We start from the raw sequence: 72,089 nt of genomic DNA, 5'->3' as shown, positions 1-72,089 counted from the left end.
TCTGCACTAACCCACATTCGTCTGACAACACGTTCACTCACTGCTCCGTCTCCCAAAGAGTCTGTGTCTCAACCAATAGCACGGTCCCAGCGCCTGCTCCCAGGCTATGATTGGCTGTTGCTAATATACAGAAAGTGTGAACGGCATAGATACAGGGAACAGATGAGAGAGTCTGTGTGTAGTGTTAGGAGCAGTCTGTCTGGGAACGAGAGAGGGAGTAGGCAGACAGGGTCTTAGAGTCCATCTTATTAGAATGATTAGCATGGGCACTGTACATGTCCTTTTTATTACTTAGTTTGCTTCTTAATTTTTGGGACCTGCTTCCTTCCAATAATCTCACAATCTATTGCATTCCTTGATATCTTCCATTGCAAAGCCTTCAGGTGCCCTCAGAAAGAAACCACGCCTTGCTGGTGGTTGAGTTTGTTTTCATTCCCCAACTGTAAAAGCTGCTTTCTTGCCTGTGTTGTTCTGCAGTGTGTAGGAGGGTAGTGTTGCCGTCATGGCTGACATGCAGTAGGAATAGTGAATACAGAGCTGGAAGACTGCAGATCAGCGCTTTCACGCATTGTTATTAAACACAAACAAAGATTTAAACAAACAAACAAGTCAAACCGCACCCAAGCAGCGCTATCATGGAGCAGAGACAGAGAGCACAACCTGCTGCTCCCAGTCCTTTCACTAAACTAACCCCCAACACAACCTGCTGCTCCCAGTCCTCACTAAACTAACCCCCAACACAACCTGCTGCTCCCAGTCCTTTCATTAAACTAACCCCCAACACAACCTGCTGCTCCCAGTCCTTTCATTAAACTAACCCCCAACACAACCTGCTGCTCCCAGTCCTTTCACTAAACTAACCAACCCCCCCCAACACAACCTGCTGCACCCAGTCCTTTCACTAAACTAACCCCCAACACAACCTGCTGCTCCCAGTCCTTTCATTAAACTAACCAACCCCCAACACAACCTGCTGCTCCCAGTCCTTTCACTAAACTAACCCCCAACACAACCTGCTGCTCCCAGTCCTTTCACTAAACTAACCAACCCCCAACACAACCTGCTGCTCCCAGTCCTTTCACTAAACTAACCAACCCCCAACACAACCTGCTGCTCCCAGTCCTTTCACTAAACTAACCCCCAACACAACCTGCTGCTCCCAGTCCTTTCATTAAACTAACCCCCAACACAACCTGCTGCTCCCAGTCCTTTCATTAAACTAACCCCCAACACAACCTGCTGCTCCCAGTCCTTTCACTAAACTAACCAACCCCCCCCAACACAACCTGCTGCACCCAGTCCTTTCACTAAACTAACCCCCAACACAACCTGCTGCTCCCAGTCCTTTCATTAAACTAACCAACCCCCAACACAACCTGCTGCTCCCAGTCCTTTCACTAAACTAACCCCCAACACAACCTGCTGCTCCCAGTCCTTTCACTAAACTAACCCCCAACACAACCTGCTGCTCCCAGTCCTTTCACTAAACTAACCAACCCCCAACACAACCTGCTGCTCCCAATCCTTTCACTAAACTAACCCCCAACACAACCTGCTGCTCCCAATCCTTTCACTAAACTAACCCCCAACACAACCTGCTGCACCCAGTCCTTTCACTAAACTAACCAACCCCCAACACTACCTGCTGCTCCCAGTCCTTTCACTAAACTAACCAACCCCCAACACTACCTGCTGCTCCCAGTCCTTTCATTAAACTAACCCCCAACACAACCTGCTGCTCCCAGTCCTTTCACTAAACTAACCCCCAACACAACCTGCTGCTCCCAGTCCTTTCACTAAACTAACCCCCAACACAACCTGCTGCTCCCAGTCCTTTCACTAAACTAACCAACCCCCAACACAACCTGCTGCACCCAATCCTTTCATTAAACTAACCAACCCCCAACACAACCTGCTGCTCCCAGTCCTTTCACTAAACTAATCCCCCAACACAACCTGCTGCTCCCAGTCCTTTCACTAAACTAACCCCCCCAACACAACCTGCTGCTCCCAATCCTTTCATTAAACTAACCAACCCCCAACACAACCTGCTGCTCCCAGTCCTTTCACTAAACTAATCCCCCAACACAACCTGCTGCTCCCAGTCCTTTCACTAAACTAACCCCCCCAACACAACCTGCTGCTCCCAATCCTTTCATTAAACTAACCAACCCCCAACACAACCTGCTGCTCCCAGTCCTTTCACTAAACTAACCCCCAACACAACCTGCTGCTCCCAATCCTTTCACTAAACTAACCAACCCCCAACACAACCTGCTGCACCCAGTCCTTTCACTAAACTAACCAACCCCCAACACTACCTGCTGCTCCCAATCCTTTCATTAAACTAACCCCCAACACAACCTGCTGCTCCCAATCCTTTCACTAAACTAACCCCCCCCCCCCCCCCCCCCCAACACAACCTGCTGCTCCCAGTCCTTTCACTAAACTCACCAACCCAGGCTGATGTGTTTCTACCATACCTAACTTAGTACAATGACACTTGATGTGACTAAAGGGACTGTGCAAATCTGGACTAAGAACTACTGAACAGTCAGCTTTCCTATTTGCAACCAATCACAGAGAATTGTGGGTGGGTTTATCCAGGTTGCAAAAACAAACTGGCGACTATCCTCATCTGAATCATCACTCTAGCTGCCTGAAGAGCTTAGACTAGGGTAGTCTAACAGTAACGTCTCATACAGGTACCATTGTTCTTTTTTTAAAGTAAAACATTCCACTCTGAATATCACCATGAGTCTCTGCATTCACTTTCAATATGATATTAGATCAAACATGGCCAAAGTGAAAGTAAAAACCCTAGAGCTTCCCCTTGGCTTGGACGTAGGAAGTTTTTCACACTGTTTCCATACTGTCCCCGTTTAGGACTTAAAAATCTGGACACCTTACATAATCTGCTTGCCAGGAAGCAGCTGAAACCTCACTTCGCTTGTATTTCAAATATCTGCAATTAAAGAGGAACGACAAGCACAGTACAACCCCTTAAACAGAAATGATACTCACTCAGTAAACGCACTGCCATGGCTGGTAACCACGCTGGGAAATATTCCCCTGTGGCAGAAGAAAAGCCCTGCACACACTGAGAGGGGGCAGGGCAAAGCCTGCATGTAAAAACATGTGTTGTGTTTGTTTAGCACGAATGTATTACTAGGATTTCAAATGTATTGTGGTGTACTGTATTATTATTTACAAGATATGCATGGTTTATTTATTTAAACGGGTGATATTAGAGTGTTCTGATTTAAATGTATTTTGTGTTTTGTTTGTTATTATTTGGCAGCATGGATGGGGTTAAAGACCCATCCCTCTAAACCCGCGCAGAACGTGGCCGTCTCCGAATTGATTAATTGGGTGTTAGTTTGGAGACGGCCACATATATATAAGCATGCCTGTTTGTGTGTTTGGGGTGCAAAAGCAAGCAATTGCTACTCGTGCTGGACAGACCAGCGCGGTATTTGTTTGCGTGTCAGTTTTCGTGACCTGTTTTTGTTTAAACTTTTATTTTGGCTCTGTGAGCAGTGTATTTGTTTAATATTTATTTTGTTTCAATATAAACGGCGCACCAGAGCGCTCGTAGTACCTGCCTGTTTGTCTCTCTGTCAGCTGTCTGGTCTGGGAACGTCATCACTCTGCCTTCCTGTCACAGTGCCATATTTAATTCCACTTGCAAATGTTGTAATAAGAAATATGCATTCAGAGTACTCAAAACTTGTATGCCAGGTAAATGTAGCCTTAGATCCCACTGCAGACACTGACTGATGTGCAGCATCTCTGGAAAAGCCCCGCTTGATAAGACACTGAGGATTACTCTCAATTAAGATCCAGATAAGTGTGGGATGTCACATAAAACCAGGGAGCAGGTGGGGATTATTCCCTTGTAAAAAAAAATACAGGAGCAGGACAACAGGCAAATAATATTGATGGAACTTGCAAGGGCTGCCTGTGTGTCAGTACTGTATATCCTGCAGGGCTGCCTGTGTGTCAGTACTGTATATCCTTCAGGGCTGCCTGTGTGTCAGTACTGTATATCCTTCAAGGCTGCCTGTGTGTCAGTACTGTATATCATGCATTTGAGGCATTAATAGGATAGCTAGATAGATGTATATGTTTGTATTAGCCTTTCAACAGAAATGTGAAGGCAGAACAGATCTGTCCAGATGAATGAATTGATCAGAACGTCTGCTATTCCATCTCATTTACATGCTGCTTCACTGTATTGATCTGTAGTGTCGTTAACATCAACATCATCAGATGCTACATTCTGGCGCTCCATCACCTTCCATCAAACATGCATTGCATAGAACACAGCAGGCTACAATACCTTTTGCCATCAAGTCAGTTCTGTACATCTCTACATATTTCAGTCTTACTAAAGCACACTTTAAGAATCCCATTTGCTTGCTCGATTACTGCTGTGGAACTCCAGCGCTGGCTGAATTGTTTCTGTGCTGAGATGACCATTATCTCTGTCAGAGGTCAGTAAAACGTTGTTAAAGGGAAGCTGAATTATCAAGACTGTGGGTATTTGGCCTCTACGTTGGGTGGGTTTCATTATGTAATTTGGTGATAGCGGGTTTCTTTCCCACATTCTGGCATCATTGGATCATCCTGGCCAACCAGCAAACACATCAGTAAACATCATGTTAGCATCACAAACACCTTGCAAACAAAACTGAATGGAAGCCCTTGTAATAGCTAGCACTGTCTGTTACTGGCTCTCTCATTGGAATATGGGTCCCATCAATGCAGCCAACTATATTAGGATAACTGCTAGCTCCACGAAGTTCCTAAAACTCTGTATTATTTCCACTGGTGAAAACAATATATTCTTTACTTAAAGCACTTACCTTTTTACAGAAATGAATACATGCTTGTGACAGAGATCGAATGATTCTTGGTGTTAGATCTCCCTCTCGACCTGTGAGGGCACGGTGCAAGAGGAACAGAGTACCCTTAATTAAATGGCACGACAATTTATTCCGTAGGGTAGGTGGAAGTCGGTCATTTAGGAAGGGGGCGAAGCTACGGCACCCAAGCTCATTGACCCGGACGGTAAACGGCGTGGCATCCGAGGACTGGAGGAGCAGATGCGCTCGTTAACCTCGGGGTCATGAGCGAGGGTATAAATAGGGGGCATGGCTTGAGTGATCTGTTCCTTTGTAGATGGTTAAGCAAATAAACCTAGAAGGAGCCCGTGAACTTGAAACTAAGAAACCGTGAGTGTTCGCTGTATTCGTCTGTCCTGTAACACTGTCTGTTTTGTGTTGTTTGTCGTTTAAGAGTACTAGCACAATCCGGAGCTGTAGCCGTCGGCCAGCATTAACCCGGACTTCAGCACTCGCTTCTTTCACTTCAGGACTGTCTTTTCACCATGAGCACCTAATTCACGCACTGTAGAAACTGTGTCTGTGTTTGTGTTTTGTGTGGGTGAGGAAAAACTGGACTTTTTGGTTGCGGGTCAAACCCGTAGGATCTGTATAAACGGAGTGATACACGCCGCTGTACCACTTCCAACAGTATTATTATTTACAGGTTGTTGCCATAAGGCTCTGGACATTATAAACAATAATAAACACCCTTGCACCTGTACCATACGTTTCTGTGTGATTATTCCGCTCTGCACTGCACTCACCTGCACGTAGTTACCACTTTGCCACAATGCTGTATGTGCACGTTCCCTACCCCACACCTATCAGCAACACCCCGGAATGATTCTTGGTTAGCTACTGTCACTATCGGGAATAAAATCAGTTCTTCCCTGCTTCTCTGCTGGCCTTCCTCCTGTTCCTATCGACACAGCATTTATCTCATCATCTTTGACAGTGAAAAAAGAACACAATTTAAAGAACAGAATTCATTTCTTATCTCTATACCATTTCTACCTACACTTTTAAACAATATTGGTCATATTTGTTTTCGTCGTGCTTAGATGCATTAAGTGCACATGGCATTATTGTAAAACGGTTTTATCGTATAATTGAATTTATTGAATTACGTTTTTAAGTATAGGCTACATAGATTAACTACGTCTGGGACATAGTTACGCACTTTTGCATGTGTCTCTGACTAACTAGCACCTCACACCTCCGCAAGGTTAATGTCTCATTAGTTGCTCATCAGCACACACCCATTCCTCCTAATGTCCCATTCGTTGCTCATCAGCACACACCCATTCCTCTTAATGGGACTTAATGGGGGTGTAATTAGTGTGTGTTTGTTTCCTGTGTGAATAAAGAATGCTTTATTTTAATTGTAAGTTTGGCAGGAATAGGGTTAAAACCATCCTTGCCAACAATCACATGTATAAATGTGTGACCATTCCCTAATTAAGTAATTGAGTGCTAATTGGGGAATGGCCACATATATATATATATAAGGGAAGTGAAATCCGTTGTTTGATGAAGGAGTTTGGAAGGTGTGGAATGTCAAAGTCCAGTGAAGGCAAGGCTCGGCCTGGACAAGCTAAAGTATTCATTGTAAGTGTCTGTATTGTTTTGTTGAAACCTTTATTTTGGCACTCCTGCCCTCTTTGTTTGATTATTGTTCTTTTGATCCTGTGCAGGATTAATAAATGCACATATTAGCACTTCACTGCTGCTTCCCGGTCTGTCTCTCATTTTTGACACTATCCTGCTACATTTGGTGTGAGGGTGGGATAGCGTGCCCTGGAGACACAGAGCAGAACTGCAGGTGAAAAGAAATATATAGAAATATGTACAAATTACCAGAGAAGTGAGAGCAGAGGCGGCGGGAAGCTGAAGGGGCTTTGCTTTGAGGGGCTTGCTTGGAGGTTGGGCACCAGAGGAGTGGAGGTGGATCCCTGGATGAGCGGTTCCTTCTTAAAGCCCAAGAACAGCTGCCTGCCGGAAAGCCAGAGACAGGGCCCTCTGCCTCCCAAGCCATCTGGGACAGCGATTTAGGCCTAGAAGACCAAGGTTGGTGCCCATCTCTGGAGAGTTGTGGCATCCGACAGTGTGGTGCCCCCTTCAGGGTGAAGAGAAGTTGCGACCTGCCCGAAAAAGGATGAGGAGGAGGGATGGCTGTTCCTGGAGGCGAGCAGAGGGAGAAGCCTTGTTGTCCACGGCCAGAGGGAGAAGCCCAGCTGTCTCCAGTGCCGGAGGGAGAAGCCTCGCTGTCCACGGCCAGAGGGAGAAGCCTCGCTGTTCACGGCCAGAGGGAGAAGCCTTGCTGTCTCCAGTGCCAGAGGGAGAAGCCTTGCTGTCTCCAGAGCTAGAGGGAGAAGCCCCGCTGTCTACAGTGCCAGAGGGAGAAGCCTTGCTGTCTCCAGTGCCAGAAGGAGAAGCCTTGCTGTCTCCAGTGCCAGAGGGAGAAGCCTTGCTGTCTCCAGTGCCAGAGGGAGAAGCCTTGCTGTCTCCAGTGCCAGAGGGAGAAGCCTTGCTGTCTCCAGTGCCAGAGGGAGAAGCCTTGCTGTCTCCTGTGCCAGTCTGGACAAGCTGAAGCATTCATTGTAAATGTCTGTATTGTTTTGTTGAAACCTTTATGTTGGCCCTTTGCTTGTTTATTGTTCTCTTGTCCCTGTGTGTGATTAATAAACGTGCACATTAGTGCTTCACTGCAGCTGCCCGGTCTCTGAGTCTGTCATTTCTGACACTATCCTGATACAGGGACCATTAATAGACCATTCACACTTTATTGGTGTGGTGTAGAAGCCACCCTGTGATATAAGTATGTAAATCTAAACTCATTGAAGACATTGAAAAATACTTCTAGTCAAAATGTTCGTTATTTCGTTTATTACGTTTATTTTAGTATTTCTTAATTCAGCAGTACTGAGTGTTTAATAGTAGGTGAAAGACCACTCTGCCATTTCATAGTTTTACTTGCAGGGAATGTAGTTTGTCTTCAAATACATAAGGGAAGGGGTTGTTTGACAGTGAATTTCACCGCAATGCCTTGTTTCCTGTCATTAATCAGCCAGCTGCTTCCTTTAATGACTGACATGCTTTGCAGCCAGTGTCCAGAGACATTGCTGAGCTGATAATCTAGAGAGTGCAAGTGTAGCCTAGCTGAGAGTCCAGAGAACCTGCAAGACCCATGAAGTGAATGGAAGTGCACAGCAGCTATTGCATTAACTCTAACCCCTTTAGGGTAGGGAGCCGAATAATGTAGGGGGCAAATAATACCTTGTCTACCACAGTAGCAGGGCTATTGTTCCCCCTTTATAATCACTTAATACCAATTAAATAAGGAAGAACAAACAAACCCAAACAAGCCTTCCCCTCTCCAGTGTATGTATCTCCTACTCGGTGAGCTCCACTGAAGCTCTGTGTGAAGACTAGACTGGAAATCAGCACAGACACAGCAGAGGCCCGCTCTTGTGATTCTGTGGTGCTGCCAACCCTCCCTTCCCCCCCTCTCCCATCCGCCCCCCCCCCCCCCGCCCCCCCGCGGGGAGCCCGATAAAGCACAGCGTTTCTAATTGGATTTGCACCTGCTGTACAGTGGAAATTGACGCTGCTGGATGCTTCATGACAGACCTACCTTGATATCGCTTGTGGGAAATGCTGATGGTGGGTTTAAATAAAGTATCTCTAAAAGCCTGTGTTCCAGATGTATAGAGGTATAATTGAGAAAAATGAATGATTTGGAATTAGAGAGTCTTGGATATAGAAAGAAGCGCCTGCTATCGGCCCTCTAGCATGGTATAACATGATGCTGTCCAATTACGATCACAAATGCTGCTTTTATATCCAGGGTGATTTGAAAGTAAGTTTACCACATCAATGATATGGTGTGTTAATGTGGTAAACGTTCTAATCACCTTGTATTTTACAGGGTCCAGTTGCATAGAAATGAATCAGTTAAGTGAGAGGCACTGTGACAGGGTAGCGTCACGGCCCAGCTGTTAACAGCAGGAAGAGAGACTCAGAGCTGCAGTTTAAAGTTCAAATTTGCACGTTTAATTAACAAATATCGCACTCAACAAAACACACTAACAAATAAAAAGGTCTACAAAAAACTCACGAACATAAAGGACAGCACAGCAACACAGACCTTCACCTCTATCAGAAACATTCATTCTCTCTCTAACACCGGTGAGCAACCTTTTTATACACCTGTGACTGGAGCCTAATTAATCATTAATAATTTATTCAATTTCTGGCTCCAGCCACATTCCCACTTCTTGTTCTGGCAGGGAGGAATTTACCCCCTTCCCTGTCAACCCCATATCCCCCCCCCCACACCACACACACACACACACACGTTCCCCCGGCAGGGCCCAGTGGATATTAAAAACACCAAGGACTACTATCCTGCGTGATTTACAGACCCACTTAGACATTAAGTCTGAAAATTCTGATAAAAAATCTGAAGTACTCTTGGGTAGCCAATAGATAAGAATAATTATAATCGACGAGGGAAGAGAGAGTTGAAAAACAATGTGTTCAAAAGTACTATAGGATTTTCCCTTTAAAACTATATTAGGAAGGAAAGAGAGATGAAGAACAGCCAAACCCCACCCCTAGTTGTGGAACGAGCTTGTTGGAAGAACGTATATCCTGGTGGGCATGACTCATTAATGCGCTTATCAGAAATTAAATCATTAACCACCAAAGACTTGCTGGAAATAGACCTCACATCAAATAGGACGGAGGATAGATTATTGTTCCCTGAAGAAGTGGTCCCAGGCAGGGCGGGAATTACTAGCGAAATGGCACGTAGATTAGCAAGGCAAAAGGTATTGCGTGGCTTTTTATTTGGTTTCCTCCTAGAGGTAATAATCACCTCACAGAAGGTTAATCGACGGCCAAATAGCTGATGGGACTTGGAAAAATGAATACCAAGATCTTTACAAACATTATGAGTTTCTGTATTGATAGCAGAAGAATTAAACGGTCTTAATAAATGGTCTGAAGCCACAGTCTGAAGTGAGCATTGGCTTCTTCCCTCCTTCTTCTATGGTAGTAGTGAATCCAGTAGACCAGTAGGGGCAGTAAAGGGTTTTGTCAGTAGTCCGCGATGTAGTATAAACACAGTGAAGGCAGTCCAAGACGAGACCGAGCAATTTCAATGCAATAAACTCAGCCCAGCGAACAATCATACATATATCCACAAGCAATCCCCGTACAGTAAACACAATCCCGGTTAACTCAGTCCCATGAACAATCATGCATATATCCACAAGCAATCCCTGTGCAGTAAACACAATCCCGGTAATCTCAGTCAAAGATCCTGCATGTAACCACAGACGTGGGCAGTGGAGGAGGAAGAGAAAGACAGGCCCCGGTGCAGGACCTTATTGTGGGCCCGACCTTTAATACTTTCATAAACATAAAACATGCCAAGTCAAGTGTTCAATACTTAACACTATTTTAATCTCAGAATGTTAGCATGTAAGAAACTGTATACGACTACATGTAATAAGAAGCTTTTGTACTCACCTACTTGAATTGCATTTTGCGTGCATCTTTACTTCCAATACTGCACTCTTTTTAATCACAAGCTAACACGTATAATCACCAGTCCCTCCAGGATTCTGCAGAAATTCACAGAGATTTTCTTGCACAGAAAATATATATTTTTTCCAATCATAAAAACAGGCATGTTAATTTGCTTTTGTTTATTTTGGTACCCAGCAGCATCCGTTAACAGCTTCCACCTAAACTACAGGATGAATCGTGCTGCACACAGAATATAACTGCAAAATACTGCTGAACAGCACCCCCAAACCTTCCATGAAGACAGTAGGAAACTGTTTTGCAATACTGAGAGACCACTAGTCTAAAGTACAAGTGGTCGCGGAGTTTGAAAAAGATACGCCAACAAAACAAAAAACACAACGCCTCATGCCAGCCTCCATGCAAAGACAGGCATGAGGGAAGAAAAAAAAACAAGTTAGGAACCTAATTTTAATTCAACCATTGTTTTAAAAACATAATTAAGAGAATAGCAGTACCTGGTGAAATGAGGGAGAATACAAACTTACCACTGCCACTGGTAGCGACATCTCAAATATAAATGTGAAGGATATTATCACTGTTAAGATTCTGACCCTCTAGGCTCTTTGAGTGCATGGGGCCCTGTGCAGTTGCACTGACTGTTGCTCCAACACTGGTCGTGAGTAGTGTGTTGGATGGCTCAGACTTCATGAGAAATGTATTTTTTTATCCTTTCATTTTTTCAACAAACTCCATGAGAGAGGAATGCTGCGACTCCTTTCCCCTAAACAGGCAGGCAGGGGGTTTCCAATACCTTCCTGTAATAAAGGCTTTTTCTGTTAAACAAATGAAAAGAAAGAGTGCTCTGTGCCAGTGCTGGATGCCCTGCAATTTGCTCAGAGAATGAAAGAAGCCCACACCGTGAAGAGGAGCTCTCTCAACACTGCTTACTGAGTAATGGACAGCACCTTCAATAGCTGCAATAAAGCAATGGTTTCTATTCTCATAATGTTGGCATACAACTGGATATCTTATTAGTGTCACGTAAAGGATGTTGAATTTGTATTTCAGGTAAAGAGCTGTTTGTCTTGTGTTTAGCTGCGTTGAGTTTACTGTCGGGTCAGTAATGCATTTGTCACTGAATACAGAGTCCCTGTTCCTGGAATGTCATTAGATTTTTTTTTTTAAAAGACAATTACATTAAGTCTTGCTCAGGCACGTTAATCAGAGCCAGACTTTAAAAGAAAACGATTTTGTGATGTTTTTGCCATTGTTGAAGTTGAGTGCTAACCGAGGCAGAAATATAACCTTCATTAGGGCTACCAAGGTTATTTAAAGTATGTTTATTGTTCAGTCTATTTGGATGGATTTAATAGAAAAGGACCCCCTTCTTTTTTTAATTATTATTTTTTATTTATTTTTCCCCAATTTGGAATGTCCAGAATTGCTTTTACGCCGAGCAATCCAGAGCAGAGGTCAGCGGGCAACACAAAAAAGAGGCCAGCCCTGCCTCTTATCCACTCTGTATGTGCTCTGCGTCTGGCCAGTAGGGTTAGCTGTTGCATGATGAGGAGAATGAGTCCCTGCCCGTTTCCCATCCCCCACCCCGGGGGCATCAGAGCCAATATGACACCCCCCTCAGGCTCCCCAGCAAAGTGCGGCCTCTTTGCACAGCCTGGACGCGAACTGGCCCCGTCCAAGCTGTGTGACTCATCCTGTGCTCCCAGTAAAAGGGCCCCCTTCTTCATTTCCTATCCAACTCCCTCGTTCAAGGAATACGTAGCAAAGGAATACATAGCTTCAATTAGAATGGCTTCTTTTTCTTTTGCAGATATGTTTGTAGTAAATTGGAGTGGTTCTCATAGCAATATATTGAGTCTTTTTAATACATCTGTCTTAATTCAGGAGCTGCTCTTTAGTTCTAGTTACCTGCCATAGATGTATGGTGGTGGCGCTTACTAATATAAAGTCACTTTTGCTGCTGTAGCTTAAATTTCATATGTCATGGCAAGCAACTGCAACTGAAGAGTGCCTCAACAAATAACAAGCAAAGCAACTCAGCAAATAACAATGACTGAATGAGAGGGACCCAGAATGAAAACATCATAAAAACAGAGGGGACACAAACATGCGTAGAAAGGGGTGTAATCTGAATGGCATACAATGTGTTGGAGATAGTGAATCTCTGATGAGGAGTGTAGAAATAGTAAAGTGTGTATAATACTGGAAGGGTTTATAATGAGGCCAGTTTAAGGGAACAGCTGTGGGTAAAGCTGGCTGTGTCTCTGAAGAAATCCAAGGTCAGGTGTATCATTAAACTGTTTGTCATTTGTCAGCTCGATAGCCTCAGCCCTTCTGTCTTCAGCAGCTCAGACACATTCCCAGAAGAGGTGGCATCCTGCTCTTGGAGGGAGGGCTCCTTCAGCCACGAGGCACCTTCCCTGCACACCCCTGCCCTTGGGAGTGCCCTGGAAAGGCATGGTGCTCTATATATCCTCTGTATGTAGAGAAAGGGGAGTGGCTATTGATACAAATTTGTTTAGATGAACAATTTATCAGAAGGCAATCTTTCGCTTTACAAAAGGGACCGAATCTAAGAGGGAACAATGTACTGTCCTGTAGTTATTATTAAGTAGTTTATTATAACAATTAAACAAACACATCGTAGTTTTTGTTCATTTGTTTTAAACAGTGGCCTCTAAATGCACTGGCAAAGCGTCAGCTGGTTCCTCTTGGTGAAATGTATTGACTGTGAGGATGTGATGGCCAGTCGGTAGCAGAACGCCTCACTCTCTCCCCTGTCAGTGCAATAATCCAGTGTGTGAAGGGGGCAGAAAGGGAAGCTTGCTCAGTCCCTTACGGGAGTGTTGGATCAATGAATCGATCTTAGCTGCTGATCAGAATTCCAATTCCCAGTGGAGTGTTGCACTCATACACACATACACACACACACCCACACAAGCAAACACATGCACACACACTCACACAGACACAAAGCAAACACACACACTCACACACAGAAACAAAGCAAACATACACACACTCACGCATACAGACACAAAGCAAACACACACACAAAGCAAACACACACACACACAGACACACACACAAACACACACACACAACTCCAATGAGACCATGTGACCTGCAGTACAGGAAGTCACAGTTTAAAATGTTATACTATAGTCCAGGTGCAGCCAGTGCTTGTGATGCAATGTTAAAAATGGATTTCAAAGACCTGGGTACCACTGCTGAAAGGAAGATGATATCATGTTGTTGTCATGTCTGCAAAACACAACAGTTTGACACTTCAGGAGACTAATAACTCAATATTGCAGTAAGTATTATAAGTTTATGCTTGCTCTTAGCTCAATTAAGTATCTTTGGGTGTGTAATGAATTGGCATCTCAACCCATTGAATGGAAAGGCAAGGGCTGGACACGAACTGTAACCACACAGTTCAAAGACGAACGTCTTACCATTCAACTAAACAGCAAGCTCTACAGGCGAGAGGCAGGTACGTGATGCTGACGTCAGCACTGTTAACTCATCCGCCGCTAGGAGGAGATTACCTTTGGTAGAGCCTACGTTACACATATCAATGGCAGCACATAACACTGAAGAGCAGCTCCTGAATTCAGGACCTAACATAGTTATACAAAATAAACCCAGTATGTAAGAAATTGCAATAAGAACTGCTCAGAAGGACAGCAAACGGCATCGAAAGCCCAGAGCACAGCAACATGAAACGTAACGCTCTTTAACATACAATGCAGTGGACTTGCCAGCAGAGGGCAGTACACTCAGACAGTGGTAATACAATGGCAATGCAGACAGTGGTAATACAAATTCAAAAGAGGCTTTATTGGCATGATAAAATAAATTAAGTTTTGCAAAATGATTTAAACAACAAACATCAACACAACTCATCAATACAAAGTCTGCACTTGGTCAGGACTTGCCTCAGTGTTGTGTCTTTGACCATGACAAGGTATTCAGTCAGGGTAAAGTCTGTTTTTAGGGCCCAATAGCACTGTCTAGTTTGTTCTGTGTTTTTAATTCATCTTCCCAGTATGACTTCTATGTGGTTTTGAAATGTATGTACATTTTTGTCATTATTGAGTTTGGGAGTTGTTTTTTCTTGGTGTTGTTCTGAAGCGCACAGGGGTTCATTTGGCTCAGTTGGGTGAGTTTCAGTACCAGTTGGCTGAGGGGATTCTGTTCTGGGTGCAGTGTGTCGCTCTGCAGTGCTATGTGCTGGTAGGCGTGTGGCTTCAGTACCAGTTGGCCGAGGGGATTCTGTTCTGGGCGTAGTGTGTCGTTCTGCAGTGCTGTGTGCTGGTAGGTCATGTGGCTTCAGTACCAGTTGGCTGAGGGGATTCTGTTCTGGGCGCAGTGTGTCGCTCTGCAGTGCTGTGTGCTGGTAAGAGTGGTTTAGATGGACCAGTAATTTATTGCTGTTTTTTTAATTTTGAGGAGCAATGGGAACCGGCCCCGTTCAGCCAGGCACGCATTGTTGGGTACATTTCTGCGTAGCTGTAGAATAGTTTTTGAAATTTCCAGGTGTAATGATTCCGTTGGTCATTTGTCCCAGTTTTTATAGTCAGGGTTTATGAGTGATCTCCACACTTCACTGCCATAGAGAAGAATCGCTTCAATAATACTGCCAACAAGCCTCATTTTTACTGGTGGTTTAATTTTGTAAAGTCGATTATTTATGGTGTAGAAAGCCCTGCCAGGTTAAAGCTCCCTGACGCACTGATGGTCAGACCTAGGTACTAATAGCTGGTGCTATGCTCCAGAGTGGCATTGCCCAGAGTGAAGCGGTACCTGAGATCTGGCTTTTTTTCTGGAAGACCATAACTCTGGTCTTGTCCAGGTTTACTGCCAGTGCTCAGTTGTGACAGTACTGCTCTAGCAGTGACAGGCTCTGCTGAAGACCCTGCTCTGTGGGGGACAGCAGGACCAGGACATCTGCATACAGCAATTTAACTTCTGTGTCGTGTAGAGTAAGATCAGTGACTGCAGACTGTCCCAGCACTGTAGCCAACTCATTGATGTAGATGCTGAACAGTGTTGGGTTCTGTTGGACTGTAGATCTGTCTCACTTCACGACTCTGTGTGAAGACAATGGCAATGATGCTAAAGCAGCAGCTATAGGAAGAATGGGATTACATTCCATCTGTGACACAATAGTGTGAACCCTCTCCACCCCCAACTTTCTCATACCTCTCTGTGCTTAATTATACTATTGGAAAATATTATAAGGGATATCAGACACTTGATTAATATGCTCTCATATACAATAACTCACCCATAACTTTTAAACACACGAGTGCTGAATAAGAAATTCTAAAAACACTGAAAAAGACTTCCAGTCGAAACTGTTTTTCATTGAATTTATGACATTTCTTTTAGTATTTCCCCCGGATGTTCTTCAAAAATCTTCTCTTCAAATAAGTGGTAACAAATGTACTGGAGGCTCCCGGAGTATCTAATTGAACCCTTTCCTTCGCCTGATCTTATGAGTTCTGATAAAGCCCTGGTGTTTAACCAGAGCAAAACTACAACAAATCCTAATCCTATACTCTTAAATTAAAGGCATTCAAATTAAAAACACATTCATCTGCCCACAGCAGCAATGAAACAGCAGATAAAAGCTGAAAGCATGTGCATAGGAGTGTCAGAGTGCAACTTATCTTATCGTTTCTTGATTTTATAAAAGGGGAACTTTTCAGGTATGAGCACTGATGCTTTCAATTATTACAAAGAATAGGCATTTGTTTTGTTCTTCAGCTGGAAAAGTAAGCAAGTGAAAGGGTTTAAGATGTGAAAGGCATTTGTATTCAAAGTGGATTCCAAATGAATGCTAAAAGGATTTGTTCGATACAATGCTAAAAAGAAGAAAAATAGGCAAATTAGCTTGAATGAATGTAACATAAAAAGCATTTATAAAATACAAACCGATTCACCTTACAGAAAAATTATTTTAGGAATAAATTAAATTACCAAGTCAAAAAGAATGCATTATGAATGAAAAACACAGGATTCACATGAAGGCAATTCCTTTTTTCCATTCCCTTTCCTTGTTCTCCATGGGAGGGGCAGGGGTTTAGGGATATTCTGCTGTTCCTTTCATTTGGGATGAGGAGCCTATTTCTCCAGTCACATCAGATCTTCACATAATCAGCGATTCAGGTTGGGTTAAATCTGGACAGTTTGAAAACCCACAAAATCTCTATTAGGGATGCTGAGAAATGTTATCTATCTTTTTCACACAAATCCAGACAAGCAGTGGAGGGCTGAATTGCCTTCCCTCTTTTGTACATTTTCTGTCTAATGAGAGGGGAGATATGTATTCATACTCTTGGTTATTACCTGTATTTTAAATGATTTTACTGAGACCTTATTTCATATACTGTATTATGTGGTGTGATTCCTCATATGTGAAGACATTATTTAAAATATAGATGACTCCAATAGCCCAAAAGAATACATAAATATGGATTTGTAATTTTCTGTTGAATTAATTAATATAACCATGTGTTTTTTTTATAAGCAGTTAATATATTATTTACAGCGTATTAGGTGTGACCTGTTGACAGTCATACAGATGTTTGCAAGAGTTTTTGTGCAGGCTGCTCCCTCAGTCAGTGCTGTATTCATCTTGTGCATGCTGCTCCCTCAGTCAGTGCTGTATTCATCTTGTGCAGGCTGCTCCCTCAGTCAGTGCTTTATAGATCTTGTGCAGGCTGCTCCCTCAGTCAGTGCTGTATTCATCTTGTGCAGGGTGCTCCCTCCATCAGTGCTGTATTCATCTTGTGCAGGCTGCTCCCTCAGTCAGTGCTGTATTCATCTTGTTCAGGCTGCTCCCTCAGTCAGTGCTGTATTCATCTTGTGCAGGCTGCTCCCTCAGTCAGTGCTGTATTCATTCTGTGCAGGCTGCTCCCTCAGTCAGTGCTGTATTCATCTTGTGCAGGCTGCTCCCTCAGTCAGTGCTGTATTCATCTTGTGCAGGCTGCTCCCTCAGTCAGTGCTGTATTCATCTTGTGCAGGCTGCTCCCTCAGTCAGTGCTGTATTCATCTTGTGCAGGCTGCTCCCTCAGTCAGTGCTGTATTCATCTTGTTCAGGCTGCTCCCTCAGTCAGTGCTGTATTCATCTTGTGCAGGCTGCTCCCTCAGTCAGTGCTTTATAGATCTTGTGCAGGCTGCTCCCTCAGTCAGTGCCAAATATTATGGCAAAAATGAGTGGCATTTGACCTATTTCCTTTAATATATTTGGGGATGAAACTCCACATAACTGGTACAGCACTGACTTTCTGAGTGAAGACAGCAGTCCATCTGAAATAAATAAATAAATAAAATAGGTGCACCAGCAAGAGTAGACACATAACAGTAGATGAGGAACAGCTAAATGAAATAGAAAAAAAAAACAAAGATTGGAAAAAACACACACACACAAAAATACAGCATGGGCTGGGTAATGTACTTACAGAAAAAAAAATATGGACATTCATTTTTATAGAAATAAGTCCAAAAAATCTCAACAACATTAAGGGAATTGTATGCCAGTGCAAGAAGATCAACTGGGGACCAGTATTCTGTCTCCAGTTTTATAATGCTGAGCTGGACTAAATACCTATTTTAACAGTAGTAGTTTTAACATTGCTGCTGTCAGCGAGTTTAAAACCAACAAGAACATATTCCTGTCAGTCAGGAAAACTCTTAGAAAAGCAGGTAAAGACAAGGCCAGACACCACCCCCCGAATTACCGGCCTGGATTTGAAGTGTCTGCAGGAAACTGAGGTACTGTCCCCTGGCACCGCGGTCGGATTGGTGCATAAAGTCTTGTTGGATCGTCAACTTAATCTGGCACGACTAGGATGTGAGGGTGTCCGACAACTAACAAAAACATCTTTTGAGATCCAAAAGGATGAAAACATACTAGAATATGTGTGCCTCGCATATAACGAAGACACAAACTCACCTCAAGATCCAGCTTCATGGCAGCTGCTCCTGCTTTCCTCAGTGTCATCTGAAACTCCGCCCATCATCAGCTTGTGATTACTCCTCTCGTTTCTAGTGAGATGCCACTTTCGATGCAGAAATTCACAATAAACGGACATGTGCAATTTATTTTTAATAAGTGAACAATACATGAAATTAAATTAAATTACATTTGGGACTATATTACACTGCGGATGTATACATAATAAAAGTTTCTCGTTTTGCCTTAATTAAAAATTTGTTATTTTATTAATTTAATATTTGTTATTATTTTTCTTCCCAGAAATGACAGGTAGCCATGTTATAAGTGGCATAAACCACCTCGGGCCGTGCGGTTCCGATGATATATACCACTCCTGGGGTGGTTATCACTTTGATATACATTGAACTTTGATTGATATATTATTTATATTTATTTATATATATATATATATATATATATATATATATATATATATATATATATATATATATATATATATAATTTTTAATTAGGCGCTCCATTGGAGTACTGAAGTCGTTTCTATTCATCATTAAGAAATGTTGATAATGGCGAGTTAGTTTGATACCAGTATATTAAAAAGAAAAATAAATAAATGTTAGTCTTCAATATATATTTTATGGCAGCCTTTTTTTCTACATTTCTTTTTTTTAATTTGCAAGATGGCTAGTGATAGAGCAAGGCCGGGTTCGACTTCCCCTGACCTCGCTGGGCGCACTAGCTAAGACAATTTCCTAATTCTCCTCAGCGGGCTGGTTAGTTACTTATTCCCCATTCGAGGCTGAAGTTATTTACTAAGGCCTCGTACACACACACACTGCGGTTAGCGCAACAACCGTATTAACAAGCTGCAGTCACTGTGGATGTTTGTTGTACACATCTTTTAATAATTTTGTAGGAATAGGATCAAGAGAGCATGTAGTAGCTCTCATATGTCGAATTAGCTCTGTCAGTTCCTGTAAGGTAATCAAAGAAAAAGCTCCCATAGTAGCCTTCATAGGTGTAGTTGGTAAAATTCTGCTGGAGTCCTCCTTAATTGGTACCTGTGGAATCTTATTTCTGATGTCTAGTATTTTATTTTTAAAGAAATGTGAGAAGTCATTGCAGCTGTGAGAGGAGCCCATGTCAAGGGTAGGACTATTAGGGGAAGGATTAATTAATTTATCTAGGGTAGCAAAAAGAAATCCAGGATTATTTTTATTTGTTTCAATTAAATTAGCATAATAAAATGATCTAGCCGACGTGGGAGCCTTCCTGTATTTAACCAAGTGGCCCTTCCATGCGATGTAATGTACGTGCAGTTTAGATTTACAACCATCATATTTCATCTTACGAGATGTATCATTGAACCACGGTGAGCTATTTTTAAGACACTCTCAGAGATATGATTGGCGCTACAGTATCTAAGATACCAGTCAAGGTGGTGTTGTAGGTATTAACCAGCTCATCCACTGATGATGACTCAGAGAGTGGTATTGAGCTCAAGACACCAGAAAGCTTAACAGCAGTTGAATAATTAATTACCCGGGATTTTAATGTACGATCCACAGTCTTTGTAGATACTGGCAGACTCACCTCCAAAAGAATGGCATGATCAGAAACAGTGACTTTCACTTGTATAGTCACATACGATAATGTTCATAATAAACGAAATAGCCTACACAGATTAAAAAAAAAGAAAAAAACCTTTTCACAGTTTAACACCACTGTCTGCATTTGCACATTCAAAAACATTCAAAAACGCTGGGGGAAAATAATCAGTATGAGGACTACTATAACCTAAACATAGACAACAATAACCTTGCAGTATTATATACAATACCTTTATTATTTAACATCACCCCCCACATCGTGATGTTTAAGTAGTAGGCTATTGCTACACACTGACCCATATCACATTCTCTTCTCCTCCACACACTTACACGCATGCCCGAGCTCCCTACATCCTGCCGATTTGCTTCAGTTGTGGAATTAGATGGTGTTGGTTCTGTATTATGCATCTTACTTGTAATTTGTTTAAAGCTATTAATAATACCTGCGAGTGAGCGGTCTATGCTATTCATTTTATTACAGTTTGACCTTTAACATCCTAGTGTGCCTCATTTCTTTCCTTAAGAGCCTCACTTCAGTTACTGTTTCATTTAGTTTTTTTTCAATGATGCCATTTTGTTTGATCTGAAAATCAAGCAATGTATGTTCAGACACCCAACGTCTTGGCCCTGTTGATGTTGGGTCATTTTCTGGGATCACCTCAAGATCCAGCTTCATGGCAGCTGCTCCTGCTTTCCTCAGTGTCATCTGAAACTCCGCCCATCATCAGCTTGTGATTACTCCTCTCGTTTCTAGTGAGATGCCACTTTCGATGCAGAAATTCACAATAAACGGACATGTGCAATTTATTTTTAATAAGTGAACAATACATGAAATTAAAATGCCGTGCTTCAGTGTGAGGAGAACGCTCTTCATTTTTGTTGTCCTCCACATTGGGATGCTCTAGGACAGTCAATATGAATATTATTATACACCCTTGTGACATGATGTCTTGCGTGGTGGCGTCAGGTCAGGAAATAGACTGACAACAGTTTTGGTGAGTGAACGCCAGTTTATTATAAATAAAAAGATTTAAAACACAAAACACTGAACAAAACAAAAGGCACGATGGCCAAAATAAACAGACTAACAAACACTGATCTTTAACAAGTAGCGGGCTGGTGCAGAACTAGCAAGTGTAGTAATTGTTATTATTTTAAGTATTTTTCTTCTCTCCCGTTCTTTCTCCGAGTAAGTGATTCGTGCCTCTGTATATACAACTGTGCTGGGACTCAATTGCTAATCAATCATTCACTTGAATCGCGGCACGTGAACTAATTTGTGCACAATCCCCGTGCTCACACACTAATACACATTTAATCTGCACGTGACGTGATTGTGCAATTACTGTGCCTAAATACAAATACACATTTTAAGTCACCCATGCTACATAGCCCACATTATACCCCGTGTACCAATACACACCAACAATAACACACCACATGCAACATAAAACACAAAATATGCACAAGGGTGGGGCACCCCGCCACATATCTCCCCCCTTGTGCGCAGCACACATGGCCTCAAAGGCCACCTCCCTCCTTGAAAACCCAGCAGAGCGAGGCTGAGATTTCAGCCTGTAGACCACTGGACATTGCTTCATTGAAACCTACATCATGACCACCCACTTCCTTGATAAGATGCGGCTGTATTATTACAGAAACCCGTTCCTCTGTGCTGGTTAATTCTGTCTGCGGGAGGCCCCCCTCCTCTGCCTTTCATTGCTTTCATTTTTTTTGCCAGTTTCTCTTTAGCACAGGCTTTCACATCATGATACCTTTTTTTTATTTCTGCAGTATCTCTTGTAATGCTCGCATTCAACTTACTGGCAATTGTTTTCCATGCCAGATTTTTTTTGGCTTTTAGGTTGCTTGATGATTTATTTTTCCAAATAAAACAGATTTGTTTTATATCACTTCTTCCAATGTTATTTCGGTCTCTTTGTTTGTAGTTTGGTTGTCTTTTGTTTCCATTGTTTCTGTGCTTGCTTGCTAAATCCTCATTGTGTGGCCTCATCATTTATGCAGAGACACAGGCTTGCAATTATTCACAACTCAATTGAAAATTGCATCTTTTGAACTTGGCGAAAGACATTCGCAATGCACACTGGGTTGTGTATGAATTGGATAGGGCAAACTGTCTTTTGCTAGTGCACCCAGCGTAATAGCTGTTACTTTAATAACAGATTATATATATATATATATATATATATATATATATATATATATATAAAACAAACTGACTAGCACATAAACACCCCCAACTGAGCTAAAATGGTTCATTCTACCCAGCTGTGGTCCAGGAATGGTTTGATAAGCAGTTGCCACAAGATGGAGTCTGTGTGAGCACGGGGTTGGGTGCAGGCCTAACGTAACGTTGCCATAGCATTACTGTTGCAAGTCCAGCTGTGTATTTTGGAACAACAGACATGTGTGTCTGTGTCTTTATCGTTTCTGCATATGACCCTGCCTGCCATTCCAGTGACATGCAGTACTGGCATGTTTAATAGCCCATGCTGCCTCTTAAGAATGCTGTCTCTTGACTCAAACACAGCTTCAATAGTAAGCAAAGCAGCCTGACCACTCGTAGGGAGACACACACACAAGTGCGGTAGTTCCAAATCTGAAGCATGGAATTATAGAATTCATAGATTTCATATTGAACCCTGTACTGGTTAATACACACTAAATAAAATGAGGGTTTGAAGGAATAAGGTCATATTAAATATAATACATATATTTTCTAACCTTGTAGATCTTACACTCTTAGAAAAAGAAAAAAAGGGTTCCAGTGTTTAAAGATGATCTTCTTACCACCTCAGTGCTACATATTAAATAATGGAGATGAGAGATGCCAAACATCTTAAACACTGAGACATTAGTACAAGAATATAAACCTTGATGAGATGAACACACTCACACACACATTGTAAACCTCTATGAGATGTATAAGTTAAAGAAAAGGATCATAAAAATACTAATGATTCTATATAGAACCATTCATATATACCAAAAAGTAAAGGGTTTAAATAATGGATCTAAATAGAAAAAAAGACCCAATACAACCCTATGTGGTGGTTTCAAATCCTTAATTAAGGTAAATATAAATTATCAAATATAAATTATTTTTTAATAATAATAAAAATGGGATGGTTCTGTTTCTCTGGAGACTGGTTTGCTGGAGCTCCGGATGGTTCTGTTTCTCTGGAGACTGGTGTGCTGGAGCTCCGGATGGTTCTGTTTCTCTGGAGACTGGTGTGCTGGAGCTCCGGATGGTTCTGTTTCTCTGGAGACTGGTGTGCTGGAGCTCCGGATGGTTCTGTTTCTCTGGAGACTGGTGTGCTGGAGCTCTGGATGGTTCTGTTTCTCTGGAGACTGGTTTGCTGGAGCTCAGTCCGGATGGTTCTGTTTCTCTGGAGACTGGTGAGCTGGAGCTCCGGATGGTTCTGTTTCTCTGGAGACTGGTGTGCTGGAGCTCCGGATCGTTCTGTTTCTCTGGAGACTGGTGTGCTGGAGCTCTGGATGGTTCTGTTTCTCTGGAGACTGGTGAGCTGGAGCTCCGGATGGTTCTGTTTCTCTGGAGACTGGTGTGCTGGAGCTCCGGATCGTTCTGTTTCTCTGGAGACTGGTGTGCTGGAGCTCCGGATGGTTCTGTTTCTCTGGAGACTGGTGTGTTGGAGCTCTGGATGGTTCTGTTTCTCTGGAGACTGGTGTGCTGGAGCTCTGGATGGTTCTGTTTCTCTGGAGACTGGTGTGCTGGAGCTCTGGATGGTTCTGTTTCTCTGGAGACTGGTGAGCTGGAGCTCCGGATGGTTCTGTTTCTCTGGAGACTGGTGTGCTGGAGCTCCGGATCGTTCTGTTTCTCTGGAGACTGGTGTGCTGGAGCTCCGGATGGTTCTGTTTCTCTGGAGACTGGTGTGTTGGAGCTCTGGATGGTTCTGTTTCTCTGAAGACTGGTGTGCTGGAGCTCAGTCCGGGTGGATCTGTTTCTCTGGAGACTGGTGTGCTGGAGCTCTGGATGGTTCTGTTTCTGTGGAGACTGGTGTGCTGGAGCTCTGGATGGTTCTGTTTCTCTGGAGACTGGTTTGCTGGAGCTCAGTCCGGATGGTTCTGTTTCTCTGGAGACTGGTGTGCTGTAGCTCCGGATGGTTCTGTTTCTCTGGAGACTGGTGTGCTGGAGCTCCGGATGGATCTGTTTCTCTGGAGACTGGTGTGCTGGAGCTCCGGATGGTTCTGTTTCTCTGGAGACTGGTTTGCTGGAGCTCCGGATGGTTCTGTTTCTCTGGTGACTGGTGTGTTGGAGAAGCTAACGTGATATACATTTCCTATCTTTTCAGTTACAGTATATACTAAAAGGCTTTTGATAATTGGATTTGTAAATTATTTCCATTACACGAGAGTAGATGTTAAAACTTCATGCTGATTTGAACTCGGCTCTCGCCAAGATAAGCACCAACTAAGACGTAGCTTTACAGTAAACTAATGTGATCCATATGCGTCTCCATCCATTTACGTTTCCTTCCATATGATGATGTAGATATCCTTCTGTCTGGTGTTAATGGCTGAAGTGTAATGCTGGCTCCAGGGATCAGCTTATTTTGCCTCCCTGGCGCATCAGCACACACAACGGCTGCAATGCTGGCTCCGGGGATCAACCAAAGTGCGGCCTCCCCAGCGCATCAGCATGACAACCGTCTGGATTGAGCTAAGTAGGGTACATCTCTGGGGTTTTCAAGTGGGCACCTTCCATCCTCAGTGTTTTGTCGACTAGCCCACGACACCTCAAGAGGGCTCGACGGTGATTCTGGCGTCCCAGCATCACCCCCCTCCGTCCCCCACTCAACTCAGCCCAGTTTACTTACCTGTCCCCAGCCAGAATCTTTCCGTCTCAACCACAGCCAGTTGCTGCTCCTCTCTGCTGCTTCAGATAAGTTCTTCACTGTGCGACGCAACTCTTGGCCACTGAATCCGACGTCTCTGAGAAACCGGGTTGTAGAGTGTGCCACAAATCCTCGACAACCCACTTCCACTGGGTAAACCCGAACTCTCCATCCTCGCTGTTCCGCTTCAGTGGCTAGTTGAGCATACCGCAGTTTCTTCCTCTCATACGCCTCATCTACAGCATCCTCCCATGGCACTGTTAACTCTACCAGGTGAACAAGGCGTGCTGATCCAGACCACAAGACAATATCTGGTCGAAGGTTAGTGGTGGCAATCTCAGGTGGAAAAATAAGCCGTTGACCAACATCTGCCAGCATATTCCAGTCTCTAGCAGCTTCCAGTTGTCCTGGGCGAGGATTGGTTTTAACACCTTTTCTTGGTGGTTGCTCTCCTGGGCGGAGGAATGTTGTCTTTTGTGTGTAATGTTTTGATGGAACAGGTGGCAACTTATTGGTCATGTTACGCTTGTCTTCCAATGCTAAGGCCAAACATCGCAGCACCTGGTCATGGCGCCAAGTAAACCGTCCTTGGCTAAGAGCCACCTTACATCCTGTCAAAATGTGCCTTAATGTTGCAGGTGATGAACACAAAGGACATGAGGGATCCTCTCCTACCCAGAGGTTTAGGTTCTGTGGTGATGGGAGAACATCATATGTTGACCTGATGAGGAAACTGATCCTGCTCTGTTCCATTGACCATAGGTCTTGCCAGCCAATCTTGCGTTGTTCCACACTCTCCCATCTCATCCATTCTCCCTGTTTGGCCTGGGAAATGGCCTTTATACACCTCATCCTCTCCTCCTGCTTTTGCACCTCGTTGACTACCAGCTTCCTTCTTTGAGCTGGGGCCGCCTTGTGCCATGTAGGAGGAGTTGAACTGAAACCAAGACCCCCTCTTCCATGCTGAACTTGCCCCATGATATCACCAATTCGAAGGGCAGCCTTTGCATCTTCCACAGCTTTCTTTGCCGCCCACTTTCTTCCAGTTTTCAACACAGGTGCTGCCTCCCTTACGCATTTATCGCGTGACTCTACTAATGTCATTTCCAATCTGACCTTGGCGCACTTAAACTCCTCGGTTAGAGCAGAGACTGGTAGCTGCAGTATTCCTTTACCATAAAGTCCCACTCTGCTGAGGCAGCGTGGAACTCCCAACCATTTCCTGATGTATGAACTGATTAAAGCTTCCAGCTTCTCTACTGTTGTCAAAGAAACCTCATACACAGTCAGTGGCCACAGCAACCTCGGCAGTAGACCAAACTGAAAGCACCAGAGTTTTAGTTTACCTGGTAGAGCGCAGCTGTCTATGCTCTTTAACCCTTCCACTGCTTGTTGTCTAACTTCTCCCACACGAACTGTGTCCTTTAGATCCCCGTCGTACCATCTCCCAAGACTCTTCACTGGCTTCTCAGACACTGTTGGTATTGCCTCACCATTAATGAAGAATGTTTTATCTACTACTTTGCCTTTAATTATAGAGATGCTCCTTGATTTAGTGGGCTTGAATTGCATTCGTGCCCATTCAATGTTATTGGTTAATTTGCCCAATAATCGATTAGTGCAGGCTACTGTTGTAGTCATGGTTGTCATGTCATCCATGTATGCTCGAAAATGAGATTCCATACAGATAATGAATTTTAATTATTTATTGTTTGCTTGTTTATTTTTGAATGTGAGCCGCTAGGTCTCTGATGACAGCAACTGTTCTCAAAGAGACCCTGAGCTATTGTTTATATAACCGCAGCAGAAGGAATCAACACACATAGGGGTACATGCTTTGCGATATTGTGTTACATTGTGTTGTGTGTGTTACATTTGTGTTACATTTAAGTTCCATTTAAAGAGCGTGTGCTGTCCTTTAAACGGTCCTGTTTCAGAACGCAGTGTGCAGAACGCATGTGCGTTAGGATTCTGTTCAGTTCTCTGCACAGCCCTGACAGAATCTTGTCAAAACAGAACTTAATTCATTATTTGGCATATACAGAGGAGTCCTTATTATTTAAAAATGCAACCGTTGAGTTAGGATATAAAACCAGCAGACTGAGTAACTGAAATAACACCCAGTGGTGGCGTTTGTCCCGCAGTAGCAAAGTTTAATTCCGGGCCCCTATTCCCCAGTGTTTAATTTGTGCCGGGACTTGCCGGGGCTCAGCCCGGTACCTCTGGGCTTGCCGAGGCATAGCCTCGGTGCCTCAAGTTAAAAATCTCATAGAATGTTTTGCTCGCAAATGCATTTTATTAAAATGATCAAACAGTTGTATCCATTCTGCCAGTTGTTGTGTGCGTTTGTAGTTGTTTAATTACTTTACGATGTCATACTGTACGTGTCTTATGACACAGGCTGCGAATGAAGGACTGCGACTTCATACACAAATAAGCTTACTTGATTTGAAAAACGTCTTAAACGATACAAGCAAATGCCTACACTATTTGGTTTGATTGAATTAGTAGTACACAAGCTACAATAGACAAGCTGAATATTAGTTTCAATAAAGAACAACGACAAGTTTTTAATGAAAGAAAATATTGTAGCCTCCTTCATTAAATTAAAAACGGGCTTCTGTTATTTCGACATACCAGTGCTTCAGATTATTACTAATGTTTAATAACCCCACCCCGCAGGAACATTACCCTGCTAACTTCCCTTCTTAAATAATAATAATAATAATAATAATAATAATAATAATAATAATAATAATAATAATAATAATAATAATAATAATGGTCTGGTTCTCTCGCGTTTTTTCAATTAATATAATTTAATAATTATTATAAAATAAAAACAAACTAAGCCAACAACTATTATCGTAAATTTAATCATTTTCTGTAATCTCCACAAACTGCCCAGCGACTTCTGTTGCAGCCGCATCGTGTTAATGTTAGATAACAGTGTGTATACACTGAGCACAAAACCCTAACATAGAATAGTGTGTATACATTGAGCACAAGCCGCCCCCGCCCCCGCCCCCGCCCTACTGTATTTTAGTTTTATTTAATCATCAGACATCTTATTTTCAAACGGTCAAACTGCCTCTGTCCTGCGGGTGCTTTTAATTTATTTTTTCTGCTAAAAAGAGCAAAGGAAAAACGAGCACGGATTCGAGCACACGAGACGAGCAGGTGGAGGACCAGAGAAATGATGAACATGAGTCTCCATCGTACTTGCACCACGAATCTGTGTGGGAGCAGATAAATCCTCCCAATAATAAATGCACCGTCAGTGATTCTGAAAATGAGATGTTATTGCTACAAAGAGAGAATAGGCAGTTATTAAAGTGCTGCATTGACACAGTAATTAATCTCATTTTCAGAGTCACTGACAGCGTATTTATTATAACTTAATGGGTGGTATTGTTTGCGATTTCTAAATGCAGCCTTGTTCATCATGGTGGTTTTATTGGAAGATGAGTACAGTCGATACATCCTGTAACTTTTGTAAATTTAAACTCTCTGTAATAGGAAAGTAATAGGAAAGTGAATGTATTGCGTCATTCGGCTACCCAATGTATCCATTACTTCCGCAATACATATTGATAATGAGAACTAGACCTTGACGGTCACCGCTGGAGGCCTGTGGCAGTCCACGGGCACAAACATGGAGCGCTGTGGTCACCTTACTCAACCCAACAAACGGTGTGCTTGTTGAATCTGTATTTTCTCATTTGTTGCCATCTAGCATCCATAAAGTTTTCACGTTCTCTGTGAATTCTATTTTCGGGGAATAGTCTCTATGTCGTTTTCGACTTGCAAAGCCATTTTGTGCAAGGACAACAAATCCAGTATTCAACCAGGTGAACATAAGCTATACATGTGTTATTTTCTTAAAGATAATCCTTTGCCGCTGAGCTGTGTACCACCTATTAGCTTGGCGCAGCGCAACCAGATGTAAATAGTGTGTACAGGCGGATACGGTGTGTTCATATGGAAACTCATTTTACATATTCAATACAACAGGAAGCGCTAGTCTCCTGCAGAGTGGCGCACGTGATGAAATGTCCTGCATATTCCACTTTTCGGTACCAAGCAATGATCGTGGGAAAGTCTTCTGACAATATAAATTACATAACAACGCATTCACACGTATGCAACAGATAATATTAATCTTAAACATGAATACTCCATTTTCTCTATTTTTTTCTTAAAGTTTGTGGGATATTCTTACATTTAACACAGAAATAAAAATAAGGGGTCACCAAATTAAAAATAGATTTATCCTGCCTCTAAGGCAGCTTATTTAGATATTTAAAAAAAAAAAAGAAAGGTAAAATGAAACGAGGACGTGGTTCTTTTTTGTAATTGTGAGAAATTAAACTGGCACCTGGAAACCTGAAACTATTGTATTCCATTATTGCCAAAAACAAGCGCAATGCTATTAGAGACTTTTTAGGGAATGCTCTGTGGCAGCAGTTTTTCTTTGCGGTTTAGCCTTAAGCCGTGGGGACACTAGTTTTGCTGTATTGCTTCGCAGCTGTTAACCTGCGGGACTTGATTGCTTGAACTGTATGGCAGGGTGCTCAGATTCTGAACCGTGCGGCAGAGTGCTCCGATTCTGAACCGTGCGGCAGGGTGCTCAGATTCTGAACCGTGCGGCAGGGTGCTCAGATTCTGAACCGTGCGGCAGGGTGCTCAGATTCTGAACCGTGCGGCAGGGTGCTCAGATTCTGAACCGTGCGGCAGGGTGCTCAGATTCTGAACCGTGCGGCAGGGTGCTCAGATTCTGAACCGTGCGGCAGGGTGCTCAGATTCTGAACCGTGCGGCAGGGTGCTCAGATTCTGAACCGTGCTCTGTTATGAAGACTGCATTCTTTTTCTGATACCAATTTCATCCAGTGCTACAATATATACGTGTCTGGGTTATCTTGTTTCATTACTATATTTATTATGCTAAATATATTGGATTATGCATCAAAGTTATCATACTGCTATTTGCAATTCGGTTACTGTGGTGCAATATACTGCTAAAGACAACGGTTTACTACTATACTGTACTAGTATTACTATTGCGCATGTAGTGTATGGAAAAAGGCAAAGGGTGTATACTTTTAGATGCTGTTAAATGCGTCTACCTTTAATTTTAGCCTCTAAATACATATTGACCGACGTCTCCGAGGCCGGACGAAGCGGGCTCGTCTGCCTTACCTTACAGTGACTCCAGCTGTGCTGCAGAATAAGGGCAAGTTACAGGTAGTGAACAAAAAAATGGAAACAGCAATGTAAAGTCACTTAATAGGGCGTTGGGCCACTATGGTATCCCGCTCTGTGGAGTTCTCGGCGGACTGTTTTTGATGAAACTGGCTGCTCGCGCCCCAGGTTGAAATTTCCAGTCAATTGATCTGCAGTTGCTCGTCTGTTTTGCCTTGCACTTCGAATTAATGCACGGATATCACGATCCTGGAGTATGCGCTTCCGCCCACTGTTGCCCTTTGCTGATGATGTCTTTCCCTCGGAGTTCCATGCCGACATTGCTCGTGAAACATCAGCAAGTTGAGCTGTCTTGGTCACCGAAGCTCCTGCCAAACGCGCCCCAATAATCACCCCTCTTTCAAAGTCACCGCGATCTCCTCTTGCAGCCATGCTAGCCATGTCCAGCATTTTTATACATGACCCTAAGCATGCTGGGATGTTATTTGCTTAATTAACGCATGAGCCACACCTGTGTGGAAGCCCTTGCTTTCAATATACTTGGTGCCCCTCATTTACCCAGGTGTTTCCATTTTTTTTGTTCACTACCTGTAGTTCTGTTCAACTGTCTAATGTTTTGTGCTGTGCATATTATTTTTACTTGGAAATTTATGCTATAAAAGTCTGTGTAATATGTGCTGCGTTTTCTACGGTTTATATGAGACATTTTTTAAAAAATGTGTGCAGGATCTTTATCTTTACAAGGTATAGCTCTGCTGTGACCAAACGTTATTTCAATTAGAATGTTGGTAACCATGTTCTTTTTTTTTGTTTGTTTGTTTTTTATAAAGCATAAAGGTCGATTTCACCCATTCTCTGCTTGAATTGAAAAATAAAGATTGAAAAAAAAAACACCCATGTAAATTCTTTCTAAAATAAAGGTCGATATTAATCGTCGATTTAAAAAAAACAAAACAAAACAAAAAATTAAACATAATGTTGTGTTGGCATGTTAGTCTAATATTAAAAATGAGAAACTAAAAGCCGGTTTGATGCAGATGCTGAAGCACCAGAGCGTTCGTGTTAAACTGCAGCGGTGTGTTAACGGGGTGTGAAGTTACGTTAAGATCCATCTTAATAGTAATTGATAAAGTGAGTCCTACTTTTTGTTTAAAGCCGTTTGAACATTGCAGTTCAGCACAGTTACGATATCTGATTTGTAAATAATAATAATAATAATAATAATAATAATAATAATAATAATCCTCACCTGGCATAATTATGAATTCTGTTCAAATTAATATAATAAAAAATAACAATAATCACATTTCAGTTAGTTTTATTTTCAGGTTTATTTACAGAAATAGAACAGAAAAACATTCAAGCCAAAAATAACACATTCAGAAAAAAACGACGAGGGTAATGGTAAATACAGTATTACCAATACAGTCATATATATATATATATATATATATATATATATATATATATATATATATGCAGATAGTATACCCAGATGCATATGTAATTATGGGCTTTACTGCATAAATTCGCAAAAATGGGGTGGAGATAGTGCAAATCAGCTTCTCTAATATTATAATGAGATGTCCTAAAGCTGCCAGCAATTGCGATACATTGCATCAATTTGTTAAGAACCTTTGCAGCACGTTTGAAACAGTCGCAATTGTTGCTGGCATTTCCCGGTACACTTTTTCTCTTGCGTTGCCAGTTGTGCTCAATGCATTTTTGAGGCGAACACCAAAGTACCTAATATTCACTAAATATTTTTTTTTATGGTATTTCTGGTTTCCCCAACGTGTTGGGAGCAATAGACTGCACACATGTGATGCTAACCCCTCCAGCTCATTCTGAGCATCTCTATAGGACCAGGATCTGTTGTGTTAATTGTCGAGGCTACTGTAGGCCAAATTACATTTAGTCTCAATTTAAAATAATATTTTATTCGCATTGTACACCACTGTGCACAGTGCAGCAGCATGATTTATTTTGTGTTACCATACCGGTAGCCTACAGGCTAAAGTAAAAAGAAAGTGCGCTAGGTATTCATTTGATTTTACTGTAGTGTATATGTATAGGCCTGTACTTTTTATGAATAGAGGCCGATATGGCAGTTTGTGCAGAACTGTGTTGTGTTAAAGGTTGGGCTGCCTTATTGCTTTTTACTGTATGAGGGTATTCCTAAATAAAACCCGTTTTCAATTCAATAGAGAGGACGAAGAGCGCCATAGAAATAAAGACATCACAACCCCTTATGTTGAATTCCACTTCATTTATCAATGTGTTATCCATTAAGCAACAGACGCTGAATTCATTTTATATCTACTTTTAAAATAATAAAAATAGAAAATAAAAACTTTAATTCAATGACAGCCGATCCACTGGAAGTCATTGTCATTGTCTTGAATCGAAGTTTATTGTCATTGTCTTGAATCGAAGTTTATTGTCATTGTCTTGAATCGAAGTTTATTGTCATTGTCTTGAATCGAAGTTTATTGTCATTGTCTTGAATCGAAGTTTATTGTCATTGTCTTGAATCGAAGTTTATTGTCATTGTCTTGAATCGAAGTTTATTGTCATTGTCTTGAATTGAAGTTTATTTGAGTATAAATAAACTCGTCACTATTGAGTGCTTGATAGTTTTGGATGTTTTTAAAACAAGCCTGTTATCGTTTTCTTGTATTATTATTATTATTATTATTATTATTATTATTATTATTATTATTATTATTATTATTATTATCACTTTATTGTTTCGGATGTATTTGAGGAAAGGGAAACAGACACGAATCACTGCTACGGTTATTCACTGTTTGAAGAAAGTGTTTTGAAACACCACTTTTGTGTTCTGAAACCCCAGTAGGGGGTATTCAGAACCTTATTATGGTGTTTCTGACAGCCGTGATGTGAAACACTGTTTTAGTGTGTCAGAACACACATTCATACGAGCTGAAACACCACTTTAGGTGTATTGAGAAGGTACAGCAACAGAGGGTACCCTCTCAAACAACCGCGTGCCACGGAACCAACACTGCTCGAGACTGCCGTTTAAATTTCTTGACAATAGACCTTCTTCACACAACCGACGAGAAGACTGTACTGAGAGGTGGGTAAAGTTATTAATAATGAATAATAACCTAATTATCTTCTATTATACTCGAGTTGGTTGTACAATTTAAATACCATATTTAAAGTTATTTGAAAACAGTAGACTAGTTTGTATGGGTAAAATATAAAATTAAACACGGTGGTTAATAATTAATATAGGCTGTCATTCACTCATGAGAAAAGATATACATTAATTATTACATTTCAAATCTGTACTTCTGCGAATACTGAAGTGGCCAAAAAAAATCCGCTTTTTAGTTTTACCTCAGAGACTTAACCAATTAATTTAAAAATTCTAACTATATTTTTTTTCTTCAATTTACTTTCTTAACCTTAACAACAGATAATGCGTGTATTAATTAGAAACACATCATTTAGATGATACATTTATTCCTAACGTTGCCTGAGAAGCTTTTAAAAGACATTAAAAAAGCTAATAATATTATTAATACTACTACTACTGCTGCTGCTGCTACTACTACTACTACTACTACTACTAATAATAATGTGATTTTTGTAAAGGTTACTTTAACTGACACTATCATATTGCTGTTAAAACTCCTATTAATTTTGCTAAATATAGCACTATGTATTTGTAAGATACACATGATAATTCTAAATGTTTTGAAGCCCTGTATCATTAGCATGAACTAACACGGGGTTCACCAGTATTACCAGCACACGTCTTCATTCCATCCGGATTCTGCCTCCCGCTCTGTCAGTAGGCGTGTCCAAATGGTTATTAGTAAATGGATCAGAGATTTCCTTTAATCTTCAATACGAGGGCCTTACTCTGGTAAAAGACCTCGAATGCTACCTTTCAGATTCTGTTTAATCACTGTTCCTAAACAATCCCCTGGAAAATACCTACATGCGGTAGCCTATATATTCGTGTATTTGACCTTTTGTATTGGACCCTCTGAATGTTGTCTGTCAATGAGTCAGCGTCCTCGCTGTCCTATCCGTTCAATATATCTATTCAAATTTAGTATAGCAAATACAGTTTTAAATAAATCGAGAATAGTGTTTACTGTCAGTGGCAATACAGTTACTACAATAGCATCTGGTCTCGGGTTTGAATTACGAGTTGAAAAAAATCAAACAACTGGATGCTGCAGTCTGATTACTTTCAGCAACTTTATTTCAGCATCTCATAATAACAACAGCACAGACAGGAAGAGGCTTTGAATAAACTGTACAGGCGACACGAGCAGCACTAACACATAGACTACTACATATTTGTAATTAATAAAACTGTAGTATTTTCTTTCGCTTATATATTTTAGGAACTAACAGTAGCTTAAATACTGAAATGTACATACATACAGGAACCTGCACTAAATCCTAATACATAGTAAGAAGTTACCTATATTTTATTTATTTCAGTTTTACAAAGTTAATAAACCATGCATGTTCGCCTTTGTGTATGAAGTACCTGAACTGAAGCACACCTCCAGCATTTTCTTTGGAATACCCAGGACGCGACTTCGTCCACCGATGCGACAATGAAGGCTGAAGCTATGCCAGAGCACATATGCAATTCTGAGTAAACCGCATTACTCAGAAAAACAGGTTTGCCGTGGACTGGCCGGGCGTCTGCGGGCTTGCCTGTAAGCGCCCAGAGCTGCGTTATCCTCCGACGCGTTAGCTCTGGGTTGGCTGCATGGCGGGCCAGCAAAGTGAAAGGAAGCGGTCGGCTGACGGCCCACGTTTCGGAGGACAGCGTGTGTTCATCTTCGCTGATCCCGAGTCAGCGCAGGTGTGGTAGCGGTGAGATGAGCCTAAAATACAATTGGATATTTCAAATTGGGAGAAAAACTGGGTAAAATCAATTGGCGACTACTAAATAAAAAAATAAAATAAAATAAAAAAATGTAATCAAGATTTGTGTTATACCTAAAATTAGCCCTGAACGAAAGACCAATAAAAAATAATGTGTCTGTGGTTTACTGCATGAAAATCAAAAGGAGGTTTAAAATATACTTACAACTACAGCTCCTCTAATAGAAAAGAAAATAATTAAAATGCTGAAAAGCTACAATAAGAAATCATTTAAACGATCATATACATATTGGCATATTGCTTGTTCCTTAACATAATCGTTGTTTTTCTTTATACACGATAATAATAATAATAATAATAATAATAATAATAATAATAATAATAATAATAACGGCGCAGGCTTTTCAATTCTGTGTATGCTCCAAGTCAGTTGGAATACAGGCAGCTTTGCATTGGTTGTATTTACAAAAACTCCTTACACTATCCAGTACATCAATTCGCAAACTCTGAGAAAGTTGCCTCGCATCCTTCTCGCCAAGCTGAATATCCAGCTCGTCCTCCTTTGGTCAAGGTACAGAATGAAGCAGCACTCTTATTTGCAGAATGACATTTCTGAAGTCTCGAGCGCACCGGCACTTCACGTGTGACATGTTGCTGTAGAAAGTCGTGCTCAGCTCTTAGTTTTTCTGCTAAGCTTCTGTAAATCTGTGCTGCGTGTAGTTGTATCACTTCACTGCGCTCGTGCAAATCAACACTCCGAAATGTTAAATCCTTGCCAGCTTTATTAGCTTCTTCTGTGTACAGGCCAGGCGTGGTTACCATCGACTCAAACACTGACTTCTCACGCTACCATTTTATCTGCCTCGGAAAGTGTGGTGTCACGCCGCTGAAGGTGACGTGAAAAGTCGCTTAGTTCTACGCATCAAACATGACCCCTAAAGTTATGAACAAATGCTCACGACGTAAGAGTGCTGTAAAGCCCAGCACACTTCGAGCGCTCTCTCGAATCCCGATTCGGGTCCACAGCAGCTCATGCAGTACACAGTAACTCTCCCACACAGCTTTGACACTGTGTTCACTAGAAGCAACCCAGCGAATTGACAAGACTCGGCCCGCAGTTAAAAGACGCTGTTCTACTTCTCTTGCACATTGACTTAACTCTCTTTGTTTTTTAGGAGAAGCGTGACAGAGGGAGTACAGTTTATCAAAGAAAAAAAAAACAACAACTGTAAGTAACTGATACCTGCCACTTCTTTAACCACATCTCCCACACTTTAGCATAACAGAGGCAGAAGTGTTAAAGGGACTAGGAGCTCTTAAAATAAACAAATCCCCTGGGCCGGATGAGATCCTCCTAATAGTCCTCAAAGAAATGAAAGAAGTTATTTACAAACCGCTAACCAAGATCATGCAACAGTCTCTTCACACAGGGGTTGTACCGACAGACTGGAAAATTGTAAACGTAATACCGATCCACAAAAAGGGAGCGAGGTAACCAGTGGTGTACCACAGGGATCAGTATTCAGTCCTCTGCTATTCCTAATCTACATTCATGATTTAGATTCTGGTATAGTAAGCAAACTTGTTAAATTTGCAGATGACACAAAAATAGGAGGAGTGCAAACACTGTTGCAGCAGCAAAGGTCATTCAAAATGATCTAGACAGCATTCATAACTGCATGCAGGCAATAAAAATGTGCATTATAAATATCATATGGGAGATACTGAAATTGAAGAAGGAATCTATGAAAAAGACCTCGGAGTTTATGTTGACTCAGAAATGTCTTCATCTAGACAATGTAGGGAAGCTATTCTGTTCCAGTTCTAAGTCCCTGTGATTTTTGCTGTCCCAACGACTTAAATGACTTATTTGTTAAGCAGCTTTTTGTTTTCCACGACAATCCGTTTATTTTTGGTACAAAAGTCCCACACTTGTTCTCCTGTCCAGCAGCAGTCTGGCGATCTCCCTCCGCCATGCATTGGAATTCAGCGGCATTGCTGCTTTCTTGAGATGAAGGCGAAGCATTACTTTTCTTTTTTCGTCCACAGCAGGTTCAGGCTGAGACTCGCTGGCATTTGACGTTTCTGATTCGGTGATCTTTTTTTGTGCCACTTGTCACCAATTTTAACAAGCTCACTGTTGATTGACGAGAATATAATTCACCTGCCGTTTCACACGCTTGCACATCCCACTAGACCATCGTTATGGGTGTCACGTAACATTTAATGCACTCTTGGTATTGTAGTCCACCCGCTTATGCAATAACAGTAAGATTACACTCTTATTTCTTGGGAAATGCAACTCCCAAAGAGATGTATAGGTTTTTTTAACCATGTTGTCAATTTGCAAAAATCTCTGGATGTAGATTGGAATAATACAGTATTTGTAGTTTTAAGAAGTGCACATATGGAAGCCTTTGGAAGTCAGAAAGTACCAGTACCAGTCCATTTCAAGCACTGTGTGCGTGTGTGCGCGGCGTGCGTGTCTGTGTGTGCGTGCGTGTGTTCGTGTGTTCGTGTGTGTGTGTGTGTGTGTGTGTGTGTGTGTGTGTGTGTATACCAATTCACTATTAAAATGCTCTACAGACTTACAAAAAGTGGGCCTACATGAGTAAACAACTATATTAACAGTAAAAAATAGAATATTAACTTAATATTAATGTACTGTATATCAAACTACGCTTCATATATATAGACTTTGCTAGTGCCTGTACGATATTTAAAACTTTTAAAATCACAAAATAATTGGCTAGTAAAAAAGAAAAAGTGCATAGTTATTTCTTTTATGCATATATCTTTTTTTTTTTAGCATCGGATAGAACCATTTAATAAATTGAATAATTGAATACAGTATCTAAAATGTGTGTTTACAGTTAAGTCAGTAAACATGTTAACAAAAAATGAATGTAAATAATTCAAGGAAAACGATAAGTTTACTAACAGAAACAAACCTCGCAGGATTGAAAGCAAATGTTTGAATTACATCGTAAACGAAATGTTTTCAGCAACGTGACAGCCATGAAAACAAGGCTGCTCCGCCGGAGCGGTGCACGAGCCTCGTTTGAATTGCTGTCGAATTGCTCTATAGCCCGAAACGACAAAAAGGATGACTGGGGGCTTGGACTGACCACTGCATCTTCCTGCGTCTTAAACAGTCAAAGGAAAACGAACACAGATGCATTGGTTTCTATATATTTGTACAATACCTACATGAGGCTGGATGCATTACATCTGTTTATTATTATTATTATTATTATTATTATTATTATTATTATTATTATTATTACATGATGTTACATGTTTACAGTTACTATGTATAAAACAGCATTTTAAAATAAAATCGGGAAAGTGCTTTTTTTACACAAAGCGAAAGACTGGGATAAAATCGTTAGAAATAAAACTAGAAATCTGTCTCTAATCATGTCTGTATATAGGATAAAACATTTATATATTATTATTATTATTATTATTATTATTATTATTATTATTATTATTATTATTATTATTATTATTATTAATTGAAGTTAATTTACCCAAGTACAGGACCTAAAAGATCTTACAGAAATATACATATTTTTAATTTTTTTTTAAATTTATTTTTGCCACTCAGCTCCCTGATGTTACTTTATTTCCGAATTCACCTCACATGCTGTGGGATTATAACTACTATCTCCTCAGTTATTTTATACATTGACCGCTGAGCTGGTAAATCTACACATATAGCCTACCAGTTAATCTATAGATTTACCTATTTTACACATGAACCGTAACATTATATATATATATATATATATATATATATATATATATATATATATATATATATATATATATAGGGATATTTTATTGTAAAAGAAAATTTGTTCGGCGTTTATCAAAAAAAAAAAAAAACGATTAAAAAACAAAATAGGCATATTTTTCTAAAAGAAAAAAAATGAATGGTGTAAAACTACAATAAGAAATAAGAAATAATTTAAAAGCTCATTTAGGCATAGCCTATTGCTTGTTTTAACATAATATTTGTATTTATACATAATAATAATAATAATAATAATAATAATAATAATAATAATAATAATGGCGCAGCCTTTTCAATTATGCTCTGTACCATGGGTGCAATTTACATAAAGGTAGCAGAATACCCAGTGCTTAATTTGTAAAGAAAGAGGTGCCGCGGCGCGCATATTCAAAATCATAACACGTTTATTTGAAAGACTATTGTACGTAGTAGTGTTAGATTTTATAATCACGTATTCTACATCACATACAAAGTATAGTATGTGCAGAAAAACAAATTAAAGGCAACCGCAGTACCAAATAAAATAAAATAAATCAATATGCCTGTATACGTAGTCGCGTAACCCGTAGCACAGAGGGGGCACGGGCCACCCGCTCTTTGATTACAGAGAGAGGGAGGGGGACGGGTACTGGGGGAAGGGGACGGGGGGACATGACGGCTATGTATTTTGCCCGCACCCGACACAAACATTGGTTTGACCCATGGTCCGCGCTATAGTAACATCTAGCTATATCGAACATTATCAACGCTGTGAATACAACAAAAACCCGCAGTGTGAGGAGATTGCAAAACAAACAAACACAAAAATATCGATTTATGCTAGATAGTTGTTAGCGTGGTTTGGTTTTATTCTCCATTAATTCAATTGAAAAAAGGCAACAGAGAACCAGACCGTTATTATTTTTGTATATATTTTTTTGAATAGGGGAAGTTAAGAGTAAAGTTCCTGCGTGGGCTACTTTTTCCAGGTTTTTTGTTTTGTTTGCAGCCATATTGGTCTTAATCAAGATATCTGTGTGTTGTTTTTATTGTTGTATTTCAAACCTGTTTACCTTTTATACCCCTTGACTATATAAATATAATATAATAATATAATACGCAAAATAAATAAATATATATAATAGTTATAATTTAACGCTAAGAAAGTAAGGTAAGGTAATATTTTTCTAATGCAGTATTGCATTGCACATGTTTATAAGCAGCATAAAAAGCACAACATGAATTTAAATTATTTTTATTCATTAAATCGGTTAATGTTATACAATAATGTGTATTAATCAATTGTCCAGCTTCCTCTTCCTCCCTATATCCCTCTCTCTCTGCCTGCCTGTCCAGCTCTCTGTATCTCTGTCCAGCTCTCTGTGTCCTGTCCTTGTCCAGCTGTGTATCTCTGTGTCCCTGTCCAGCTCTCTCTGTCCAGCTCTCTCTGTGTCCTGTCCCTGTCCAGCTCTCTCTGTGTCCCTGTCCAGCTCTCTTTGTGTCTCTGTCCAGTTCTCTCTGTCTCTCTGTGAAGCTCTCTCTGTGTGTCTCTGTCCAGCTGTCTGTGTCTCCCAGTCCAGCTCTCTGCATCTCCCTGCCCATCTAACCTGCACAAAGCTGGGTGAAATATAAAGTCGGTTATAATTTCAATAAATTGATTTACAATAAATTCACTATTTAAATCATGCTTATTAAAAGTGAAGGATAGCATTTATTTGATATTTTAGTAGGCCTAAAATATAGGCTTACCACTTATGCAGTTTGTTACGGGAACTGTGAGTTTAATTTATCCTTTATTGTTTTAAAAGTATGAGCTCTTGGAAAAGTCACCGCCATATATTCACAATTAATATTCCAACTTGTACGTTATCATTCTAATAATTTAAATAGTACATTAGAACGTTAAGAATAGCAGCGGCGGTATTTCAAGTCACGGTAATATTGACTATACCACAGAGAATATACCTCAACATTTTTTATTTATTTTTTAATTCTCAACGGAATTTTTTTTTTAAGTCCTACGAATTGCTTATTCCTAAACGTATTTACAACATTAATACTAATAAAACGTCTCTCTATATCAACCCATCTAAAACATAAAACATTATATTACTGTATAATAATGGAAAAACGTTATCTAACTATATAAACATATTAACTGTAGAGGGATTGAAATAATTCCCCTACCGCTTATCTCAAAAACTTCTCTGACATAAACTGAATACGAGATTTTCTCGACAAGCGTCAACATGGAAATACGCGCGCCAGAAATCCTATCTAAAATGGTTCTATAAAGAACCCTTTAACCTTAGGGTTCTATAAAGAACCAGTTTAAACTAACGGTTTTTTATGGGTACCCATAGAACCAAAAGGTTCTATATATAACCTTAAATAACCTTTTTTTCTTAGAGTGAAATGTAGTAAAGGCGGATAAAAACAAAACAGACGTGTGTTTCAGGAGAAAGAAGAGAAGATAAATTTAATAGAACACAATAATAAAGTACTTCAGGACAGAGAGAGAGAAAACAAGTTCGAGCGCTCGTGTTAATGTCATTTTGTGATTGTACTTCATGAAAACGAATTACACTTGAGTGTGGATAAATAAACAACCGATGGCAAAGAATAAGGCAATTAGGTATCCATTTAACATTCCTCATACTGTCAGAATTGGGGTTTTGTGACTGTTCTCATCCTTCCAGGCCATTTTTATATTTTTGCTCGGAACACGAAAAACAGTCAAGTTCAACACCGCCACAAAAGCCCTCCTCGACGGCCGGAGAAGCTTTGATATTCAGGGCCATTCTAGTGCCCAGCAGACGCTGCTTATTTGGCATGTAATGATGCGGGCCAATGTTTAAACAATACATACATCATTAATTACATCGCTTGCTAAGGCGACGTGGAACAAGGCTCGCTACAAACCAAATCAATTCAATTCAAGTGTTACAGGGCTAAATTGAGCAGATAAAGGAATAGAGAACATGCTTGTTTTATTAGTACACTTCGTTTTTTTTAGGACCCTGTACAATTTATCCACTGCAATGCTTGCATTGAAACAAACTTCATTGTATTATGTTTGGTTTGAGTGTGCTACGTTTTCTATGTTCTAGCACTTGGATAGTGCCATAACACCTGGCAAAGTTCAACCTTGGCTTCGTCATCCGTGTTAAAAAAAAACCCCAAAACGCTAGAATGGGGTCTTTATTATTCTACTTTGTTAATTGTTGTTGTGAGGTTTTATTAACACATTGTTGGCATTGCCAGTGACAAAACAAACTGATAACTGGTTATAGGGATATGAACCCGCGGGTTCTGCTAAAGTGACGAATACAACGTTCCATATGGACCCCCAGTGAAGAAACAGCGCAGGCTCGAAACAGACTGCATGCTCAGATTTCAAGCATTGTATGTGTATGTGTCATTAAGAAAACCAGGCGTACTAACAGAAACATACATACAGTGAAAAAACATCTTTCACCTTAATTCATGCTTTTACTAAATTGTCCAACAAAACCCCTTGAGATTGAATTGCAATGATTACACTGCTATCTTATGGCGTCCCCCTTACTAAACGATCGTCTCATCAATTCAAATAAAACACATCAATATGAAGTAGAAACAGGCTATATTTATGCAATGGACAACAATTTAAATACACGATTAAATGTTAATTTTAGGTCAATTTAAAATACAACAGACCCCATTTGCTATAAGCATTAGTGTTATCAAATCAATAGCGTTCAACAGAGTAGAAATGCAACTTAATATTTCAATAGGTTATATATTATATAATGTAAGAAAACCAAGCAATGCAGTATCCTATGTATCAACGATGTTTATATTTCCTGTGAGACGCTTCTAGTTAACACAAATAGCAGTAGCATATATATATATATGGCACAACAGACTTTTGTAAAAGGAAAAACAAATATGAAATGTCTGTTTTAACTACACAAAAACATAAATGTTAACAAAATAAAAATTCCCAAACGTTTAATGAAGGCTATACAAAATTCTGTAATGTGTTTATTATATTTTGTATAAGATTAATTTTCAAATCGTAAACACTTGCTACTTAGCCATTTGCTACAGTGGTTTTGTGAAATACCTCAAGTTTTCCACACGCACACACGCACAATTACACAATGCTGAGTGCTGCTATCACTTCGATATTATTCGATAATTCACTTTGACGGAAACAAAGTATTGCAGTAAAGGTGCGCCAGGTCACCTCGCTTCACCTCGTGACGAACAATATTGCTGTCCTATCGTTGAAAATACTACAAGCGAAATATGAGTGGGAGTGTGCTGGCTATAGGACTGTATAGACAAAACACACACACACACACACACACACACACACACACACACACAGCTACAATATACTGTATTGGAAGATTAATTTATTTGCCAATTCTGGAATATTTAGCGGTTTCTTTTTTTCTTTTAATAAAATAAAACAGTAAAAGCATCACTATGCTTTAGCTTATGTGTCCAAAGTATTACACATCGCCGACAGAAAGCTAACATTGTACTACTACTACTACTACTACTTCTACTACTAATAATAATGGCGCAGCGTTTTCAATTATGTTCTGTACCATGGGTGCAATTTACATAAAGGTAGCAGAATATGTTTCTGGGTCCGACATTCTTGATTTGACAGTCTAGCAATTGACAGACACAGTGACACACTCTAATAAACCGCGAAGGACCTTGCAGCATAACAGGCTACTGAATCGGATTTCATACAATGAACAATACACTGGAATACGGCTACAGCAATTAACAATTGGCAAAGAAGCATTATTCATTTTGTGTGTGTGTGGGGGGGTCCCCATTCAGTCTGTATGAAATGCCGCCATTCGTTTGCACCAATACAATCCAGCTGTAAAACTGCTTCCAATCTCATCGTATTGGAAAACCCCGCAGCCTATCACAATGTGGGCTACTGCAGGGAAACACGGCAGAAACCATGGCAACAGGATCACGTGACAGGCCTCTCTATAAGTCTGCTGATCAGCTGTAGAATCTAATATATTACAGTGGCTGGAGAGAATGGGGATTCATTGAAAAATCATCCTTCACTACGGCTGTGAAAACAGAATTATTATTATTATTATTTTTTTAAAAGGTTCTCTAGCGACCTGATTTAAAAAGACAAAAGCATCGGTTTCTCTTCATCTCTGCCTAGGGAGTTTTCTGTGCATGGGGGCATGTTGCATTGTGAAGGTACAGTTCCAGACCTTACTGGATGCTGGATCAGTAATAATGCACAGAATATGGATGACATGGAAAACCTTAAATCACTAGCGTGTGAACGCCCAAGCTTCCCTGTAAGAAGAGTGGTTATTATTATTTATAAAGCAAAACATGGTGGATAACTGCTTCCAAGTCTCGTTAAACGGAAGCGTAAATACTGTAGCATTTATAATGATGATTCACAAGATAAAAACAGGGCAACACGAAATCGCGGATGCAGAAAGTTCAGACCTAAATCTGACTAAAGAAACCTCGCCTTTCGTCGAATGGCTTCTTGTAAATAAAGGGTACATTGCTTTGAGACAGGTGCTAAGACCGAGTGTCTTCCCAATGCTGTAGGTCACACGTCCCGTTTTTATCTGGAGCATTTGCTTGAACTGCCGTTCAGAATGAGACTGGTAACGAAACTGTTTGGAATGAAAATTGATAGCATTAAAACAGTGGTTAGAAACCCAATCATTCCCAGTCTATACTTATTCATGGTTTCCAAAGAAACAGTGCTCATAAAAAAATAATAAAAAATGACAGTAACACTCATTCTATGAATTCCAGACTTTTATAGGCAGAACATATTGTGTAGTTATTTTCTAATTAAACAGACAAGCATTTGGGCTTCACCCTGTATGGGCACTGTATTGGGTTCCAGTTTAGAAGCTTTAAAGTCCCTAAATATCATTCCCATGGCTCTATATGGAGCAGCTGTTTGTCATTATATTTCAAGAAGCAGAACCTAACTGTGATCATGGCTGAGTTCTAGTGTCAGGTTCTTCAGTTCCCACAGAAATGCTGAAACTATTCAGCAGACTTTGCAAACCAAAGGCCAAGAAACTTGAATAGAAGTGTCCACACTAATTAGCGTTGTCTGGCACTATGGTATTTTGTAATCAGACGCTTACTAAAATCAGCAATTAGCTTGATTTAAAAGACAATAGGAATTGGAAAGAATAATGTGCATCATTAATAAAGTAATGTGTGGACACCAGAAGTCTGAAATGTGTAATCTTTATTGCAATAATAAGACATATTTAGTCTAAAATTACTACCAGCATAAACTAGTTACAAACAAACACAAGGTACCACCAAGAAGTCTAAAATAAATTTATTAAGGCTGTGAATATACACAAAAAAGCATAACAAAACAACAACCCAAAATCTAAAAAATCTATTTATTTTTTTGAAAATGAAAGAATTTCTAAAACCAATTAAGCACCATATTTAGTTCATGAAAGGCAATATACCAGTAATAAATACTCTACAAAAATATATGATTGAAGTAAAGTATCTATAGAAAATAGATTGCACAGTCTTAATTGTGTGACATTTAAAACATGTTGCCAACTAGGAATCAATACATGTTAGCACTAATTCTTTACTGTCATGCAATTTACTCAGTTAGACCTGTCAGAACATGAACACAGCAGCATACTTTAACACACAACATGTGAAAATGACATGGTCCTATCAACCAGCAAAGCCAACAGGATCCGGAAGAAATGCTTACAAGTGCAGCATCCCATCAAAAGCTTCTAGACAGTGTTTAGGTAAAGTATAATGCCACCCCACACTGCCTAATCAATGAGCATTTCAAATCGACTTATTGCCACTTCAGAGGGGTTAAATAAATACAAAACTAAAGATTATTATAGGCAAGTTGCCCATAGAAATTGGATGAAAAACTAAAAGGGTTAATGACAACTGAATAGCATTTTTTATAAAAGGGGATACTGCATTGTTTAGGTCAGGCAAAATATGAATTAATTAAAAATCACCTATACATTCTTTTAAACCCCTCTGACCTCAATAGCACATCCTACAAAAAGCTCTATCTATCTATAATATATATATATATATATATATAATAGAGATCCATCCTCTAAGCCAGTGGGACTCTGCATTGTTGGGTAGTGAACACAATATTCATAGCCCATCCTCATATAATACATGCACTTCACTAACAAGGGCTCATGCACTGCTTTAATGTTTTTGTTTTCCCTAGGAATTGACTACTATGGGAAGAACCTGGAAACAAACATAGCAAAACTTATATAACTGTAAATAGTGATACACATCAGAGAGCATGACATTTGAAAAATCTACGCTGCAGCCTTCCTTCCCAGCAGTAGATGAGACAAACAAAATATAACTTTTTTTTTTTTTAAATTGGCCTCCGATTTTAAAAGTGCGTTGCTTCCAAAAACAGCTTGTAAAAAGACCAGGGATGCCTCTCTCAAACTGGGTCACTGGAAAATTCACTGGTCTTCAGCTGGCATAACCAAACTTAAATACATTAAAACAGCTGGTCTGCAATCCAATGACTGCAGCATAGCACCATTGAGAACTGCAGCACCTATTGTAGGTAAATAAACACCTTGAATAATAATACAAAAAGTAAGCTCTACACATTTCTTTATGCAAGATCCAGGCCAAACCTAGCTCTTCAGTGCTTGGCAGCTGTTAACAGTATATCAGTTATTCAAATACTGTGCAAGAATAAAACAAATTAAAAAAAGCGGGCTTGTCAAAACCAATAGACAAACTGCATTGTGTGAATTTGCGATTAAACAAAATGAAAGCTAAGGGTGCAGTGGTCATTCTGGAGCCTGCAATACCAGAACAGAACAAGTTTGCCCTGGGTCTGCTTTAAACAGCTCCCTCCAGAAGGGTCTGGCAGCTGCAGGAGAGCCCTGCGCTGTGCTGCACTGTGTGGAGGCAGGTGTGCCCTGCGCTGTGCTGCACTGTGTGGAGGCAGGAGAGCCCTGCGCTGTGCTGCACTGTGTGGAGGCAGGAGAGCCCTGCGCTGTGCTGCACTGTGTGGAGGCAGGAGAGCCCTGCGCTGTGCTGCACTGTGTGGAGGCAGGAGAGCCCTGCGCTGTGCTGCACTGTGTGGAGGCAGGAGAGCCCTGTGCTGTGCTGCACTGTGTGGAGGCAGGAGAGCCCTGCGCTGTGCTGCACTGTGTGGAGGCAGGAGAGCCCTGCGCTGTGCTGCACTGTGTGGAGGCTGACCAGGTTTGAGTACATGGACTTCATTCTGCAGGAATCCCACTACGAGCTGCCAGACACAGCAACATCTGTGCTTGAGATCACAAAGGAAATAGGTCATTTAATTAAATGCTGCATTATTAAAAATGAGAATACGAACATCACCTTCTATTTACTTAAATGATTTCAGTGACTGGAATGAGATACTGTCAAACTAGAAATTAGCAATTAGCATAGGTTCTGCCGTATCATAAAAAAAAATGCCAGACATACAATTAGCACTGCATTCTAATACTGAGGGTGAACATAGCCATTACACTGCTCAACTGCTACAATGTTGGCAGCACTTCCATGTCAAAGCCAGTCTTCTATTAACAACATATTAATATCTTGACTTGACGTACTACTCATTTTCTACATAGCTGTCTTTCGAATATCTTTATAATTATTTTTTATTTATATATTTTTTTAAATGTAGCTTATTCAGAATGTCTGTTTATTGTGAAACCTAGCATTAACACAAATGCAGACATCACAATATTATAATGTTATATACAATCAATTATAAAATGATATATATAGATATATATTAAAACTGTACACTAATTAACTTGACGACAATGCAATACTGTAACAGTGTACAGCTTAGACAGGACTGGAGGTTAAAAAAAAACAAAAAAAAACAAAAAATGATTTTCTGAAAATGCTTTTTAAAGGGCCAATGTTATGAGGCATTATTACATAAAGCCACAGAAGAAACAAAAGTCAACCAGGAACAAATCTATAATGGGGACAATAATCCCTTAATAACAATACAGAATACAAGGTCAAAGATAACCTCTGGTGAAAACTCAGAAAACACAAGCACTTAACTGCGATTCCAAGACTAACCTAAACACTGTGGAGAACGGCCAGCTTTACACAGCTAAAAAGGGTTAACAGTCAGTAGAGAACAATACAGAACAAACCAACAGTTACTGAAAAACACAAAACTGCACCACCGTTCTTCTCATAGCAGCTTCCTGCAGAACTACACGGCCGGTACCCAGACATTAATACCGTGGCCTATTCATAATCATAATCATCATCATCATAATAATAATGCCTCACAAATCAAAAGAGTAAATTATATCCCTCTTGCGTAATGCAATTCAAATATCACATGGTTTTCTACTGGGGAGGGGGGAAACAAATATATATATTGTTTTAAGAAATACAAAGATTACCAGGCATGTTCAAAACTGAATTAAATCCATTTTACATTACTATTATAAAAACAACTATCTACTGTACTGCCATGGGCATTGGGAACAGACTGCAGCCTTAACCCTTAAAATAAACAATAAAAATAAAAAAGGAGCCAACACAGGCACTACTCTACTGCACAATAAATATTTTTTTGCACATTTTGATTGTGTCAGAGCCTTCACTACTCCAGTAATTTGTGTTTCTGAAGGTTTAAAACAGCATCTCTCTAGCCAGACCTTCTGCAGGGGCTTTGCTGGGAGATCCTCTTACACGTAGAATATTGAAAAGAAAAAAGAGATTTTTTATATTCTCAAACTAACAATAAGACTGCTCCAATGTTACAGTACATTATGAGTGTATGTGCTTGCGCTAACTATTTGTACAAGGACATTCCAATCACTGCACATTGAAATGGAAATCCTGAAGAAATGATTGGTGGCACATAACCTACACATGATTAGTGTCATGCCAATGCATATCACACAATCCCACACCACTGGTGAGGTCACTGTGCCTTCACATTGAAATCCTGTTCACAGCCACAGAAGCTCAAGGATGCAACGTGTCCTCCCTTCTGGACACAGGTGGAGAACGGAAAGAGGCATTCATTTTAAATGAACACTGCAAATCTACAAAGAACATCTCCCCCTCATCCCCTCTATACAAACTAAGTTGATAGTTTCTTGATGTTTCAAATTCGCCGGTTGGAGACAACAGGAGTTAATGAGAAGATATATTATTTCACAGAGACTTTCCACTAAGAGCTCAGGACCATTAGGAAACTTTTGAATGCTAAAGTAACATGTACCGTGTCCAACGAGAATAAGATCAGTACTTCACATTCAACTAAAAGAAACACCACTAGAATTATGCAAAAACAAACAATAAAAAAGTACAATTTGCAAGGATCTGCTTCAAGGTACATTTTTTATAACTTGCATCAAACATCAAAAACATGTATTACTGCATGCTTATGAGCCATCTATTTTACATCTTTTTTCTTCAAAAACTGTGTTGCAATGTTAACTAAAATCAGATTTACTTATATTTACTGACATGAAGAAAAGTGCTGAATAATGTAGGAAACAGCAATCATTACAACAGGCTATTTTCTGTGAGATTAAACAGCAGTTCTCAGTTAGTGGGTGGACCGACTGATCCATTCAGTACATAGACAATGCAATGTTTTAGTACAGGTACAGGTAGCAAGGGTGCAGGTGGGGCTCTCGAATGCGTTAATCTCACACAGATTTCTGGTTGGCCTCTCCTCTCCTTGGCTGCGTAGAGGAATTCAGACTATTACTTTACTAGAATACAGAAAGTGCAACCTGTTGCATGGCTATCACATTTCTAAGTGCAGAAAACTGTATGCAAGCCGTTGCTTGATGTTCGGATATATGTTTTTTTTTTTTCAGGGTCAGCTTAAAAAAAATAAACTACTGTGGAATTCAGCCAAGGGTTTCCAAATATTATTCATATATTTAATTGATACACATAGAAAACCGCCAACATTGACATACAGTATTGCACACAGTAATGAAATGTAGCATTTAGTAAAAGTTTCATCAAAACCTTTTTCTGTGAGCAAAAATGGTCAAAACAAAAACAATGTGGAGTAACTCTTTAAAAAAAAAAAAATAAAATAAAATAGACATGCTAAATAATACTCCGTCGTGATCTTTAGCAACTCACAAAATACACATACTGCCCAAGCCATATGCCTACATACAGAATTTGCAAACATTACAAAGGGCTTTACAGGAGGCTGTTTATATCTCCGTCTGTAGTCTACCTTGAAACTGGCCAGATCTCTTCCTGTCGCACCTCAGTTAAGCATAGCATAATTCCTCTCCTTGCAGGTGACATTTTCCATGTTTACATGAAGGTGGTTCCCTTGAAAGCCTGTGTGAGAATTCAGGAATACTCACTCAAGTGACTGAAAAAGTAAATCTTTCTTTGGGTTTTAAAATATCCAGTAGTTAACCACCACATTTACTGTGGCAAACTAGATGCCCCCACAAACCACAGATTTCCAAAGGACTGAACCGTTATATAAACATGTACTCTACATAAGGCACCAGGTTGTCTAATCTCCAAACGACGCTCTGCTACAGTGTACATGCAGCAGTTCTCACAGGTGCAACTTACCTACAAGTAGCTGAATGTTTCTATTTATGTTTGTGTTGGATTTTAGCTTTTTTTAAATACACCCACTTAAAACGTGGGCATGTCGTTTGTTTTAATACTTCTGATTCACAAAATCATGTGTATTTTTCACTGTTTTGTTTAAATGTTTTATGGTTTACCATGTTTTTGCACAGCCCCAATAGCAGGTTGATATGATAAAATACACCTCCTTAAGAAACTGCTGCATGCAGTTACTGCACTCTTGAGATATTGAAACAGTTAGGGTTACACAGGTACATTGCGAGATCACATGTAATGACAAACAGCCTTAGACAAATGTATAACTTGCTCTGCTAACTATAATCGTTTCGTTAAAACGTAAAAATCAAACAACTTAGCGCTTTTCATTTAAATGTTTTTTTTGTTTTGTTATATAATTTTCTTCATGTTCACAGAAATTCCACTGACCAGTTTTATATGTTTATGGTCCAGATGCAATGCATATTGTATAAAAGAGAGCTCTTATAGTTTACCTTGCATGAATTAAACCAATGTACCTTACTCTACAGACTTCTGCATAACATTGAACAAAGCTCAGACACACAGCATGCCTAGCCCTCGTATATACACACATCTCTAATCACAGGTATATAGGTGTCAAATATACTACAATAACCTCCATTTAAGGTTTGAAATTTGGTAACAAAATGGAGAAAAAAAACTCAAAAATATTATTTACGTGTTCTAAAATATCTCTTTTGTGCTGAAGTCAAATGTTAGCTCACATGAAAAGGACTCTTCTGCTAGAATTCAGCAATATTATAATCTGACCATTGCAAACACTTTTTTTTTTAATAATAATAGCTTGAACGTGTACAAAACTTCTCGGTTAATTAGGGAAATAAACACTCAGTTCTTCTAATTTTAATCAAGTAGGAAACACAGTTCATATATAATGTTATTACTTTGTTTTTAGCAGCTGCTTACTGTTTAATTGGTGGATAAGTGGAAACATCCAGCGATGGGTGACAAGTCAACATGTCAAACTGTCAGTTTGTGGAATTTGGGTGGGTGGTGCGCCCTTGGAGTTAAACAGTTACAGTTTTAATTTTCTTTACAGTAAAGTATTTTTTTTTTTAATTATTCGTTCCGCTTGTTATTTTCTTTCCGCACTACAGGTATCAATCTTCGTCCCCGTCGTCCCCGTGGACCTCCTCTTGTTGCTGCAGCAGCTCCGATGCCCTTTTCTCTCTTTGCTTCTCCTGGATCTTCTTCATCTCCTCCGCGTATTTACAGAAAGTGTTCCCGAATTTGGCCCACACTTTGTAGGGGACGGTGATGGAGTTGCGGTAGGTGGGCTTTACCTCGCTCACCCGCATAAACACCCCGTACTTGTTGGAGCCCACATCAAAAAAGAAGCGCTTGTTGTCAACAGTCAAGGAGGTGCCCTCGGGCAACTCGGCGGGCTCTTCCTCCACCCCGTAATCGTCGATGAGCTTGGCCAAGGCATCGCGAAACTCAATGAGTCCCTGTGCGGGGAGGGCGATGGTTTGGCCCTGCGAGGAGCCCAAACCCGGGCCCCGGTTCACGGTCTGGCGGATCCTCAGAAACCGGCCTCTCTGGTTCTCTTTCAGGTCCATGTAGTATTTCCGATTCTCGCGCACCAGGAACTCGCTCTTCAACGCCCGTCGGGGTTCGTCCTGGACCATGTCTGGGTTGCTGGGCCCTAACTGGGCGTAGTGCTCGATGAAGTCTCCCAAGTAGTCGCGGAACTCCACGGCCACAGACATGGAGAGAGTCAGGCGGCTCTTGTTGCCCCCGGCCCCGACCTCGGCTATCTTCAGGAAGCGGCCCTTCGCGTTCTGCTTCACGTCCAGGTAGAAACGCTTGTTCTGGATGTCGACCCGCTTGGAGGCGAGCTCTTGCGTCTCATGCTGCAGCCCGGAAGCCGAGCCCGCCCCGCCCGCCGCTGGGTGTAAAGAGCCGGCGCCCGGGCCCGTAGGTGCTCCTCCTTGCTCGCTTCCACTGTCTCTGTCCGCCATGATGCTGCCTGCCTGCCTTCTCTCCCTCAGCCTGCCTGCTGCAACCCCCACAGCCAGCCAGCCACGCCGCCGATCTCGCGAGATCTGCAGAGACAGACAGACCCACACAAAACAGACACAGACATTACAGGGATGCCCGCTGCACAGCGTGGATGCTCTTAATAAATACAGTCAAATGGTCCGACTCAGTGACAATGTCTAAGTTGAGTTTAGCTCTTACGTGTATGTTAACAGTAGTGTATTTGGGCACATTATTAAGCTTTACATGTTTTATATTGTCCCCTAAATTAAATAGAAATGATCGTGCCCCTGACCAGAAAATAAATACACAGATACATTGATAAATACAAAATAAAAACAAATTCCCCGCCCCTCCCTCAATGCTGGGTCAGATAAATACTACTACAGTACCAATAACTATACTGTTTTGGTTTTGCAACCCGGAGCCAATAATTATAACTGCTCTAGAATGGACGAAGAGAAATGTCCCTTAACGTTGAGAGCCATTAGGTAACAGCCCACCAATATACCCCTACAATATCATTAGAATTAGCAAGAATCAGTGAGCCAACACCATGGCTGGCTGTACATGCTACACGGTAACAGCAGTGGTCATTTATGCAATGAAGCTAGGGGGGTTTAAAAACAAACTGATGAAATAAATGATGAAACAAAGGAACTCTAAAGTATAAGCCAATACCGCAGTCTCCAGGTGTACCGCTGCTGCTCAGTTAAACACTTTTTTTTATTTTATTGATGCTGTTTTCTCCTTTTTCTAACGTAAAATAAATAAGATAATTTTATTAAAACTCATAAAACACAACTTGGGTACTCCTAAAGTACCATTGGGCTGAATAAACCCAGGGCAGGCCAAGAGGGAATATTAGCCGTTTCTTGCTAACGTATTGTTCGACTCACAAAAGAATGAGTACAAACATTGCACCTGTTTCAAAAGAAGTCCTTAAGAGGTATTTACTTTTGGAATAGCGTGCGATTCGCTTATGAGAGAAGCTGTGAAAACTTCACTGGAGCATTGCGGAGCCCAAGACCAGCGTCCTATTGGCACCCCAACATACCCAGCTGTTAAACTGGACCAGATTGAAACATACACATACAAATACCTAATTGTACAAACAATACCCTATGCAATTACAAAAGCAAACGATTTAGATTAGATGCAATTGAAACATCTATGCTTATAGCGATCCTTTTGTCATAAGTCGCTCAGATAGGTCGAGGGAGAAGAGGACAGGACATTAATGTAATTTTTCACCCGTGCATGCTAAAGCACATTTAGAGGCACGACGGATCTCATTGTACAGACAACTCAATCCTGAGACGTGGGGAACAAGCACTGTAAAATAACAGCAAAGTTAAACATGAACAATCAGTCAATCAATCACATCACTGCTAAATGCGGACAATATGCAAGTTCTCCAATATGTGCAATCTGTTTACCAAAACTAGTATTCCCTAACACCAAATCCATAGCAGTGGCTTCACACACACGTTAAAACATTCCTTAAAGTTCAGTAGGGTCCTCTACAGCTAAAAGTCACGGATCTAGTGCAAGCGAAAGCATTACAATACTTATATATGCATCTTGTTGATTTACAGCGTCCCTCCATTCATAAAACTCTATAGGTCAATTTATAACGTATACAAAGACATGAATTGTTGTAACACGTGGTTAATAAACACGACTTTATCTGTCCCATAATGGGTTATTAAAACAATACTTGTTTTAATTAGTAAGTTGAACAGAGAACGATTCTGAAGGAAAACGTTCTAGGCCCGACAAACTACAAAAACAGAAAAGCACAACCAATTTCATTTAATTCGCTCGGGTCTTAGGAACTGAATAGCCATCGAACAAACATTCTTCTAAACATGTCTCCTCGGATGATGAACTGTGTTTTTCAACTAGAAAAATACATTTGGCAAACAAAAATGTTTTTCAACATGCCTATAGTTACAGTGCCAAAGAGCGTTCTTTTGTAACTGTTCGTGTTTAGATTACTTATGAGCTGTCCATGGTCTGAGATCTCTGCATTACAGAACACTAATTAATCATTAATCGGGATCGTCACCAGCTGGTCCTCGGACCCTCGCCACATATTTCTCTTGATGGTACAAAAAATACAGGTAAAAACCGTAACCTCCTAAAAACTGCAAAGCGAGCTCCGTATCGATACTAAATATCTGTATGATTCTTATGTCCGGACTCCTCACTTCAGCTTTAAAATGGGACAATTATCACCCAAAACAGCCCATCATACACAGCATCTGATAATAATATTTTTATTAAGAGATCGAGCTATTTTAACAAGGTAGGACGTTGCTACCAAGTTCCCCTGTCCACTCATAAGCATTTACTCGGGTCTTTTGTTTTATTCATTGAATTGAATTGATTTATTTTAATGAAAGGTGATCTGGTAATGCTAAGTACAACAAACGTAACCTAGTTCTTAAAAAAACAGAGGGAGCCTATGGATTTTCCATGATGTTCGTGAAAGCTAAGAATTCAATGTCTTCTGCAAAACAGATTATAAACGCGTTTGAATTTGTATTTACTGTACAGTGCAGTGTTTATTTTGTTGGTTATATACACGTTTAATTCGGTGTACGTCTCTGTTACAAGTCTACATCACCGAGTTAAGAACGCCCAAATGTGTACAATTAACTTTAAAATGTGATAATACTGAAACACACCATCGATAATTAGTGTTCTTCTGCCTGTTATATACATCGTTTGATGCATTAATGCGTTTGCTTTCTCTTTGGACACATCGGTCCATTGTTATACTACCCATTGCTGTGCTTGTCTGGCTATGTGTTTGTTGTAACATAAACACGGTTACCTGTACCGTTCCTTTAGTGTTAAGAGTAGATTATTTGTTGTTATATATTTGTGAAGCACCATTCAAAACTGTTTAAGTGCTTTCACACAATTTGCTTTTAAAATAACTGCCCCACCCTCAAAATATATACACATATTTCTAAAGAACAATTCACAGTTATATCCGCGTTTATTTCAATGAAGGCAATTGGAAATTGAAGTAACTGGCACTGTCTGAATAAACGGCAGGGCCAGCTCCTACAGCACACAGCTGGTAGAGACGTGCTCTTTCCATAGCGATTTCTCATGCAGCAGGTAGCTATTCAAACTGTTACTTCAGTCTTAAACTGACCCATATTTTTGCGAAATCGGAAGAATATGCACCTATTCATAATAATGCTATCAAAAACAGTTCCGTAACAGTTCCATTAAGCACTGAACTTTTATTTATTTCTAAAACAAACCTTTAAAATAATAAAGGCTGCAGAGTATAAAGAAACACACCGTGTTTGTGTATTGTATTGTACTCGTTTGATTACAGGTCGCGTTTGCGACCTGTAATCAGAATGAAAGTGAAAGGGATTAGCTCTAAGAATAAACACAACAGCAGACGCTTATAATTCTTCTACCACGGTTTACAGCGGAACAACAACTGAATAAATACTGACATTTTTCGTGTGATTAAAATAACATATTTGGAATAAAACTACATTTCGTGTAATTGGAACAACGTTTTTAGAACTCCAGAGGCCCAGACCAAGTCAAAACTTTGACAACCCGCTAATCGTACTTAACAAAACTGTATTTAATTGCGCTTTTTTTGTAAGTATCTTATTTCTTCTACTCATAAAAAGAAAACACTATTAAATACAGTTTTGTTAAGTGTGATTAGCGGGTTGTCAAAGTTTTGATTTGGTCCCTGCCAATGTTTGATAAATATCGAGTTCACATTTTACTTGAATAAGCTACTTTTAAAAATAATTTGTGTTCGCTTTTTCTCTCTTTTGCCTGTCTCACATGGTAGCCTATAATACCTTTTCATAGGGACGAAGAATCTCGTCTAAAATGATTATATTTCCTGTAAGGCATACGCCAATGACAAATTCAGATTTCACGTCGAAATATGTTGAAATAGTTCAAACAATTAAAATTGAATAAACTAATTGAATCAGAATTTGCAACGAAAATATATGATCTCTCTCTCTCTCTCTCTCTCTCTCTCTCTCTCTCTCTCTCTCTCTCTCTCTCTCTCTCTCTCTCTCTCTCTCTCTCTCTCTCTCTCTCTCTCTCTCTCTCTCTCTCTCTCTCTCTCTCTCTCTCTCTCTCTCTCTCTCTCTCGTGTTGTATTGCAATACGACAGGTATAGGCCAGCAAATTGTACCCCCAAGCCTAAAAATACACGAACCACGCAACACAGGAATGTGTTTTGCATGGTCCTGGAAATCACATTTGCGTCATCATTGGTGATACGCCAGACAGGAAATGTTAAGTGACCCAACACCCCATTTGTTTTAATTGAAACATGTAATGTACACGCTTGGAACTGCACGACAAGCGCATCATTGTGTTACACATTGTTATTTAATAAGTCTACTTTCATATTTAACTAAATACTTATTACATGTTAGTACACATGCAACACATTAAAATATAATGAGCCCAATTAATCAGGGACATTGTGGATTGGGTTACAGGAGACAAATCGGACAGGGAAACCAGTAGTGGCGTCTGTCGAAACAGCAACACAAAGAAAGCAGTACAGATAGAGCTAGTTTACAGATACGATACTGCTAGACGAAGTACTAATTAATAAGAATAACATGTTATTAACAGCCGTGTAACGTTTAGCGGGCCACGGCGTGATCAAACAGACTGAGACCACCTCACTACACACTCTGAGCAGAAGAAGAGAGGAGCACTATATCATTTATCGATCAATTTCAATTTTCAATTGTATTTATTTATACATCGCGTTTTTATATAACAATATCAATACATAATAAACAAAGAAACCGTGTCACAGACACTGCGCACACATCTTCCGATGCCCTCTGAGCTGGAATGGTCTCAGCCTGTCTTAAACACATATACATTAGAGCAGACATGTTTCTCAAAGTTCAATGAGGGAAATAACTGTGCAGGTCCCTCGGCCGTATATATACGCCAGGTAAATTGCTATCGGTGAAATACGACTAATGTGAGCACGTTATCAGAAACGCTGCTTCTATCGTATATTTTCTCCCGACGTCGCCTGATAAGACGTTGTATTGGTTCCTGAGCCCCAGGCTAACCAGAGGCCGTGAAACCCGTTGATCTTTAATGCGAATCTGGGCGATGATAAGACAGAACAAACGGCTGCTATCCGCAAACGTTGCTAATGAAAATCTGTTTTGTATATAAGCAATATTAAGTGTGTGTTATTTGATTCACTTTGAATGTAAACTTTAAAAAAGGCTAAGAAACTTTAAACCCCGTTATCACTGCGATAAAAATAATAAATAAATAATAATATCTGTAACAATTTATTCTATACCGATATGGTATATGATTTATGCTTCAATAATAGCAATTATCAGAGATTTATTTTCATTAAAAGTAAACTTTCTTTACAAATAGCTTCTGAGACTTGCGTTTTTATAAAACCAAATGACGCGCAAATACGTTTTCAGAATTTAAAATGCACTAATAAAGCAAAAGAAATATCTCGTGTTACCCTCCGTCTTGAGAACTATTTTACATTGGTTTTATTGGAACAATTAACCACATACGTCTTAGTTATTATTCAAATGTTTAGGCATATGTTTACCTGAAACCCGCAGTTGTAGCCTCTATTACATAATCGGTCGTTAGAATTAGTTCTGATATTCATTAAAACTAATAGTTTTAAATTGTTGTTTGTTTTCTCTTTATTAACGCTTTTTATTTATTTGGCAGGCGCCTTTGAACGTTATATATATATATATATATATATATATATATATATATATATATATATATATATATATATATATATATATATATCAAAAAGAAAAAGGTAATGTAGGTACACAAATGTGAATAATTGATACAAAAAAAAGTCAAGGATATCAGGACTTCGGACTACACGCCCTTATTCAGCTGAATGGTAAAAGCAGCGCGTAAACAATGTTGTTAAAATGTAATTCTTTATTCAACTTAATTCATTTTTAAAGTTATCTGATGACTGCGGGGCCGATTTTAAAGGAAGTTTACATCCATTTATTTAAAAGGAACATTAAAAATTGCTTATTATAAAAACAATTTATTTCAGTATTTATTTTAATTGTTTTAGGCTTTACATGCACAAAAAAGGCTTTAGACGCAAAAAAAGTTACCAAAAAAGTATTAAAAAATAGTAAAATGAGTTTATAAGATGTGGCATAAGATTTAATTAGTAAACAATTGATTACACTTTCCATACACATGGAGACACTCGCTTCAGAACAGAAATGTATTAAATGTATTTGCTAAATATTTTAACCGGACCAGGACAATACACTTAAATAAAATAAAATAAATAAATAAATAAATAAATAAATAAATAAATAAATAAAATAACGCAATCATTTTTTTTACGTAACGAATGTACATTATTCATCTGTTTATACGTATTAATTTATGTATGTGAATATGTTGTTTTCATCCCATTAAGCGTCTCGATTCATACAGGCTCTATTCCTACAACTCCGGAATTGCCAGTGTTGTAGATAGGGAGGCTAGTCCAATCATAAAGAGATTTACAAACCCCATAGGGATCCATTCTGAAAGGAATACACAAAAACAACGGTAGAAAACGGGATTCCGAAACAATTCAATTGTGGCTTTGCACTTGCTTAAAAACAAGAACCACTGCCTCCAAGTCCCGGTTATAGTTTTACTCCCGGCGCGATCAAGTTTTGAAAAAAATAATTGTCAATTAAACGCGCAATAGTTGAAGCGCGGATGGAGTAAATATCGCGGCATTCATTCATGTATTCCTAAAGGCAACGAAGAAATGAAAATCCATTCTACTCGACATGGAGTTCAGTAACGTTTATTTACAAGCATTTTTAAACGTTATATGAATCCAAGTTTACACATCGAAAGGTTTAACAATTCAACGTAAATGTTTATTTTAGAGGCACAAACAATATTAGAGCACACGTATGAACACAGTGAACTGTGCTCTGAATGTGTTGCTTGGGAATGGTGTGTAACCCTGTAACGGTTCGGTGACTGCTCCCCATTCCCATCACAGGTACTCCAGGGCCGTGGCGCTCCAGGGCCCTCCTCTTCAAATTCGAACCTCTTTCTCAGTCGGTTGGGTGTATAAAGATGAGGCGTCATTGACCGCCACACCTTGCTGGTAACGCCACACTTTATTGATCAGCCACCAATTACATTTTAAAAAGTTTAAAAATACTTGAATTTATTAATCTTGATCATTTAAAGCAAAAGTTAGTATTTTCTGGAGCGCATGCAGGGCAGACTCGATTTCCTGCCATCATTTCTTAATTCTTTGTAGGCCTACTACTGGTAACGCCTGCTTTAAGATCAGGTAAAACAAAAGAACCAACAGAAAGGACGCAATTACTTCTCAATACAGTTCCAAAGATATTGTATTTAGTACTGGGGTCCTATTCAAAGACCTATAACCAGAAAGCAACACAACTGCAGTTTATAATCCTTAGGGGTGTGGCAAAACCTTACCCCCGATGTGCTTTTTAAATTCATTTTAGCAACCCTTTTCTACAGTAAGGTTGAAATGCACTTTTAAAGGCTTTGCTGGACCAGTCAGTACCATAGTTACTAATATATTATTTTACACAACACGGTTTGCGAATCTGCAGGCGATAGACGCACATGTTATCCCTGTACTGGACATATGAAAAGATATCACGTGTTTATTCGCTCATGTTTGAAGAAACAGCTCCTTTGTCTCAGGGTTTATCCTCTATAATGCATGCTGCTGTCAGTAAAATATACATAGAGGTTCAGTAAGAGATGATAACATGTAGCTCCGTGTAGCATATATAACAAACGTAAAAGATAAAACGTAATAACAGAAGTTATCTGACAATCAGGTCACCGTGGCCTCTATAGTAACTAACGATAAATACGAAACCTGAAATGCATTTCTTAGTTCTTATAATTAAAAGAAAAGCATGCCTCATAAAGTAATGCCTTTGTTTGCCGTCTGTGTCCATTGTGGAACATTTCAAATGAGATTCTGGTTTCACTTAGTAAACCTCAAGGACCTTTAAATATAACTCGAGACAAGCTACAAGTACACACCCTAAACCAAATGCTCATGAATTAAACCCATTTTTGTCTTCGTGTTTATTTGAATTGTTCGACAATACCAATCAGACGCACACAACTGTCCCTAAGACACTCATTGCAGTACAGAGTTAAATACTAACACGTGTTTGAAATATGGTACCGATTCATGTTTCATTCTTAGACTGCGGTCTGGCGTTCATGCAACATCCTGGCACTTCAGCAGGGGGGTAGTGCCGGGGGTCGCGGGGGAGCACCGCTCCTCCACTTCTCTTCGGCAGGGAGAGCACCGCTTCTGTACTTCACGTGTAGAATATTTAACTGTTTTGCTCCTATTAACAAATGGAGATATACATGTGTATAACCCATACACATAAGCAAAGAATACAATAACAGTAAGAAACCCTTGAGATAAATAATGAAAACAAGTTTGAAACTGCTGTTCAGTGTATGGGGATACGGGGACAGCAGGGGGCGTGGTAGGGTTGAGAGAGCGGGAGGGTGTAGATAATAGCGACCCCTCGCTTCTAAATATATCACTACATCATTGGGCGCTTGTGCTTCATGTAAACTCACTACCTGGCCGAGCAGCAGTCTCTGTAGTGTATAGGTGTTGTATTTCAATTTGCAGATCGTAAAGGGAACACGTAGTGGTTATATAACGACAATGAAAGCTAACACGAGGTAGGAACGGTTGTTTTGGTTAGCACTCCTTTAAAGGAAAAAAGAAATATGCAGAAAAGTGCCTCTGTAAATAAAAACGAATTTGATCCACCGTTTGATACACTGTATGATATCTGTTTGAAAATGGTGAACGTGGGGGAACTGATCTACCGTAAAACTTCAATTAAACGCCTCCACGTTTTTTTTACAATACTGTATTTGCCAGCAGACCCGGCGCGTATTCGAGATCGGCGTTTATATTAGATCACTAGCTTCACATGCTTCATGCGGTCATTGAGAAGCCGCTGACACACAGCCTTGTAGCAACATCACAACTCAATTTAAACCAGTGGAGACTCCTTAGAGGAGGAAAAGCCTCCTGAACTTTTTAAAGGAATATATATATATATATATATATATATATATATATATATATATATATATATATATATATATATATGTGTGTTATATATATATATATATATATAATGTTCAATAAAATAAAATATAATTATTGGCTAGAATTTTCAAAATATATATTTGAACATTCCTAAATTAACAGCAATTCTGGCTGCTGAGAGACACGTGCTTACAGTACTAGCAGTGGTAGATGGTGTTCTGGTTCTGGTGGAGTGTTATTTTTTTATTTATTTTTTTTACAAAGGGAGGGGGGTGTTCACGTGATCTGAGCATGGGTTTTAATTGGAGGAGCGACCCACACATCCTCCTGCCCCCTTTTTGCAGTTGTATCACGTGCAGTTAATGTAGGAGTGAGGATTGAAATTGCTTCCTTTCGTTTTGCATCGCAAAAGTTGTAAGAAACACAAAATATGTTGTTATTGTTTTAGTTTGGTGCTTGTCTTGTGAAGGGGTCAAATGTCAAATGCAGGATAACGCAGTTAATCGGCTGATTAAAACTCAAGATAAAATCTGAAGGGAAGCCATAGCTAAAAATTGAAATTGCTAATAAGAACAGGTCATTTCATTTGGCAGCAGAGCATTACGTTTGAAGTGAAAATGTGAACTTGAATTGTCTAGGGCAGGGAGTCTTAGCTAAAAAAAATAAAATAAAATAAAACAAAAATAAAAAAATAAAAATAAAAATGGTTGCTGGTTGTTGCTATGGTAACTTAAAACGAGACAATGTATTGTGTTTTTTTCCCCACTAAGCAAAGTTATCTCATTAATACAGTAACAGCCTTTCAGAATGTCAAAAAGGACTTTTACAACTGGAAAATCCTCAGCTAAAAGGCTTAGAAATTAAAAACTACCTCTAAAGTTGCAAGTATCAGTTAGTTCCCTGCTGTTTTTTTTGTTTTACTGTAATGACTGATGACTAACACAAACAAAATAGAATAATTTGTTACTTATACAACCCGTTTTTAAAGTTAACACTACTATTTTTCAATCCAATTCATTAAAAGACTCTTACTGCACTGTACACGAATTCAAACCGAATGGAAAAATAAAAGCATGTACTAGATTTACACTTTTGTGTTGTTTGCTGCGCCTGCTGTGTACATAAGTTAATTTAAATCAACATATTTACATTTTTTAAAACGGTAAAAACGGAAACCACAAAATATTTAAATATTCAATATTATTGTAAATGTTATCCCTTTACAAGAGATTACTGATTACTTTAGAATGTTATGGGTAAGGCAAAAAAATAAAATAAAATTAGATATATTGCACATTGTGTGAAAAAAAGGTTTTAAAATCCCCCCGACTCAGAGGTCATCAGCCGTCACTGATTTAAACACTCCAGCAGCTTTGTTAAAAGGTTGGGTGTCAGTGGGAACTAAGTGGGCCTAACAGTTTTGTTTTATAACAAAATTACATTGTATTGTACACACTCAAGTGTAAAGGGAAAGTATTATTACGGTCGTTTTACATGCACTGGTTAACAAGGATACGGTGTGCAAAACATTGGAAAATGAACAAGCAGAAGTATGAATCTGTATTTAAAATCGGAATTAGATCTACCAATAATAATAATAATAATAATAATAATAATAATAATAATAATAATAATAATAATAATAACTTCTAAAATATTTTAAAAAAATTATCAATAAAAGCAATAAGTAGCCTATCATTATCAAACATAATTTATTGTTTAATCTCAAACTTGTACATTGTTAATACAACAAAACCCATTAAAATTCACCAAAAGGTTTGTATCTGTCCTACTTTCAGCACGCTTAAAATTATCAAAACTTTTAATAACGTAATAACTGCATTAAACAAATAGGCCTATGCATTACATTTAGGCCTACCTTAAATTGCGTTTTCTATTATTATTATTTATTAATCCTGAGCGTCCCTTTCATCGCTGTCACTTATTAGCAGTTCATTACGCTCAAAGCTCCTCCTCATCTTCCTCAGCTTCAATGGCAATGACAGAGACCCGGCGTTTAATAGGCCTAGAGACTCCGCATTTAATAGAGAGCCCGCGTTTATTTAGGCGTACAATATTTGCCACCAGACCCGGCACCTATTGGAGACTGGCGATTACCTGAGACCCGGTAATTATTTGAAGTTTTACGGTAAATACACACTCAAGCCTCGTGAGTACTGTTTCGCTCCCGGGCATGCTATTATTTCAGCCTTGCCTTTAACATGTCGTTTAATACTTCGTATTGAAGAGGATGTTTAAAATGTTTCTTCATTCTTTTGATACGAAGACCACCTTTCAAAGGGACTGCAAACCAAGGCATATGAAAAACAAACTTGGAAAACATTTGTGACAGAAATGAGTTTGATAGTGGATAGAAACTGAATCACTGAACAGACCAGTAATAAACAAAATACTGGAAAAGCAAATGTTTAAAAAACGAACAGAAGTCACATTAGAAACACATTCGTGTTTGTGAACAGAAATCACATTAGAAACACATTCGTGCTTGTGAACAGAAGTCACATTAGAAACACATTCGTGTTTATGAACAGAAGTCACATTAGAAACACATTCGTGTTTTTTTTCTTTTTAAACTCTAGACAGACAAAACATGTTACCAAAACACTACAGTGTAAACAATGCATCTACATTGTTGCATATATTTGTGTTTAATTCCTAGCGCTTGATTTAGTGTAGGAGGGACAGCATTGAAATCATGGGGCTTATGTTCAATATGAATGTTGACAGGTCGCATATCTGAAATCCAGAATTAGAGATGCTCGGAACCAGGAGCTCGTTTCTATATTGCAAGATCGTAAGTTCAAATACGATAGGTCTTTATTTGGTGTCGTGTTTCAATACAAGCAGGCTAGCAAATTGTACCTCCACGCCTGAAAATACAAGAACCACGCACCAATGTATTTTGAAATGTCTTGGAAATCTCATTTGAGTAATCGAGACGGAAACTATAGGGTTAAGACCTAACGTCACATTTCTGTCTATGCTTATGTAATGTTACACAGTATATTCCCATGTTATGTACACGTTTGGAACTGCGACACACAGCATTGTTACGAATAAAGCGTTAGTCTATTTAATAAGTATAATTTAATATTGAGCTAAATAATTATTACATATGTTAAAACACATGTGACACATTTACAAAACAAAATATAACGTCCCTGAATATCAAAGCTTTTCTGACAGTCGGGGAGGGTTTATGTGGCGGTTTAACTTTGACTGTTTTTCGTGTTTCGAACAAAAAAACAACAACCCAAAATGGTGTTAAGTAATGTAGCTCCCCCTATAGAATCGCAGACCCCGCCGATGGTATACCCCGCGGGTGTATCGTCAAAGGGACACCTGACCGGACCTCACAGAAGAGCAGGTGCTACGAAGATATGCATGGATAAAGCTACGATATTTCATGGATAAAGGTTGTTTATATGATATCCTATTATACACTCATGTGTTATTCATTTTCATAAAGTGCAACCGGGTTCATGAAAATATCATTTAATTAATACATACGTTTACAACACTACATTAACAGGAACTCTAACTTTATCCCCCCCCCCCGTCCTGATGATGCACTTGATTTATTATTATGTACTATGTTCTATTAAATGTATCTTCTCTTGTTTCTCCACATCTCCTGAAACACACGTCTGTTGTGTTTTTCTCTGCCTTCACTACCTTGCAATCCCACCTGTCCATTGATTACATCCTGAAATAAAAACTGTCATTTGCTTCATTAATATGACTATTATTCCGCCAACTTTATGTAAATTGAACCCACTCCACCTGTCGGAAAACGGCAGAAAAGTTTTTCATTTTTTGATGGAAACAACGTTTGGGATGAGAGGGTTAAAACTGAAGGCGCCAGGGTGTTTCGCACTGTCGGAAGACACTTTGATATCCAGGGCCAACGAGCCTAATTAAGGGGAATTGTTGTTAGGAGACAAACGGGACAGGAAAATGTACAATGGCACCTGCCGAAACAGCAACAAAAATAATGCATTATACAGCAGAGCTATCTTACAGATACTGCTAAAATAAGTACACATTAATATGGATATTTTATTTGTTTAAACAACCGTGTGGCGTTTTCCTCGAACAGGATGAAAGGGACTGAACATTGCTAATAAAATAAATGCTGCTAGCGGGGCGGGATCAAGTTTAAAAAGTGGACAGGTTATAGCAGCATGACCCCCACCCCACGAATTAGAGCGGTTTGTCAAAGTGCAGTAAGCAGCATGACCCCCACCCCTCGAATTAGAGCGGTTTCTCAAAGTTCAGTAAGCAGCATGACCCCCACCCCTCGAATTAGAGCGGTTTCTCAAAGTTCAGTAAGCAGCATGACCCCCACCCCTCGAATTAGAGCGGTTTCTCAAAGTGCAGTAAGCAGCATGACCCCCACCCCTCGAATTAGAGCGGTTTCTCAAAGTGCAGTAAGCAGCATGACCCCCACCCCACGATTTAGAGCGGTTTCTCAAAGTGCAGTAAGGGAAATTACTGTGGTCCTACTGTTCTATTTATAGGGCAGGTGTCTGTGGAATTCATTTTTTCATAAAACAAGAGAAAAATCCGACATAAAAGGTTTTTCGAATGTCGTGTTTTCAAAATAAAACTCTGATGAATGATCCCCACTTAATGTTTTAACACTAAAAGCATTTCTAAATAAATTCCCAGCACCGATACTTTGATGATAGAGGCCAGTAATAGCAGCAAGGTTCGATTAAAACAATTGTTCTGCTTTTAGAAATGTTTGGTTTGGAGCTAGTAATCCTTACATTTTTATGGGCAGGCCTACACAGCACACAAAGATTTAGGCGGGACCATATATTTTGGATTCCTGAACGCCTATGTATCAGTCATCTGGTTTACACTGCATGCTGTTTAAAAATTAAACATGCAACTTACGGGTTTTTGTGCAATTGAAAACGAATAAAATACACAGGTTTAAAATGTCCCATATGGATGTTTAATACTTAAATACTTGGTTTTACAATGATACAGCTTTGTGGAGGCCTATGTAATGGACAAAAGTAATTGTTAATATATAGAAACCTTTTGTTTCACCGGAAGGAGAACAACATTCATAGGACTACTATCAAATCATACTCAATAGAAAACCCCGGCTCAATGAAACAATTAAAGCCCTTGTCAGCTCAACTTGGGACTACTCGAGCCAATCATTACAAGCATGTTTGGAACCTGGCCATTGTGAGAAATCCTAACATTACCAGTCAGGGAGACGTTATTTTCAAGAAGTGTTTGCAAACCTTTTTTTCTTAATTCGTGTTGCAAGTGTATGGATCACAAAACAAATAATACGCATAAAATTACAGTACAAGATAACAACATATAGCTCAATTAATAGTGATCACCAACATACGATACCATACGATTCTTAAACAGGTCAAATACCCGTGCCAGGTGTGCAGCCTGCACTCATACTGCACGCGACTGTCTACAGTACAGACTCTGACTCAGTGCCGGACCCTGCGGGAGGGGATCTGCTGAAGAAGCACTCTCATTCACATAGACCTATGCACTAAATATACACACCTCTGGCAATTAAGTTGCCTGGGAGGCAAGAACATTTTAATTATCGTAGTAAACGTTTTTTTTTTTTTTTTTGTTATACGACATCAAATAGCAGTGAGCATCCGAGCAGCTGCAAGCTTACCCTGCTGAGTTATTGCAAACAGGCAAGCGGGTATGCGAACGCTTCTACCTGCTGTCAGAAGTAGACGCCGGCAAAGACAAAGGTGAAGTAATGGCGCTGCTCAGCAGGCTTGTTTTCAGACTGCCGCTACACTGGCTCAAGGACCCCCAGTTTCTGAAAACGGAAACAAACATTAAGTCGTGGCATCAGGACGGACGCAAGCAAGGCAAACGCGTTTTACGTGAGTCCACATAACGTCAGCGCGTTGAGTTCACTGCAGAGTTTGAGCTGTGACCTGGTGCTCTGTGGTTTTGTGCTGTGGCTGTACAGAAATGTATGCAAATAACGCGACTGGTGGCCTCCGTTGACGACAGATTTTTGTTTCGTGTTGCAGGTTGTGTATGTTTTTTTCGACTCCTGAAATTGTCGCTAGATTCGGACGGTACATGCTGAATTCACAGTCTGATGCATTCCGACGACAACGAAGAAAATAATAAAGGCTGGCTTTCTGACTTGTTTTGGAACTGAATGTATCAAATAGGAGGTAATATATTTTAAAGTGTAGGCGAGCAAATAGCAAGGTTAATGCAAATCCTATTGGTTGCTGTGCATTACGCATAGCTCAAGTTAAAATTGCTTTGCAAATACTGTCTGTAGCTAGCTACACATTACATAACCGCGTATTCCGTTTTAAATGAAAATGGGATCTTTCATAGAAACCAAACCTCTGTAAACTGCATGTAATGTGTGATTGTGTTTTTTAGCCAGCATTTTCACAGCACTTGACTGTATCCTCCTGGTATATCAGTCAATAAATACCCAGCTGAAGTTACTTACTCTGTATTCCGGAGTGCTTCAAACCTGAAGTTATTATTTCGTGTTTAAAACTCGTTTAACTGATTATTTGATATTCTTATTGTTTTCTTAGTTAAGAGCCACTGGGTCAATTAACCACAGCTACCATTTGAAAGCACTAACTGCACAAAATATGGATACCAAATGTGTTACCCTTATCCCCAGAAGGGGGACTCTAAATCACAGGCAAATAGCCTGCCCCCTTTCAGAAAAAAAAAAAAAAAACATTTCTTAAATAGAATTGTGATATTCCAATGCCTTTCTTAGGTAAATTAGCTGCTATGTCACTTAACCACTGCTGCCCTATGAAAGCACACACTATTGATACCAAATGTATTGCCTTTGCCCCAGGAAAATGCCCCCAAACTCACAGGCAAATACCTTACACCCCTTGACTAAAAATACATTTTTCTGACAAGATAATGATATTCCAGTTCCTTTCTTAGGTACACGAGCCATTGTGTCACTATGAGTAGTGTTCCTCATTTTCGGTTTTTATCTTATACACACTTTACATGTGGAATTTATGATGCGTAGCAGTTCTGGTTTCTGATTAGCTTTAATGACCCTGGCATGTATGATGAAGCAGAATCTGTGCAAGTCGAAGCCACATTTTCCCATGTAGATGGTACTTTGCGAACGTTTGGGCAATCGCTGTGCTGACGGAAATAGTATCAACAGAAGGTATGAGCATGACATCAGCATAAAACAAGACAGGTTTATTCACCTTGAAATCATAAAAAGAAAAGAAAATTGACAGAACTGGACGGTCCAAGCCATTGGGAGACGTGACAAAAATCACACTGGACATTTCCATCAATGCGTTCCATAAGTTTACCAACCATTTTCTGTCAAATATTTCCAATTAAGATTGTGGGCGTTAGGCCGTGTTTTAGGTGACGGGGAGTGCTGTCGCACAGGGTTGCCAGATCTGTATGACGTATGTAGCCAAACGCTCAATCAAAAACAGCCCAACATAGCCAAAAAGCTGATTAAAAAACAGCCCGAAAGTAGTCAAAAATGTGTCGCTTACATTTACACAAAAGTATAACCCAATAAATTCTGATAATCAAATTAACACATGGGGGGGCACCAAGAGTGGCACAACTTAATTACAGAGAATTTTTTGGTCTACTTTTTAGGGGGTCTACAGTATTTTCCACATATAATAAAATGGTTCACAGAGACAACCATATAGATTAAAAAATAAAAACCTACAATGGCATAACCTGAAGCAAACTCCATGAAGTGAGAAAAAAAACACATACCATTTTGTAACTTCCTCAATTTTTAGGGAATTATTTTAATTGAATAGCAATAAAGAATAAAGTTAAATAAATATATAAATAACATTTAAAAAAAGACTAATGCTGACCTTAAATTCTGAGTGATAATTAAGCTGATGCAAGAAGCTGGCTCACAGGGGCTGTGTGAATAGACAAAGGGAACCAGCTTTACAACATGCATTATGAGAATACAGTGTTATATGGCCTTTTTTATTTTATTTTGATTGATTGGACCATGCATATAAAAAACAATATTTAAAAGCGCCAACATCTGCAGAAGCATGCAAAGTAGCCAACAAACAGAAACCTGCGACTGCAAAAAAAATCCTGCAGACCTGGCAACTTTGCTGTCGCATGAAGTCACCAATATACATACCTGTCTGCAAATTAACAGGGGCTGTCCAGCAAAGGACAGTGCTCTGACAAACTCATTAACACAGTCATTCTGCGCTCTCTTTTTATTAAAGCATGTGTAAAAGCCGCATAAATGGATTGCCTGTCTCAATTTACTTTCTTGTTTTAGTTTAATGTCGCTTATTTTTCAGTATGTTCTTCCATTGTCAGCGCAAACATGTGCCTCAGTGCAGGAGTATTTGCAGTGTTCTGCATCCTCTACCTCATTATTTTTATTTATTTCTTAGCAGACGCCCTTATCCAGGGCGACTTAAAATTGTTACAAGATATCACATTATTTTTACATACAATTACCCATTTATACAGTTGGGTTTTTACTGGAGCAATCTTAGTAAAGTACCTTGCTCAAGGGTACAGCAGCAGAGTCCCCCACCTGGGATTGAACCCACAACCCTCCGGTCAAGAGTCCAGAGCCCTTACCACTACTCCACACTGCTGCCCACTTTTGCTATTTTTGCTTTTTGTATACTTCGAAACATCATTTTCAATGTTCATAAACTTATGTTTTCTCCCCAATCCTCATCCACTAAAAATATTATATTTTCGTGTAAGTATTTCAATTTAGTTTTTGATCAAGCTGTTGCCACAATATGATGTCCAAAGGTACCTGCTGTATTCTAGGATGCAGTGTATGGATTAAAACAGCATTTTAATCAAAATATTGTGTATTTCCTAGAAAACAGTACCGGGAAAATATTGAATAGTAGAAACCGACGTTCAGTTTGCCTGTAATTTTTTGGTAGAATTTGGAATAAACCGGAAACGCTACGTATGAGAAACCCTGCCTCCTCTAAACGTACAGTGTGACTGAGTGGAGGATCTGGATCGGACCCTGCCTCCTCTGAACGTACAGGTACTGAGTGGAGGATCTGGATCGGACCCTGCCTCCTCTGAACTTACAGTGTATCTGAGTGGAGGATCTGGATCGGACCCTGCCTCCTCTGAACATACAACGTGACTGAGTGGAGGATCTGGATCAGACCCTGCCTCCTCTGAACGTACAGTAACTGAGTGGAGGATCTGGATCGGACCCTGCCTCCTCTGAATGTACAGCGTGATTGAGTGGAGGATCTGGATCGGACCCTGCCTCCTCTGAATGTACAGTAACTGAGTGGAGGATCTGGATCAGACCCTGCCTCCTCTGAACGTACAGCGTGACTGAGTGGAGGATCTGGATTGGACACTGCCTCCTTTGAACGTACAGTAACTGAGTGGAGGATCTGGATGGGACCCCTTCTCCTCTGAACGTACAGCGTGACTGAGTGGAGGATCTGGATCGGACACTGTCTCCTCTGAACGTACAGTGACTGAGTGGAGGATCTGGATCGGACACTGCCTCCTCTGAACGTACAGGTACTGAGTGGAGGATCTGGATCGGACCCTGCCTCCTCTGAATGTACAGCGTGATTGAGTGGAGGATCTGGATCGGACCCTGCCTCCTCTGAATGTACAGTAACTGAGTGGAGGATCTGGATTGGACACTGCCTCCTCTGAACGTACAGTAACTGAGTGGAGGATCTGGATGGGACCCTGTCTCCTCTGAACGTACAGCGTGACTGAGTGGAGGATCTGGATCGGACACTGTCTCCTCTGAACGTACAGGTACTGAGTGGAGGATCTGGATCGGACCCTGCCTCCTCTGAATGTACAGCGTGATTGAGTGGAGGATCTGGATCGGACCCTGCCTCCTCTGAATGTACAGTAACTGAGTGGAGGATCTGGATCAGACCCTGCCTCCTCTGAACGTACAGCGTGACTGAGTGGAGGATCTGGATTGGACACTGCCTCCTCTGAATGTACAGTAACTGAGTGGAGGATCTGGATGGGACCCCGTCTCCTCTGAACGTACAGTGTGACTGAGTGGAGGATCTGGATCGGACACTGTCTCCTCTGAACGTACAGTGACTGAGTGGAGGATCTGGATCGGACACTGCCTCCTCTGAACATACAGGTACTGAGTGGAGGATCTGGATCGGACCCTGCCTCCTCTGAACTTACAGTGTATCTGAATGGAGGATCTGGATCGGACCCTGCCTCCTCTGAACATACAGCATGACTGAGTGGAGGATCTGGATCGGACACTGTCTCCTCTGAACGTACAGTGACTGAGTGGAGGATCTGGATCGGACACTGCCTCCTCTGAACGTACAGGTACTGAGTGGAGGATCTGGATCGGACCCTGCCTCCTCTGAATGTACAGCGTGATTGAGTGGAGGATCTGGATCGGACCCTGCCTCCTCTGAATGTACAGGTACTGAGTG

At 40.0% G+C, this 72,089-nt stretch overlaps 1 protein-coding gene across 2 annotated transcripts; it reads right to left on the bottom strand.

Moving 5' to 3' along the window:
* Nucleotides 1-49,713: 49,713 nt before the first annotated feature.
* LOC117431580 (transcriptional activator protein Pur-alpha) lies at nt 49,714-67,450 on the bottom strand. Of its 2 annotated transcripts, none has more exons than XM_058996681.1 (2): nt 67,343-67,450; nt 49,714-52,507 (listed from the first exon to the last, which is right to left on the bottom strand). In XM_058996681.1, exon 2 carries the CDS (start codon nt 52,421-52,423, stop codon nt 51,563-51,565), a length of 861 nt encoding a protein of 286 aa, XP_058852664.1. In that variant the 5' UTR covers nt 52,424-52,507; nt 67,343-67,450; the 3' UTR covers nt 49,714-51,562. The 2 variants fall into 2 exon arrangements, with proteins under 2 accessions (XP_058852664.1, XP_058852663.1); XM_058996680.1 differs by having other exon boundaries at nt 67,295-67,427.
* Between the last annotated feature and the right edge of the window lie 4,639 nt (nt 67,451-72,089).

The sequence above is a fragment of the Acipenser ruthenus genome, chromosome 23, assembly GCF_902713425.1.
Source record: "Acipenser ruthenus chromosome 23, fAciRut3.2 maternal haplotype, whole genome shotgun sequence".
Classification (NCBI taxonomy): domain Eukaryota; kingdom Metazoa; phylum Chordata; class Actinopteri; order Acipenseriformes; family Acipenseridae; genus Acipenser; species Acipenser ruthenus.
The sequence above is the reverse complement of the archived record's forward strand: the minus strand, read 5'-3'. Positions and strand labels throughout refer to the sequence as shown.

Excerpts from the sequence above, each read along its gene's own strand:
- LOC117431580 (XM_058996681.1), bottom strand. The coding sequence starts at position 52,423 with ATGGCGGACAGAGACAGTGGAAGCGAGCAAGGAGGAGCACCTACGGGC.